This window comes from Rhinolophus sinicus, chromosome 2 (assembly GCF_057876585.1).
Source record: "Rhinolophus sinicus isolate RSI-liver-muscle chromosome 2, RSI-T2T, whole genome shotgun sequence".
NCBI lineage: Eukaryota > Metazoa > Chordata > Mammalia > Chiroptera > Rhinolophidae > Rhinolophus > Rhinolophus sinicus.
The window spans coordinates 7,003,473-7,073,759 of NC_142502.1; the positions used below are offsets into that span (position 1 = coordinate 7,003,473).

The 70,287-nt window shown below is 41.2% G+C and overlaps 5 protein-coding genes and 2 non-coding genes across 12 annotated transcripts in view; 3 read left to right on the plus strand and 4 right to left on the minus strand.

Annotated features, from left to right (window-relative positions):
• Positions 1–756: 756 nt before the first annotated feature.
• Positions 757–17,889, minus strand: PNLDC1 (PARN like ribonuclease domain containing exonuclease 1). The gene is made up of 19 exons (XM_019749650.3): positions 16,385–17,889; positions 15,907–15,964; positions 15,544–15,617; positions 13,993–14,032; positions 13,281–13,404; positions 13,024–13,112; positions 11,645–11,745; positions 10,063–10,139; positions 9,768–9,911; positions 9,176–9,245; positions 7,423–7,508; positions 6,138–6,193; positions 5,271–5,335; positions 4,725–4,778; positions 4,496–4,538; positions 2,813–2,912; positions 2,324–2,499; positions 2,093–2,191; positions 757–1,001 (listed from the first exon to the last, which is right to left on the minus strand). Exons 1-19 carry the CDS (start codon positions 16,458–16,460, stop codon positions 938–940), a joined length of 1,596 nt encoding a protein of 531 aa, XP_019605209.3. The 5' UTR covers positions 16,461–17,889; the 3' UTR covers positions 757–937.
• A 133-nt stretch (positions 17,890–18,022) lies between these two features.
• Positions 18,023–24,324, minus strand: MRPL18 (mitochondrial ribosomal protein L18). Of its 2 annotated transcripts, none has more exons than XM_019749636.3 (4): positions 23,985–24,324; positions 23,511–23,697; positions 18,886–19,117; positions 18,023–18,399 (listed from the first exon to the last, which is right to left on the minus strand). In XM_019749636.3, exons 1-4 carry the CDS (start codon positions 24,157–24,159, stop codon positions 18,328–18,330), a joined length of 666 nt encoding a protein of 221 aa, XP_019605195.3. In that variant the 5' UTR covers positions 24,160–24,324; the 3' UTR covers positions 18,023–18,327. The 2 variants fall into 2 exon arrangements, with proteins under 2 accessions (XP_019605195.3, XP_074189872.2); XM_074333771.2 differs by having other exon boundaries at positions 19,035–19,117; positions 23,985–24,318.
• A 477-nt stretch (positions 24,325–24,801) lies between these two features.
• Positions 24,802–32,539, plus strand: TCP1 (t-complex 1). The gene is made up of 12 exons (XM_019749625.3): positions 24,802–24,941; positions 25,949–26,034; positions 26,241–26,369; positions 27,736–27,833; positions 28,196–28,306; positions 28,584–28,765; positions 29,160–29,286; positions 30,382–30,557; positions 30,957–31,080; positions 31,388–31,580; positions 31,686–31,849; positions 32,238–32,539. The coding sequence occupies exons 1-12, from the start codon at positions 24,878–24,880 to the stop codon at positions 32,452–32,454; spliced, it is 1,671 nt and encodes a 556-aa protein (XP_019605184.1). The 5' UTR covers positions 24,802–24,877; the 3' UTR covers positions 32,455–32,539.
• Positions 27,987–28,126, plus strand: LOC141571981 (small nucleolar RNA SNORA29). Its single transcript, XR_012497015.1, has one exon. It is a non-coding gene; the product is annotated as a small nucleolar RNA SNORA29 (small nucleolar RNA).
• Positions 31,141–31,270, plus strand: LOC141571975 (small nucleolar RNA SNORA20). Its single transcript, XR_012497009.1, has one exon. It is a non-coding gene; the product is annotated as a small nucleolar RNA SNORA20 (small nucleolar RNA).
• ACAT2 (acetyl-CoA acetyltransferase 2) lies at positions 32,448–43,319 on the minus strand. Its single transcript, XM_074333770.2, has 9 exons — positions 43,162–43,319; positions 42,373–42,507; positions 38,932–39,113; positions 37,373–37,490; positions 35,762–35,905; positions 34,916–35,038; positions 34,175–34,329; positions 33,286–33,396; positions 32,448–32,847 (listed from the first exon to the last, which is right to left on the minus strand). The coding sequence occupies exons 1-9, from the start codon at positions 43,214–43,216 to the stop codon at positions 32,677–32,679; spliced, it is 1,194 nt and encodes a 397-aa protein (XP_074189871.1). The 5' UTR covers positions 43,217–43,319; the 3' UTR covers positions 32,448–32,676.
• An 8,686-nt stretch (positions 43,320–52,005) lies between these two features.
• Positions 52,006–70,287, minus strand: part of WTAP (WT1 associated protein) — a 24,973-nt gene continuing 6,691 nt past the window's right edge. For 4 of the 5 annotated variants that reach the window (XM_019749596.3, XM_019749584.3, XM_019749577.3 and 1 more), the window contains 7 exons: positions 69,347–69,384; positions 67,081–67,136; positions 64,387–64,445; positions 63,184–63,311; positions 59,777–59,955; positions 54,457–54,611; positions 52,006–53,255 (listed from right to left, as the gene is read on the minus strand). In XM_019749596.3, the coding sequence (XP_019605155.1) occupies positions 52,672–53,255; positions 54,457–54,611; positions 59,777–59,955; positions 63,184–63,311; positions 64,387–64,445; positions 67,081–67,136; positions 69,347–69,376 (1,191 nt within the window). In that variant the 5' untranslated portion in view covers positions 69,377–69,384 and the 3' untranslated portion in view covers positions 52,006–52,671. Of the gene's footprint in view, positions 53,256–54,456; positions 54,612–58,724; positions 59,558–59,776; positions 59,956–63,183; positions 63,312–64,386; positions 64,446–67,080; positions 67,137–69,346; positions 69,385–70,287 lie in introns of those variants that run through there. The other variant, XM_019749605.3, reaches the window with a different exon arrangement.

The following is a 70,287-nucleotide window of genomic DNA, read 5'->3' on the forward strand; positions in this document are numbered from 1 at the left end:
CAGGCAGAAAACACAAAAGCAGAGTATCTGGTTCAAAACTAGAGACTGGCAATCCTGAAGGTGAAATGACCCGTATCTTCCAGGAGTGGGAGGCAGGCCCTCAGGCAAACAGGACTCCCCACCTGGCCAAATAAGCGCAGGGTTCCTGACGGTCCCCCTCCTTTCCCTTCCCCACCTACCACAGGGACACCCTTCTGCCCAGACCAGTAGGAATATCAGTCCTGCACCCACAGCAGTTAAATCGCTACAAGGAAAGGAAGGGGTAGCCTAGAGATGCAGTTGCAAGAAATGTCCATCCATAAATATTTATTTACTACTTTGTTTTGACCCTTAATTACACAAGACATTTGAGATGACGTAAATGAATGCTTATAATAAATGATGTAGGTGAAATTAAGATTTGATAATATAGTAAAACAATATGATTATACCTCGACTTTATGGTATGGGTAATTTTGTTGTTTCTAAAGTGAATATTGACATTTTATGGTTTAGAACATTTATCAAAAGCATCACCAATGCACATGGACACTTGGCTTCACTTTCTTTCTTTACTAAACTTGGGCCACTTCTCAGGCCTAATCCTCTACCAGCTGCTGGCCATTAATTTCTCTCCCAGAAACAACGTAGCCCTTTGTGCATTTGCTGTCCAGCTCCTACACTGTCTGTTTGTAGGACACTCTGGAACATTCAATTCCCAGATGTGGGGACTGCTCCCCAATCAGCGATAGAAAAAAAAAGTTTCGGCCACAAAGGTACCAGAGCCAAGGATTTCTTTATCATTGATAATATTTACAGAATTTCTCATTCAAAACACAACAAAATTCCTTGTAAGGACCATACAGTTCTGTCTGCAAGTAGGAGTCACACAAACCACCCAGGACGGCCGTCCCAGAGAGGCGCGGAGATGGGACCTAGCTGTAGACGCCTCGCCGCATCAGGGGCTAGGTCTTCCCAGAAGAAACGCCACAAGGGCCCAGGCGGTGACTATGCCACAGACTCTGCAAGACAACGACAATGTCAGTTGGCCTGGGGGTGCGGGCAGGCGGTGTGCCCACCACGCCGGTTTGAAAGATTTGACACACAGCCTCACCCCTCTTTCTTCCTGACTTTGTTCACCCCAATGCTAATTTCTTCCATGGTTCTCTCAGCACCAACAGCGAACTCCTGCCTCCCGAGGCCAGAATGGCTCTGGGACACACGTCAGTCATTTGTCCTAGTGATTTACAGTCGAGGTTGACAAAGGACTGCATAGCAGCCAAGTGTTTTTCTTCAACAACACTGTGTTCTGTAGCTCTGGCTTCAAACCAGAAGCCAAAATCTTTATAAAGCACATCAACAGCAACTCCATCTTTCCAGTTGCTCAGGCCAAAAACTCTGCATTCAAACTTGACTGTGCTCCACTCTGCCAGTGACCCCACTGTCACCACCCCCACTCTGCCACCAAGCAATCCAAGCCACACCGAACTGTGACCCGGTGACTCGGCTTCCCGACTTCCTCCCCCACCCTGTGTCCTCCATAGTCTCAACACAGAGCCAGGGGTCACCCCTCTGCTAAAAACCTCTGACGACCTGCGGTTTCTCCTGCGTCCTTCCCCACGGCCCTCCACGCGGTCGGGACCCACTGACTCCTTTAGCGTCCTCTCCTTGCTCGTTCACTCCTGTCACAGTGGCCTTCTCACCCGGCAGCTCCCCTCGACATAGGGCCCCCCATCTTCTCCTTTAACCAGCAGTCTCCCCCCAGGGCACTCTTCCACTCCTACTTCCTGACCTGCTCTCACTTTTAATAAACACTTGTCACCTAAAAGGTCATGCAGTTCACTCATTTACTTATTGTTACCTCCCACTGGAGAGTGAGCTCCATAAGAACAGGAATGTTTGTTTTACTCACTGCCGAGGCCCTAGAACCTGCGACAGTGCCCAGTACAGCAGATGCTCAATAAACATTTGTCAAACGTTACTGAATAACGTGCAGGTCACCACACTTGTCAGCACGACTCCTTTACAACACACACCAGCTACTGAGCCGTGCGTGGCTCAGAGCAAACGGGGAGCCCAGCACAGCAGGACGAGCTCAGTCCCAGTCACTTACTGTAACAAGCAGTTGACATTCGGCGAGTGTCTCCAGTGCCGATACAGGGCGACCTGCAGGGTAGGGTGGGATTTGTACTCCTTCAGGATACTCCGAGCACTGCCGAAAGAAGTGTTCTCAGCTCAGGCACGCGAGCCTCAGACCTACTGCTCCACGTAGGCGCCAGTGGCTGGGGGCCAAGAGATGGGGTGGCTGGGAGGCGACAGGATGGTTTAGAAGCAGGACACCTACTCCTTAAACTTATTGGTCAAGAGCAGGAACTGGCTCCGTGTGAGTCGCCGGACATCGAATTTGCAGAAATTCTGGAACTCACGGTATACTTGCTGCTCACTGAGCCCAGGCCACCTCCTGACACTGAGGATGAGGATGGGAGGTCGGATACTGGGATAATCTGGACCCGAAAAATTCTAGAGGACAGGGAGAACAAGAGATTTGCCTCCATTCCTACTGACAACCTACCCGCTTTTCAAACCCTGAGAGATAAACTAGGAAAGGCTGTGTCTGGGGTTGGGAGAGGGAGGAGAAAGGAAGGAGGGCGAAGAGCCACGTTGGTTTTGGCGGGAAGACACAAGAAAAAATAACAAGCTCAGTAGGACGTGAGTGCCCTCTTCAGCCTTGGTTTCATTATTACCGGAACACCCCTAAGATACCCCAGAGAACCAGGCCGCTTCCTGGCGCAGCCACTGAATAGGCAAGAGAAGCAAAATGAAGGCTACTCACGATCTTAGGGACGCCAGCTCGTATCAGATTCACCTGGTTCACATAGGGAGCCAGCACGTCGAGGTACAGGGGGAAGGAGGGCTCAGGTATGGAGCCAGCACTACACGGAGAGAAGCCCAAAGCACTCAGCACCCAGGCGTCAGGGCCCGCACGTGTCCTCGGCCCAAGCCAAGGCTCTGGGCACGGAACAGGAGAGCTGCGGCCTCCGACCGCTCTCCCTTCCTCCCGCCCCACGTCCGGGGCTCAGGTCAGTGTGCTTCCCCGACGACCTATCGCAAAATGCTCCCCCAGGGGCCCAAGCCAAAGCAGAGCTTCCAAGCAGTGACCATCTGGTGACAGTTTGGTGAAGAGCCCATCCTCTGACGAACATTAGCAACAGGCCCAGAGAATTAGTGAGAGGCCACGGTGCAGTGGAAGGTCCCCTTTACCACTCCTTGACATGACATCACCCTTGACTCCAATGGCCGTCCCTCAGCCACAGCCTTTTTCTACCACCAGCCCCGCCTCCATCCAGACACCGCCACATACCCCAGCGCAGGCCATGAAAAGGCACAGGCTTGGAGCCAGGCAGGCCGGGGCCGCTGCGGAACTTCGCTAAACCTAGGAGGGTTTTTAAGTCGAGAAGATTAAAAGGAATAAAGGGTGCAAGGCCCAGGCGCCAGAGCACTGAGGGGCTCCACAGCTGTTAGCGCCTTCACAGTCTGGCACATGCCCCTCCCAGTGGGCACTCAGATGCCATCGAGGCACGGGAAAAAGGGAGCTGGGGCGGCAGAGTTCTTATTTAAGTTGTAAGCCTCTCATCAGTGTGTCATCGACTATTGGTGCATAGTATCCATTACTCATACAGACAAATACAGGCCGTGCCCAATTTAACAGATTCTTATCCACACCTGTTTCCAAGTCAGCCTCAAAGGACACACGACAACAAGCCCCTTCGCCTGGCCTGAGTCCTACTGAATTGTGTCCCCAAGGACGGCGCTGTAGACGGCGCACTTCAGGAGTGCAGTCAGTGCCTGTGAGCCGAGGTGAGCACCCGGATGACACTGCCACGGGGAAATGTAGTTACGGTTCCAACCTGGCGTTTAAGAGCCTCTCCCGTGTGCCTGGTGCCAACTCGCCACCCTTGCCCCCACCTGACTGTGGACCCCCCGCCAGTGGCTGGGGGCCAAGAGATGGGGCGGTTGGGAGGCGACAGGATGGCTTAGAAGTAGGACACCTACTCCTTAAACTTATTGGTCAAGAGCAGGAACTGGCTCCGTGTGAGTCGCCGGACATCAAATTTGCGTCGTTTACTGACCCGTACACTCTGTCCTCCTACCTCGATGGGACTTACATGGTTATGAGAAATGTGGTGACAGGCAGAGCACGCGTACCTCTCTGGGCAACACTGCAGCAGACATGAGAACCTAAGCCTGACCCCACTGTGCTGGTCTCCTGACACGTGGATTTTCCCAATGCCACCAAGACAGGAGGCAATGGGCCAGGACCAGCACGGGGCAGGGGAGCAGGGCAGGCCATCCTCAGGAGGAAGCTGCTGCCCGGTCAGGGACTGTATTTACTCAATGTCACTCTGCGTTCTCCCTCCTCTGGGAGAGCGTGGGAGCCCCGAGGTCTGGGCTGGCAGCGAGGGCTGAACAAATCCTGACCACAGAGTGATCACAGGATGAAACAAGGAACACTCACCCGTGGACTCTCCATAGAAGCAAGTGTGCCACTTTCAAAAGAACTGGAAGAAAGAAGTTAGAGAAGTAATAGACAGCAAGGCTCAACCTGATCACCTTATCAAAACGCACAAACTCACACTTTATTCCCATTATGTGCAACCCACCCGGACATAAACGGAGAGCCTAGGGATGGTGGGGGATTACCACAAATAAAACACCAGTCTCCTTTTAAAAGGACAGCCTCTCACCTGATCCACAGAGGAAGGCATCGTACGCTGCTTCATGAGGGTACTTGGTCTCAACTGAGACATTGTTCCAGAAGCAGGAGAGAGAGTCAAGCCGTGATTAGAACGCGAACTGGGAAAGAAGCCTCGCCCCCACGCTAGTGCCACACGCACAGGCTGTGCACACAGCACCATCCCCACCTGGGTTCCATACCCCATAGCCATGCACACACAACCACCAACCCTCGTCCCTCCAGAAAGCCCCTCCCACCCACACCCCATCTTCACCTCGATCCTCCCCACAGCGGCATGAGCACCACGGGAGGAGGACGCAGAGAGCTGAGTTTCCCGACACACTAACCACCACGGCCAAGACAGCAGATGCCCCCTCTCCCCAGGACCTCCAAGGCCTCTGGTATCGCTCTTTCTGAGGGAGGGGGCTATGGGGACTTTGGCACAGGAAAACGGTGGAGGGAAACCCACACACCTGCCACCCGGGGCGACGGGCCTTAGCTCCAGCACCTCAGTGCTTTGCCAACTGTGGAGGAGCACGCACTCGTGGGCACGTACCGTATTTTTCACACTTGCTTGCATGAATAATCACGGGCCCAGAATTCTTGGTGGGATTCAAGTCACTATTAGAGAAATGAAATAGAGACATATCACTGAAAACAATCTTCTTTGTTTTCTCTTCATACTCTTAGGTTCATATAAACAAAAATATCCTCAGTTCTGGGACATCTTTAAAAAAAAAAAGAAGTAGGGATCTAGGCCTGGGCAGACCAGGTCTGGTAACCAGGCCACAGGACAGGTGAAAGAGAACGGCAAGCATGGGGCTCGTCCGGGTGGCTCTGAGCATCTATCGGATGCATGACTCAAGCCCGGGCACCTGGGTGAATGATGTCAGCTGTGCCCTCAGGTCTGCTGTCCAGCGGTCTGAAGGACAGAGAGATGAAAGTGCCTGCATCCTAGAAATGCAGTGACGGAGGTGCGTTCCAAAGGTCAGGGACGCACCTAGGTAATGGCATCATTCATTCACACAAATGTTTAATGTGTACCTACTACACCTGGCACTGCTGGAGGCCCCAGAGAAGCATCAAAAGAAAAAAGAAACAAAAGACAACCCTGTTCCCATGGAGCTCATCACTCCAATAATCGGAAACAGATCAAAAGAAAAATAAAACCCCGCTGACAGAAATACCACATCATTAAACACTCCCCTTTTGAACAGGGTTTCTCAACCTCAGCACCAGTAGCAATTTGGGCTCGAGAATTGTGTGTTGGGGACTGCCCTGTGCATCCTGGCCTCTACTCACTAGATGCCAGTATCACCTGCAGTTCTAATGACCAAAAGGCATTGCAAATGTGTCTTGGGAGCAAACCCGCCCGATAGGGAATCCCTGCTCTACAAGCAGCTCCAAATGACAGCTTCCTTACCTGTTTAGGACTTCATAAACTTCGGAAAGATTGTAAACCCTTGGGAAATTCAGTTCCTATAATTATGGAAAACAAATTGGGGAGAATAAAATGCTTTTATTTATTACCCGCTTTAGGAATTATCAAATGGCCATTAAAATGACCTGGAAAATGCTAACTCACACAACCTCTTCTTTCTCTTCAAGCAGGGCCTATCCTCATTCCTTATTTATGATGCCAGGATACCTACTGTCCTTGGATTGGGTCCCTAGAAGGGACTCAAATGACCCAGGCTAGAAACAGCTGCTGCAAACGCAGTTCATACCATCTTCCTTCAAAGACAAGCGTTTAAGGAGCTCTGGAAACACAGAACTCCAAGGTGCCAGCCCCAGGCCAAGGACACAGGGGTAGGACAGCAGACATTCTAAAGATCAGAGGGCCTTGGAAAATGCCAGGTCACCATATCCTCGAGTTCATCTCATCTTGTGTGGAAGGGAACACCACTGATTTCCTCACATCAGCCCCCACGCCCCTCCCCCTTCGCCCCAGGACTCAGTTACGTGGAGATGAGGAGCAGCACACAACACCATCAGAACTGGAAATGTGTGAAGTACCAAGAGTACATTTCTGGGCCAAGATGTACCAGGCAGCCCCAACTCATTTTTTGTGGCTCCCGTACTGAATAATTAACTTTAAGCGATCAGCGTAAGGCTTTAAAACGTTGACCCAATTCCCCTTTCTCTGTTCCTCAGTTTAACTTCTAAACAGCCTTTAAACCAGTTGGGTGCTTCCCTTTTCCATGTGTGGTGCACAACAGAAGTCACCTGTGAGCTTCAGGTACCACCCGCTGCCCCTCTAAACCACAGAAGCCAACAGTCTGGCCCAGGTGTCAGTACTTAGCTTCCCAGGTGATTCTAACAGGCTCTCAAGGTTGAAAACCCAGGACCTTAAGTTAAGGCTCAGATATTTTCTCAAGAGAGGGCCCCCTACCCCGACAGTCTTTAAGCATGTTGGAAATACTTACTAGGTATGTTTCAAGCTCTAGAACAACTTCTGTTGTCCCAGCTAAATAAGCACATGAACTATACACAAGTAAGTCAAAGCACGAGCACTTGAAAGAGGGAAAGGACAAAAACATATATAAGCTAATAAGACCCAGCGGTGCTGAGACAGAAAAGAAAACCGATACTGGTTATAAAATATGAGAAAAGAGTACAAGGAATAATTTTTTTAAGAGCGAGAGAGAAAGCTAAGTGTTACTGGGACAAACAAAGCATTCCTTACCCAAAGCAATTTCATTCGTTACCTTCCAGATATCCTTTGTCACATTCTTGGTATCGAAGAGGACAGGAAACAGGTTATGGATATTCAGCTTAAACTGATCGTAGCTTTCTGAGGGGAAAGGCCCAGTTAGTCAGAAGGGAGTTTGTGGGTAAAAATGGGAAGGTCAGTTCTCCAACCTAGCTTATCAACAACAGGTTAATAAATAAAGCAAATAAAACAGGAACGGAAACATCTTTACTTCTAATCATTAAGGATTTCTAAAATCCAACCTTCCACCATCATTTGTAACAGTAAAAGCCAAATGGTTTTCCATTAAATTCAGGATACTGTTATTGCCAATATTAACATAGTTTACAAAGTTCTAGCCAATGGAAAAAGGAGAAAGAGGTGTTATTGGAAAGGCAGATACGAAATCATCATTTGTAAATGACTGTTCAAGAGAAAAATCAACTAAAAGTCATTATAATGAAAGCCAAGTGCCCTGATTAAAAAAAATATATCTAACTACTAATTGGTACATTTATCAAAATTACACCTGCATGTAGTTGAAAAAGATTTATTGCAAAAACGAACTGGAAAACCCCTGCTATCCTCCTCTCACTACACTCCCTTTCCTACTCCCCGAAGGCAACTGCTTTCACTTGTTTTCTTTGGGTGTTTATCCTCACATCTCTAAACCACACATTGTTGTGGACAGGAGATTCTTCCAGTTTTGGGCATTTAACTACTGACTTCCCACCATGTAAAATGACAACTACCTTTCATTCCACCGCCAGCATTTCGTCACTGCACCACCCGCACCACCAGCATGTTATTCACAGGAGCCGTGCAGGAGTCTCCAGCAACTTTTTCTTTCTTGCACAGCGTTTGTTCTCCCAGCAAATTTTTTGTTTTGCAGTTTGGTTTTGCTGTTTGCTTAGTGTTTTAGTAAGTGCTTATAATTATTAATTTTCCCTCTAATTCTCCCCCAGGTCTCTCAAGATGCTCAAACTAAGGTGTTTTATCAATTCATTTCTTGGGGAAATCTCTCCTAGAACCTTCTCATCCGTTTGAATCTAGACCAGTGTTCTCTGTACATTAGTTCATTTAATCTCAAACAACTCTATGATATTGTTGCCATTACTTCCCTCCCACACACTTTAGAGGCAAGGAAACTGAGATGGGTATGTTAATGTAACTTGCTGGAGAGCACACATGTTACACGGATGAGGACTCAAGCGTGGCTCCTAACTGCTGCACCACACTGCCGTATGTCCAACAATGGCATCAGTTGTTCAACGATGGCAACGGAAAGCTATGCTACAGCCATAACACAGGGCCACACAGCCATTAAAAGCACGTGCATTAGGTTAATGACACAAACGCTTTTGGTAAGTGAAAAATAGCCAAACAAAAAATCAAATACACAGTGTGATCAAATATGTAAAAACGCACAACAGAGGAAAAGCAGTGTCAGGATTATAGCTGACAGTACAGGTGGCTTGTCTCCTTCACACATTTCTGATTTTGCCAAGTTTTATACAAGGAGACTAAACACTTCTGTGATGTAGGGAGGAGTAGCAATTTAACGGTAAGTTTTCTCCCTGAGAAAGTCCCCTGGTCTTCCACTTGGGGAAAATGGTAAATGGCACAGATCTGCCGGACCCCCCAGAAACGTACAGACCGTGGGGAGCGGTGTGCACGTAGGGCTACTTCAGGTACATGACTCTGGGCCAGTCCCCTTGCCAGATGGCCAACTAAGATCAAAGGAAGGAGACTGACAGGTCTGACCCTACCTGGGAGAGGTCTGAAGAGCTTGTCATGGAGATGCAGCAGGTCCATCATCATATTATGTCCCACTAAGGGCTACTTGGAAGAAATTGACAGGTGCAAGAAATGAAATTTTAAAAAGAATATAGACAGCATAGACTAGCAATCTCTTGCCAAGTGTGTAGCTTTAGAACCCACTGCCATTCTGACCACATGGTAAGTCCATCCCCTCATTCCATCCCCATGAAAAGTAGCCCAATTGCTTAAATTCCAGCAAAGACGAAAAGCAGTGTGTAGGAGGGACTTGAGGCCAGGGCCACAGTGGGAATCTGAACTGTGAAGCAGACACACTCAGTTCCCCAAGTAGTTTTAGGTCAATTCGTATTGGAAAGCCTATGTGCCTGAAAGGAACAAAGAAATAGTAATATTTCATATGGACAGTCTTTCCCCAAATTAATCTATTACAATTTGGTGAAAGCCAAGTTAGATCCATAAGGCTAGTTACCAATAAGAAGGAATCACTTATCTCAAGGAATTTTATTGTTGGCAGTCCCATCAGTATTATAGCCAGAAATACAAAAGACTGCTAAAGACCAAGAAAAGAGATATTTTTCCTACCTTCTGGGCTTTCACCAGCATCTGGAAAAACACAGAAAAACCCCTCGCAGAGAGAAGAATCTTCTCCTTCCAGCAGCTCTCTCGATCACAAGAGTTGTTCTCCAGGTACCAGCGATGTTGTTTACTCACTTTCTTCACTATCACCTGAAATGAAAAGTAAAGACCAGTTCCCTGAGTCCTGGGAATGAAGCCCAAGTGGTTCTTCATCTCACAGAGAAAGGGGAGTGGGGAGGGGGCAGGTGGAGACAGAGAGGTGGCCGAATGAGAGAGAAATGCTGTCTAGGTGACGACTCACTCCTTGGTCTCGCAGCACCGTCCAGATGTCGGGGAGGGCCTGCCGCAGCAGTAGCTGGACCTCGAAGGCCTGGAAGCCTACAGCAAGGAAACACAAGGCTGGCACAGAGCCACCGCAGACCCTGGAACGGCAGGCAGTCTGCCTTCCCCTCAAGAGAAGCCTGACAGGAATAGAAGCTGAGGGATGGATGGATCAAGTGGAAAAGCAGCTCGCAGGTGTGCCTAAGTCCACGTGGCAGGAATGGCACAGACTGTCACGGCGTGATCTAGGGCAGCGTTCTCGAAGTCTACCTCAGGGCTACTCTTAAATTGAGGACCCCGAAGAGTCTTCTTGTGTGGGGGTTAAACTGATTGATATAGACCATATTAGCAAGTAAAACTATACATTAAATTTAAAATTGGAAAGTTTTCTTTCAAAATAATAAACCCATTCTACTTTTGCCCAGGATTTTGTAACATCATACACTGGTAATTGGAAAACAGTGGTTTGCCGAGTTACGCAGATTGTCCAGTGTTCACACATTTCCTTGTACAATACCAACAAAAAACACTTGTAAACATGGCCTCTGACCTCATTGGAAAGGGCTCAGTACTGGGAAGTCGTCGAGCTTATGGGGCAGACTCAAGTTTTCCAAAATGCCAGTTTCTGATTGCAAGGTCCCATTTCATCACTAGCAAATACTGGGAGTTATCCTCCTTGAAGTGACAGGCTTACTTTTTTTATTTGAGAAAATGACTGAAAATACTCAAGTCAAAATAACCAGTCAGTTCCTTTAAGTAAAAATAATATTCCATGAAAAACAAGAAGCTAATTCAGCTCTCAACTCAAAAACTTGCACGAGTGCTTTTCCTCAAGACAAGCCCTGTACTTTGGTAAGCAGCAGCGTTTTATGCATATTTATTTTTTTACATAGTCATTTTGATACATAAGATCGTTAAAAGATGAACAAAGGTAGAGATTTAATAAAATTAAGAATTATTACTCCTCACCAACGAGGTTCTTAAATTGGTTTTTTTTTTAACTGAGAGAAGTGGCAAGAATCCAGTGACGAACAGCGTGGTTTGACGCAATGCCTTAATCTGTGCCAAGGTGCTGACAGGCTTACCACCAGCGTTTCAGTACCATCAGTGCAAATGGCACAGTGACTATGGCAATGAAAGTCGAGTGATATTTTGACAATAGCTTTGACCTCATGGACGCCTTGGAAAGGGTCTCAGAGACGCCTGGGGCCCACAGACCAGGCCTGACAACCACTAATCTAGGGTGTGTTCACTGTGAGTCCACATTACACCATGGGAAAAACTCAGGGGTTAACGAAAGCAAATAAAAGTACACAGGACACTCAGGATTGGGATAAAAGGATGGTTCTGAATGGAACTTCAGTTCCTCAACCTTAAAATTCAGAACAGGTCAAAAAGCTTTCAGCTTCTGAATTGAGAGCAGAGCTGTATCTCCCGCAAGGACCACACATCTGCTGAGCCAATGCCCAGATCCACGGAAGGAGAAGGGATTGCCCCTGAGCCCTGGTACGTGACAGTGATGGGTTCCAACACTCCCAGGTCAGGCAAGCAGCCTCCTTTACCAGCGATACCAGGGAGAGTCATCCAGTCGCCTTCCTCTGCCAGGTCCAGCCACCGCGTTACCTTATCAATCACCACCTTGATTTGGTCTTTATCCAGAGAACTGAAAATGGGCACACAAAAGGGGAAATGTTGGAGAAAACCAGCAGAACCGTGACAAGGTTAGCACTGTCTCCAGTTTTAACACTGTGGTGTTGGCAAGAAAATGGACCCCAAAAAGACCATTTATTTTCCAAGTTTTGTTAAACAATAAGAAGCCAAGCACTTGGCCTATTCTCTCCCGTATGTCACAGGAGAACGTTCCATCCCTTTCTGCTTCATAAGGACGTGTGGAGGGAAAGGTACTGGGAGGCAGCCAGCACTACGCATTACTATCAGGCCTGTCTTCCTAATTGAGCTCTCAGAGGTGCAAAAACACCATCTGGTGAAAATAAGGAAAAGACAGGAACTTTGGTAAGTACATCTTCTCCTGTGTCAGAAATATAAGAACATGATGTTATTTTGAGATACAGAAGGACTTTTCTCCAGCATCCAAAAATAACAGAAGGTTAAAAATTCAAATTGTTTTTTTTCCCCTTACAAAAAGCTACACTTTTATGTGAAAACCACAAATGAGGATTAAGAAGAATACCCCCCAAAACTCCAACATGACATAAGATAATGATCTGGACCAGATAATTAATCATAACATTCCAGAGTTAAAAGCAGTCTCATTTAACCCCCTTCCTGATAAAGACAAAGAATCTAAAGCCCAAATTGCTTAAACAACTTGTTCAGAACCACACGGGGCCTGCAGGACAGGGCGGCCTGCTCCTTCTAGCACACAATGCTCCACTCACTGCATCCCTCCTGGCCCGCTCTAGGGGAGGACAGGGTTTCAAGTAGACAACTGGCACCAGGGGTCAAAGGAAAACAAAGGAAGAAATCCTGCCCTCAGGGAACACAGCAGGACCAAGCACAGGAGGTGACATGTTCAACATGAGGCATGTGACTTGCATGGTCAAGGTTACCCGTGATTTACTCCTGAAATCCCTAAATCGCACTGAAGGCCAACATAACATCTCACAGCCATCTCTCACCTTAGCACTGGAGTGGACTTCCTGCTTCTCTGAGTACCAAATTAACAGTCCGTTCTTTTTCTTTTCTCCCTTCATTTTCCAACACTGAAATCACCCTCAATGCAGTGAGTGGTTTCTCCACTCAGGTGCAGGATGGAAGCACCAGCACTTGTTTGGCTGAGTACATGCCGCAGAAGCCACCCCAGTTAAAGGTGATGGTGCGAGATCACCACACTCTGGAGGGAGCACGCCTACCCACAGGACACGCAGAAAAACACCAGTGACAAAGAAACCCCCCAAGCACTGGGAGAAACAGGCTTTACCCGCGAACTTTCCAGTTCCCAGTCAGGATGTTGTGTTTAATTTTCTTCTCCTGTTCTTCATTCATATATGGGATTCCATTTTTGAGAAACTAAAGACAGGAAGAGAGCAAGGAAGTCTCGTAATGTGGTCTGTGCCGGGGAGCAGAGTAAAAAGAAGGCTTCCTTGTCAGGTTTCACGTGAAAGGGGAAGGTAACGGGACTCCAGCTGGATAAGGCAACCTTTAAAACCGCCCCACGTCCCTCTTCCAGTGCCATACCTTGTTATAGTCAAAGCCATACTGATTCAAAAATTGAACACTAGAAGCCTGGAAAGAGAATTCTGAATCCAAAATCCCAAACGTTGTAGGGAAGAGAAAGAAGTTACACGAATGGGCTACGTACCTATAAAAAACAAGAAACATAAGGAGAAAAAGCCAAAACCACTTTTAAAACTCTGGCTCAGAGAGTAAGCTTGGGGGCGGGCTCTTCCTTTCACTTGAGAAGTATTTGAATGCCAGTTGCTTCCAGTACTGTGACTGGCCCTGGGGGGCAATGAAAAAAAGGCAGAGGTCCCATCCTCCAAGAACAGAGTCTGCCCCCCTGTGGTGAGCCCAGTGGGACTGCCATCCAACATCCTCTCTGCTGGACCTGGGCCCACATCAGCCTTGGGCATAACACTGTGTTCACTGCTATTCTAAAGAAGCACATAGAAGACACCGGAAATGGGGAAAGGAACGCCTAAGGGCCAAGGCAGGATGTCAGGAAAGGCCACCCCCCCCACCCACCCCCACGAAAAGGTGTTGCTTCAGAGACTTGAAGGACAGCCCGAGTCTGCAGGGGAGAGAGCAAGTGGACAGGCACAGAAGCAGGAGAGAGTGTGGAGCATCCAGGGCCAAAGTGGGTCAGAGCCTGACGCAGACTCTGGGGGGAGCAAGTGGAGAAGATAAATGGGCAAGAGCCATGGGTTATGCAAAAGGTGTTTATACATACTTGTTTGACTCTCCTTCGATACTGGAAAACACAGACAATCCTAGAAGAATGACAGGAGGGGGAATGAGGACCGAAGTAGAGCAGCCAGAAGTTAACTACTAAAACAAAACATTTTGAACGGTATTTTGCATCCAAAGATACGGTGTGGGCTTTAGAAGATGAACTCTTAGAAAGAAGAGGGGAGAGGGAGGAAGGGAAGGAAGAGGAACAGGAAGATTAGAAACACGAGAACTGTCAAACTGTAACTCACACTGAAATTACTGAAATATAATTGTGGATGGCTCTTCAAACACAGAAGTAAAATTCAATGGACATTTTTATAGTTTTAAAAGTATCCAGAAAAAAACACCACCAAAAACCAAGATTAATAGATTTAATTGCTTTAAAATGTCTGCATTGCAAAAAAGACCACACATAAAGTGAAAAAGAATTCTCAGTAGGGGGAAAAAATAGAAACATATCTAAGTGCTGTTTCCCGTAGTTTTGAAAGAGGTCTTACAATCAAGAAAAACAACCACAATAGCAAAGGAAAAGTATAGACAGCAAAACACACACAGATCTTCACTACCATTTATAAGAAAAGCAAGGGTCAGTAAAATCCGTCTCATGGCCTGTTTTTATAAATAAAGTTGTACTGGAATACAGCCATGCTCATTTATTATGTACTATCTATGGCTAATTTCCCATTAACAATGGCAGAATTGAGTAGTTGTAACAGAGACCATGTGGCCTGCAAAACCTAAAATATTTAATGTCTAGCCTTTTACAGAAAAAATGTGCTGACCTTGTATTAAAAATGCAACTCAGAAAAAAAAAATGTAACTCAGAATAACAATTAGATCATTTTTCCCCTACTAGGGTGGGCAAAACATTTAAGACTGATAATAGCCAGTGTGAGTGAAGGAAAGGCATGATCATTGCTGTTGGTGTGGGTCCCTCCTTGCCAGCTTTGTGGAGGGGTGTTAGGAGGAGGGATAGTTTGGCAACACAAAGCAATACTTCAACACATATATTCTCCCGCTCTGCAATTCCACTGCTAGAAGTACACCAAACACATACTCACAAAAGTACAGTGATGTGTCAATACTAATATAGTCAATGCAACCTCGTTTTATCAGACACAAATGGTAACCAAAGGATGCATCATTACAACACTGAGTCAATAGATACATTCAATTTGAAATACTATACAACTGTCAAAAATGAACAAAAAGATCTCTAAACCCCATGAGTGAAAAAAACAAGATGTAAAACAATACGTGTGTGGAATCACCCTATTTGTCTAAGTTTTCTCTAAATGAAAATCACACACACACATTTTTCCTTGAAAGATGGTACAGGTTCCTTAACGTTGATTTATTCAGGCATGGAGACAATGCTGCTAATTGTTTCTGCTTGTCCCACAGGCATAGCATGGCTAAAACCCAAACAAGTATGCAAAATGACAGCCAGGTTCTTTGAGAGGCGTCAAAGTTGTTTGACCAGTAGGAAACAAAAACAACACAAATATCTCTCAGTAACTCATGACAAACAGCTGAAGATCAGACTCACCAATTTGACAGATTGTGAATTGCTGAACACTCTGACGGGTCTTTAGATACCACTCTGATGGCAAGTCAAAGAGACTGTGAAAAAACAGGCATCTCACTTCATAGGCAATGAGATGGCGTGGAGGCGCCCAGCCTCCAAGCTGAATCGGCACCTCTCAGCCAGTATTCCTTGTCACAACTGGGGAGCACTACCAGCGTTTAATGGACAAAGGCCAGGTCCCTAGACCCCCACCCAAAACGTTGACGTGCCAGCCCAGGGCCAACAGGGTGCTTTCTGAGAAACAATGCTGGCGTGTCCAGGATGCCACCCAGAGGGGCACAGGTGAGCCTCTCCATCTCAGTTCTAAGGCAGCTTTAGCTTTACCTGATCTGCTGCGGCCTGGACAGGTTAGAACGAAGGCCGGTGAACTCTATGTCCAGACCTGCGGGGGAGGCAAAAAAGACAAGAGTGCCCAGATGCAGACCATTGCCACGGCTCTTCACGCTGTAAATGCCGCAGGTGGCACACCTACGGCTCACCTCCTTGGTGCTCAAGTGGCCAGGTGAGATCAAGAGGGGAAGACGGAGGCAGCCAGAGCAGGGACAACGCCGCCACCCCCTTCAGTCGGCTCGGCTTCTCCCGGGCCACAGCAGAGCCAAGGGGGTAACCGCTGCTTACCGGCCCCCTGCCCAGGCAGGGAAGGAATCTCCCTGCCCTTCGGAGGGCCGCTTTGAGCCCCCCGCAGACAGGCGACCCTCGAGGCTGGGCCTCACCTCTCTGCCCTGTCCTAGCCGCGCCACACCCTCCGCAGGATGGTCCGGCCAGGGGCTCGGGCGACAAGGCCCGGAATCCGGGGTCTTACCCACGAAGTCCGCGCCCAGCACGAGCTCCTGCAGCAGAGGCAGGCTCTGCTCGAACTCGTCGGCGCCCACATCCATAGCCACGCAGCTCGGCCGAGAGCGCCCAGTGAGGCCACGTGCCGCCACGCACTTCCGCCGCTGACCTTAAAGGGCTCGCGCGGAGAAAACCGGCCGCCTCCGCGCCTCCAGCAGTCCCGGGAGCCTCCAGATTGGGCCTGGGCTGCTGGCTGCGCACCACCGGCCCGCCCACAGGTGTTTAGTTTCACACCTTGCCGGCCAGGGTGAAGGGCTGCTTAGACTCCACCTTTGCAATCAAAGCCCATTTACCTTGCTCCGCGGCAATTTCTTTGCAGTCCCTACAAGGTGAGCATGTCATATACGTAGACATAGGATATTAAGAGGCATGGACGGACAAAGTAGAGCCTGGAAAACGGTAAAACTAGACCATAAACAGCACCTGAAGGATTGCAGTAAGCAGGTACCACAGGTGCAGCGTGGGAAGAGGCACACGTTTCCTAAATCACTTCTTCCCGACTTCACCATTCTTGCCAATATTGGTCTGTCCCCATCCCCTTCCCAACACCTCGTCTGTTCCTCGCTTTACTTTGTCTGCATCATAGCTGTCTTCAATGCCTTGTATCAAATGCCACACAAAGCCTCACGAATTGCCTATCAATCTGAAGGAATCCTTGGTGCATAATGATCTAGGAGTCACACTCCTTGCAGAAAAAATCCGACCTACAGCATCACTTTCAGGTGAACTGCTTTGTCAATTTCCAAAGTTACTAGTCCAGTCCATCTTCTTCCTCCCTTGAATTCTAGATTTGTTTCAGTAGCCTTCTAGAACTGTGGTTTTCAAAGTGAGATGCTCCGACCAATCTTTAAGATGAGGGAATATTAGAACTATACTATATACTTTTAAATGTCTCCACTGGGGTATTTATTATTCAAAAGGGAACTACTAAGCCATTGCATTCTGAATCACTCATACATTTTAAAAATGTTGGTGCATACATGTTACCTTTAAAAATAACATTTACTCAGATTGACAGTAACGTTATTTCACTTCTATATAAGCATATAATTGAGTACACATTTAATAATTGGGGGTAAAATGCTCTAGATGCCACTTTTAACTGCTTACAGGTTCTTCCTCTTCACACTGTAAACAGCCAGAAATGGCTAACTCACATTGACTTAATCAACTCGTTTAAAGAGAATTGCCATGATTTCCATCTACCGTAGCTTCAATTTTAGATTAACTTGAATGCACTTCAAGTTTCATCTCCTGTCTAACAAATTTTCACTTCATGCAAACTTAGCATACACTAACACTGTCCCTTTCCACTTCTATTTGCAGCTCTTCGTTGCATTCCTTTCTCCTTTCAAATCTGCTTCTTCCTGTTGGGATCAGGAGCCCAAATGAGGTTAGAATTTGTCCCTTTTACCTTCACATTACTGTTTATAATAAATTGATTTTCCTATTTTAAAAAAACACCACCCTCCCTGAGCAGCAACAGCTGTCATTTACTGAGATCACCCACTATAGGCTAGACACAGTAACAAGTGCTTTGCATAAACCTCATGTGTACTTTTGCTACAGTGAGCTCAAAGGCAAAGAAATTTAATATAACCAGAAATCAAAGAGTTCGTAAAATGCCTTTATTCTTTACTTATAAACATTTAATTTATCCTTCAAGTTAATTATAATTGGTGACAGTTTTTCTCAGATACTTCTCTCATGTCCAATGGAGGGGAAGAATTTAGCCCTTGACTAAATAAAAAAACAGAAAAAAACGGAAGGATGGGATGCCCTTAACTACTAACAACATTCCGCAGTTACATTATTACATAAAACTTCCAAGCTGGCTGTGCTTCCAGATGCTCTCTTCTGATGGAGGTAACAGCTGGCAGCTTTACATTTGTTCCAAACAATGCTGCTATTTCATTCATAGATCCTCCGTGGCTCCTGTAGTGTCACGCCACCTTCTGTCATAGCATTCTGTAGTCGTTTCATCTGGTTTTAACGATCAGAAAAAAAGGGAAAGATTAAGTCAAGATCACAAGTAAGCTGGCAATAAACAGTTCACTTACTGAGAAAGAAAAATAAACAACTGACTTGCTTTTTGCTAACTTCCCAGCCTACACTGGTTTTACAGAAAGTGATCTTAATAATGACATAGATAAGAAAAACGAGAATGAAGAGTTGCCAAGGATTAGTAGCATTTTAAAGTATCACCCAGAGAAGATGAAGCAGCCTGGTTGACATCGTTGCTGTGGATCATTTGCCGTGGGTTTGAAACCTGCCCCACACTGACTCTGGGCAGGTTACTTATATACACAACAGGGAACACTAGTCCTGACCCTTGGGCTGCTGTGAGGATGAAATCAGGCAATGTACCTCAGAGGCTGACCCATGAAAAGAACTATTATTATTATGTAGGTACCTAATGTCAAGAATTAACACAATACCTTTCAAACAAGTACATGAAAACAAAAATACCGAGTCTGAGGCTGCCTCCCAAGGAGTTGGTTGATAGACCATGAAGTTGATTCCGGCCTCTAAGCATCGTTCTGCCAGCACTCGGCCTACACTCTCACAAGCCACTACGTTTTTAGTGCTGTAAAGGTGCTTTTTAATAGCCCATTCACGAGTGGATGCCGAAACCACAACCTGGCCGCTGCGATGCTCAACAAGCGCTTCTACGTGATGCTGAGTCCGTACAACTCGCAACCTAAATGAGGTGAGAAGAGAAAAAAATCATAAAAGAATCGTAACGGTAAGTGACCTCAGGTGAATAAATGCTTAAATATTTCGTTCATTTACTTCAATGTACTTAACCTGGAAAGGTGTTTTTCCTCTGCCTTTATAAGGGTGTTCTCAACAATAAATAAACCAAACATTCCCACTTAACCTCAAATATCCAAGAGAAATTTGGTATTTCTGAGAGCTGAGACTTATTTACACAGCATCTGCTTCAAAAAGGATTTAAGGAGGCAGAGCTAAGTTACTGACCCTATAATAGGTAAATACTTACTCTATGCTTTTATTGTCCAGCTAACACCAAAATAAATGTAAGATGGATCAAACACTTAAATGTAAAAACAGAAATCTGGAGTACTAGAAGACAACATGGGAGAAATTTTTTATAATCTAAAGAAGGGTAAGCCTATTTAAATATGACAAGGAACAATGTCATATGGCTTTTGTAGAAGATTGACCAAGTTTTCTACACGGTAAAATACAAAAACTAAACCCTTAAAAGGAAGTCAAAACACAAGCAATGAAACAAAAAATATTTTAAACTCAAATACTGTTCAAAGGGCTAATTACTGTCATATGTAAAAAGCCTCCTATAATCAAAGAGAAAATAACCACTAACTTAATAGGCAAAGGATTTGAACAGACTATTTACAGAAAAGTATTAACTTAAGTCCATAAAAATATACCCAATCTCACTGATAAAATGCATACAATTCATTGCAACATTGTTTGAAATCATAAAAGATAACCATCAATAGGGAGCCAGTTACCTGAAAAACCCATGCAATGGTATTCTATACAGTTACTAAAAAGAATGAAATAGCACTTTATGATGATGCTAACATTTACTGAACACTTACTGTGCCAGGCACTGTGATAACTGTTTACAAGTATAACTCATATTAATCCCATTTCTTTTCTTTCTTTTTGGCTGCAGAAACAGGCACAAACATTTAAGTAACTTTAGCAAGATTACAAGTAATGGTAAGTAATGGAGTTAGGATTTAAGTCCAGGAGTCTGGCTCCAGAGCCAATGTCCTTAACCAATCAAAGGATTTCCAAAATGTATCGTGCGTGCGTGTGTGTGTGTGCACGTGTGTGTGTGTGTGTTGGAGGGGAGATGCAAAACAGTGTGCATGGTGTGCTAAGATTTATAATTTAAAAAACTACAGTTTATACTTACGTGCATAGACTCTCTAGAAGGCTACACAAGAAACTGTATTTCTTTTTGGATTTTATAACACATGTACCATGTTTCCCCGAAAATAAGACCTAGCCAGACCATTAGCTCTAATGCATCTTTTGGAGCGAAACTTAATATAAGACTCAGTATTATTATATTACATTAATTATAATATATTTATATATTATACTATATCATATTATATATTATATTACATTATAGACCCAGTTTTATATTGTATTAAAATAAGACTGGGTCTTACATTAATTTTTGCTCCAAAAGACGCATTAGAACTGATAGTCTGGCTAGGTCTTATTTTCGGGGAAATGTAGTATATATTACACATTTAAAAATTAGGCTCATGTTAAAGAAAACACCAAAATTACAGATTACACTGAGATTCTTAGTGTGAAAAAGCACTAGATTTAGAGACATGGGTTCTACTCGCGGTTTTGCTGGGAGCCCTAGTAAAAATTACAATCTCTTAATCCAGGGGTCAACAGACATTTTCTGCAAATAGTCAGATGGTAAACGTTTTAGGCTTTGTAGGCCATATGGTCTCTGTCACAACTGCTTAAATTAATTTAGCGATACTAGAACAGCCAGTTGAGAACGAGTGATGGTTATGTTCCAATAAAACTTTCTTTGTGGATAATGAGATTTGAATTTTATATACGAGGTGTGATAAAAAAAAATACAGTAAATGTTTAAATCAAAAAAACTTATTACTATAAAAGTCACATTGCCATTAACCTCCCTCAAAATACTCCCTCTCACTTTTAACACCCTTATCCCATCATTCTTACCACTTTTTGAAGCAGTTCTGGAAGTCCCCTTTCGTGAGTGTCTTTAGTTGCACTGTTGTGGCTACCTCGATGTCCGGAATCGATTCAAAACATTTATCTTTCATGGTCATTTTGACTTTGGGGAAGAGCCACAAGCTGCACGGTGCCAGATCTGGTGAATAAGGTGGATGAGGACACACCGTAATGTTTTTGTTTGACTTTAATTACTTAAATGACCCAAAAATTACTATATGAGAATCGATGTGACACGGAGCATTGTCATGATGGAGGATGAAACCGCCTGCCCACTTCATGTTAATGCGTTGCTCATGATCCATGATTTACAGCACTTTAAAACACACCTTCTCTCAACCGTAGCTCACACCCAATTGACTGCACCAAATAAGTTGAAAGTTGTCACACAACTTTCACACAAGTTTTCACACAAGTTGAAAGCGCCACTTCCCGTATTGAAGACCCCCGCCTTTCCACTGGATGGCACTCGGCAGCAGCATTCACCATAGTTTTTTATCATAATGGAAAGGCTCTGTGTCATACATCACTTCTGGTACGGCAATTTCTGTCAAATAAAAAATTATGGTGTGTCCTCATCCACCTTATTCATGGGATCTGGTACCGCACGACTTCTGGCTCTTCCCCAAAGTCAAAATGATTCAGGGCATTGAGGCAGCCACGACAGCTCAACTAAAGACACTCATGAAAGAGGACTTCCAGAGCTGCTTCAGAAAGTGGCAAGAATGATGGGATAAGTGTGTGAGAGGGAATATTTTGAGGGGGATTCATGGCAATGTGTTTTTTACTATAAATTTTTTTATATTTAAACATTCACTGCATTGTTTGTTCCCACCTTGTAATTTTCACGTCACAAAATGTTATTCTTTGGATTTTTTCTAACCTTTTTAAAAAACATACAAATGTTCAACTTGCAAACAACGTTGGCCCATGAGCCAGTCTGCTGATCCTTGTCTTAACCCATCTGTTCAACAAACGGGTAAAGTCACTTCCTACTACATTATGCCAAAATTCTATACTGATAATACCATGAACAGAGCAGATAGAGAAAAATATGGAAAAATAGACTTTAATTACTTAAATGATCCAAATATTAAGTGACAGTAATTGGTTGTTTCAAAAAATTTTAGATTTAAGATCCCGATTATTTCAAAATGGAACTGCTTACTCCCTTTGACTCCTCCCTGTACACACTAAATAAAAATGCATCATAACAACTGTAACACTTTATTATTCCTATCCCATGTTCCACTATGAAACTGTTAAGACTTTTGCTGACAGGGATGACAACTACCTTATCTTTGCATTTCCTGCATCTAGCACAATGCCGAAGAGGTAATACAGGACTAATGTTTGCTGAATGAATATATCACACAGTTATGATTTCTGACTTGCTTTTATAACTTTGTATAGTCCTTAAGAAATATTCTATTTTTAACAAATCCTCACCAAGTAGATACCGTGTTTCCCTGAAAATAAGACCTAGCAGGACAATCAGCTCTCATGCGTCTTTTGGAGGAAAAATTAATATAAGACTCAGTCTTACTAGGTCTTATTTTCGGGGAAACACGGTAAGAGTCCTGGCTCTTGGGTCAGACAAAATATGTTTGAATCTTAGCTCTGGTGCTTACTAACCCTATGTCCCTAAGCCTCAATTCTCCTGCTTCTGTAAAATGGGGGACATTACTGAACATGCTTAGTAAGGTAGTTTTAAGAATTAAAGCAACTAGCATAGTTCCTGGCAAATAGAAAGTGTTCAATAAATAACCACCTTTATAACAGACTCCTAACTGATCTTCTCACTTCCACCCTTGCCCCTTAAAAATGTGTTCTCCTGAAAGCAACCAGAATGAGCTTTAATTCAAGCTCAAGCTTTAAATCCTCTGATAGTTTCTCACTGCAGTGAAAATAGTCTCAAGTGCTTACTTTGACTTACAAAGCTAATAATCTGTATCCTGCCTACCTGTCCATTTTCATCTTACACCATTCACCCCTTTGCCCACTGAGATCCAGGTAGACAGGCCTTTTAGTTCCTCAAAGACACCAAGCTCTTACCCCCACCCAGTTTCCTCTGCTGGCAACGCTTTCCTTGGCAGACAGTTTGGCTTCTTCCTATCGCTCAGCGGGGCCTTAAGAGACACCCAGTTCCCCATTCAAACACCACCCTCTTTACATTTTCTCCCTGACACATGCTGTTTGTTTGTTTGTTTGTTTGTTTCAGACCGCCTCCTTCCGTTAACCCCTCCTCTACCCTCTGCACCTCAGCTTCCGGAGAGTCCCCAGCAGCATCCGGCACGTTCCTTGAATGAATTGATGAAAACAATTTGTGCATTGGTCTTGCAATAACTAGCAGACTTAGTTACCTGTGCCAGAACTCACGGGAGGGCCACACTGTCCTCCAACCTCGCTCTTTCCTCGCTACGGCTAAGAGCTCCAGGTTCCGGGGGTTCCGGTTGGTGAACTCTGGGGCAACAGCTTCATTTTCCAGAGGGTCCACTTCAGGCTTCACCTCTGGCTTCGAACTGGTTGAGAGCGCAGCGACCCCACACCCTAAGAATAAAACCATCGCAAACGGATCTTTAAAAATGACGAATACGTTCAAAACAGGAATATTCCCATCCACTCCCCCAATCTCTTCGCCTGGAAGGGGAACAAAAGGTATGTTTAGTCACAGGGTGTAGTCATCACAGACCCCAGTCCTTAATTTTCTACGATTGTCATCGCAATGCTCGTTTATTCTTCGGGTGGGGTATGTTGACTATAATGTAAGAAATGCAAACGCACATTTACTGCGCAGCCCCGGGGAGTAATCTGAGAGAAGTGGAGAGATTAATTACCGGGGTTCCTGCAAACCGACAACAACTGCCAAAACCGCGACCGAAGCGCCATCGTTGAGAGGACCACCCGCAAAGCCTCGGAAAAGCCTCGCCTCCTTTCCTCACCGGCGTCCCTGCGACTCGCCGGCCGCGGCCATGTCAACTCAGGGAAAAGCCTTAGGGTCGCGTAGGTCATCGACACTTCGACCCGGAACTAACAAGTTCACTGCCACTGAGTGGCTGAGAGGACAACCTGTTATCTCCGCTCCTCCAATCATCGCTTACGCTGGGATGCACGCAGCCGCCGGAGTCCACCAACCACCTCGCAGTACCGCACTTGGGGTGGGGCGTGACCCGTTAGCCTGTGCAATGGTTTTTTCGCAATTTTTTGCTGGGGTCCGCTGAAGGCACCGGGGACTCTCCGAGCAAGTTCCTACATTTAAGGAAAACAATTACTGTATAAGCTATTGCGCAAGACTGGCTCAGAACCGCAACTCTACCTCCCTCGCACCGTATGCCAAGCTCCACCCTACGGCACCACCTTTTCTAGAAGGCGCTAGAAAGTGCAAACGCGCACGCGCAGCCCGTACCTTGCGGGAAGCTTACCCGAGCGCTTTCTCCCTCCAGAGGTCTAAGAGCCTGACTTCCGTTCTCTTACCCTCGCGTCCCTTTCATTCGCTAATTGGGCGAAAGTACTGAACCCTCTTCCGGCTTCGCACTTCCTATAGTTCTCGCCCCGTCCCATTCTTTCCCGCCCTGCCCCGCGAGGAGCGGCGTTCCCAGCAGCCCCTGTGGCGGCGCTTAGGCCCGTTCCACGCTGTCGCTGCCGCTGGTGTGGCCGCCTCCCGGCCCAGAGACCGAGACGCCAGTTGTCCGCCGTGTGAGTGAAACTCGACGTGTTCCCTGCCGCGAAGATGGAGGGGCCTTTGTCCGTGTTCGGCGACCGCAGCACTGGGGAGGCGATCCGCTCCCAGAACGGTGAGTGCGGGCAAGGCCTGTGTCGGGCCGACTGCGGTGCGGTCCCCCCCAACCCCCGCCCATCCTGCTCGGGCCGTGGCTACAATCCTTGCGTTTCTTTCTCCCCAAAAAAGGGTCTGAGGGGTGGGGTGCGTGTCCGACCCCCGGCGGCCTGGCCACTGCTAGGCGGACCGGCAGCGCCCTCTCCCGGTAGGGAACGAACGCCAGCGAGCGCCGCACGTTTTTCAGAGCAGCGCCGGAGGGACGTGGTTGGCGGTGCGCGCTCAGGCCCCGATGTTGAGAAGCGAGGCCCCGGTCCTGACACGTGACGGCCACGCCTGGAGTCTCCTTTGGTCCGATTGCTCTGCTCCCCTTTTGCCGCGATTCTAACCAGTGGAGCGTCTCTCTCAATCTCTAGGTCTCGGTTTAGGACCATTAACCAGAAAAGAGGAGTTTCAACTGCTCGTTTTCACTGAGGAGCAGACGGCCAGTGGCTTGCCCGTTGTACCCTACCGGTTATCGGCAGTAGATGCCGGGGTCCCCATGTCCAGACCCAGTGCTTACCTCCCCTGTCGCTGACAGCATAAAATAGAAAGAGCAGACGAAATTTCAGTTGGATGTTAGCATAGCGTTACTTGAAATGAATTTATTCTAGTAAACAGTACGCGTTAAAGCATTTGTTGTTGAGCCTCTTTTGATAGTGTTTAACTTTGACGTCATGGATGCCTGTCGGTCTTACCGTTATTTGATAGATTCTTAATTTTTGTCTTACTGTTATCTGATTGCTAATTTTTGTTTTGAATGAATTCGAAGTAAAGTCAGAACTTTTGGGTTCCCACTTTTTTGATTCACAGGTGAAGACTTAAAAACTGCCAGTTTTAATAGCTAATTTTTTAAATAATTAGGTCAGATTTGTACATTTGGAAAATTCAGAAGCTGTTGGATGTCATTTACTTTCTTCAGGCCGAAATGATTGTCCTTTGAAGTAGTGGATTTTTCTAATTTCATTATTTTCTTCATTTATACAGTTATGGCTGCAGCTTCTATTGCCAATATTGTAAAAAGTTCTCTTGGTCCAGTTGGCTTGGATAAAATGTTGGTGGATGATATTGGTGTAAGTACAGCTATGTTTTTACTTTACATAGAGAGAATAGGTCTTAAATATTTTGCTGTGTAAATTCTTTGTATTTAATCAGAGTGCTGGTATTGGAGGATGGTGTGGTAAAGGTGGGGTTTACCACAATCATAATGGGGTTGTGTTAATTAGGACATCCTGTTTCTGTAAGATAATTGTTTTTCTCTTTCCTGTAAATGTCTTAGGATGTAACCATTACTAATGATGGTGCCACCATCCTGAAGTTACTGGAGGTAGAACATCCTGCAGCTAAAGTTCTTTGTGAGCTAGCTGATCTGCAAGACAAAGAAGTGGGAGATGGAACTACCTCTGTGGTAGGTAGTTGCCGGTAGATGGCTAAATACTAATTGTTTTCCTAAAATCAGACTTTCAGAAAGTGAAGCCATAGTGAGTTATTTTGCTTCTGAGTCAGAAACAAGTTACATATTTAAGAGGGAGAAAATTTAATGTGTTTTTTGGGTAGTGATTCAGAAACAATTTGAAGGCTGAATGGTTATAGCTAGTTTGCACAATTTAAACAGAAAAGAAACTTGAGATGATTTAATGTGATCCTCTCATTTTAAATGTTTCCACAAGTTTTATGAGTTTTTTTCCCTCAACTATAACAGTATTCATACATCACAGTTTTATTAATACTGTGTTTCCCCGAAAATAAGTCTTAGCCGGACAGTCAGCTCTAATGCGTCTTTTGGAGCAAAAATTAATATAAGACCCGGTCTTATTTTACTATAAGTCTAGGTCTTAAATAATATAAGACTGGGTCTTACATTAATTTTTGCTCCAAAAGATGCATTAGAGCTGATGGTCCGGCTAGGTCTTATTTTCGGGGAAACATGGTAGTTTCTTTTAAAAACTTGTCCCCCTCCTCCCCATGACCTGAGACTTGGAAATTTCTAAAGCCTTCCCTTTGTAATTATCTAAAGAAGAAAAATGTTACCAGCTTATAAAAACAAGGTGTCTTTATATTTTGAATGCTGACAAGGCAATCTCATGAGTTCAAAATGGGAGTATGAAAAAATGTGATCAATAGCATGACATAAACTTCAAGGTCATCATCACATTGATGTAGTAGAAGCACTATTTGGTGAAGAACAAATAATAATTTGTTCTGAAGAAACAAACAGTAGTTTGTGGGAGGAAATGTTGGTATTTCTAAATTAAACTGCAAGCCATGAGAGAACGGAATCTATCTCGTCTGAAATAATAATAGTCTTTGACCAAGTAACTTATGATTTTTTTAATAAAATGATTATAACCTCCCCCTGGAAGAAGCAGCCAGAATTAATGAAGTCTTTTTAATTTAAAAAAAAAAATTTAATGTCTTTGTATGATTTTTAAAATAAACCAGGTAATAAATAACCTACCATAGTACATGTCATTTGAGTAGTTAGACTCATTTAGCGTCTGTTGTATACTTAATCTTTAAAGGTAATGGATATATAATATAGTCCTTTACTATTTTACTGCAAAGCTAGTTTATTAGCCAGAACATTTTTCTGGCTATGGCCATTTGTGTATTGAACACTAGTTATCTTTTTTCAAGTTTCTAATAATTAGTTATTCATTTCACTGCCATCACCATTCCGGTGAATAATATCTGATCATTTTGGTGTTTTTACATATGCATTGTGCATGTTGAGTGACAGACTAATATTAGAGCAATGAATGTTTTCTCAACAGGTAATTATTGCAGCAGAACTTCTTAAAAATGCAGATGAACTAGTCAAACAGAAAATTCATCCCACATCAGTTATTAGTGGCTATCGACTTGCTTGCAAGTAAGATTGTCTGCATTTGGAGATAATTTTGTGTTATTTGATGTAATAATTGGAAACTGTTCAATGTTTGATGACTAAATTTTATTTTGGGAAAATTGTATTTTAGCATTTAGGTAGTAATATTTGAAGTAGAGCCAGTATCAGAGTCTTTTTTTTCCCATTTGACTACCACATTTTCTCCTAATGATAGATTTTAGTGGCTATGCTTATGGGATAGATTAAGATTGCCATGATCTGAAGAGGGAGGAGTTATTTGTGTCCTCCCCCTATATGAAATGGCTGAACAGAAAATTGGTGTTTATGACGTTTTGACCCTGATAAAAGTTTGAGTAATGAATTTATAAGTGTTTTCTCCCTCACAGGGAAGCAGTGCGTTATATCAGTGAAAATCTAATTATTAACACAGATGATCTTGGAAGGGATTGCCTGATTAATGCTGCTAAGACATCCATGTCATCCAAAGTCATTGGAATGTATCCTTGTGATGGTCCATAAAGAACTTGGCGTTGGTTTTGTGCCAGGTGATGCTGTATTGAAATTGCTTGTTCCCTTCCCTGCTTTTCTAGGGGAAAAGGTAAAGTGTGTGTAAAAGTAGTATGAATTGCAGATAGTACTCTAGCATTTTGGTGGCATGAATAATGCTTATTTCTTTGATGAGATTGCAAAAAAGGAAGTGCCTTTGAATTACCCTTGATTTTCATGTGCACACATTGTCCATTCCAAGTCTGTTCTCCTTAACTGTTGCCTTAGGAATGGTGATTTCTTTGCTAATATGGTAGTAGATGCTGTACTTGCTACTAAATACACAGATGCAAGAGGCCAGCCTCGCTATCCAGTCACTTCCATTAATATTCTGAAAGCCCACGGGAGAAGTCAGATGGAGAGCCTGCTCATCAATGGCTATGCACTCAACTGTGTGGTGGGATCCCAGGGTAAGGCTCGGGATTGGGCCCTATAACAAGAGGACTAAAGATTAAAATCAGCTTTTTGTGGACTGCATACCGTTCATCTTCAGGTGAACTCGCCAAGCTGTGCACTTCCTGTTCTTTAAGGAAGCCCAGGGAAAAAGGAAACGATATCACTTTGTCAGTTTCTCTTTAAGTAACTTAAGCACCTATAACTTGGGGGAAATGCAAGTTAGAAGTACATGTGTTTAATGTCATAAAAATTTGTTTCTAAGGCTTAATGTAACAAAATCTGAATTTGTGTTTACATATAACATAGTTTAATATTTTTGCTGCTTTTTATTACATTTTAAGGATAGATGTTATAAAATGTAGCATTAATAGTTACTATAAAGGAACTTAATATTATATTCAATTACAGGCATGCCCAAGAGAATAGTTAATGCAAAAATTGCTTGCCTTGACTTCAGCCTGCAGAAAACAAAAATGAAGCTTGGTGTACAGGTAGTTATTACAGACCCTGAAAAACTGGACCAGATTAGACAGAGGTATGTTGAGAGATTGTTTTTGACTTTGAAAAGGGGTGTTTGTAAATCACGCTTCTGTTAGAGCAGGTGATGGTAAACTAACAAAAATGAGCACTGCATCTCATGGTTAACAGTGCAGGTGATCAAGCAGGTAGTATTGTGTTTCCCCGAAAATAAGACCTAGCCGGACAATCAGCTCTCATGCGTCTTTTGGAGCAAAAATTAATGTAAGATCCAGTCCTATATAAGACCTGGACTTAATATTATAATAAAATAAGACCGGGGCCTTACATTAATTTTTGCTCCAAAAGACACGAGAGCTGATTGTCCAGCTAGGTCTTATTTTCGGAGAAACACGGTATGTCTGCCTGCCTCCTGATAGCTTCACCTGAATAAATAACACAGGGGCTTCAGATAAAACTGAACTCTCATACTGCCCCCAACCTATCAGGATTTATTTTACTCCAGGAGTCACTGGCTGAACCTCCCAGTTACCCAAGCCATACTTAGACTTCTCTGTTTTGGTCATCTGTATCTCCAATTATTGTTTCCTTTCCTGTCCTTCACCTTTCCATTGCAGTTTCTACAATGACATCAGGAGATCCTTTTGAAAACAGATTTGATAATACTGTTGTTTAAAATATTAAACTTAGTCCAGACTCTTCAACACACCTACAAGGTTCTTCATTTTTTGGTCCTAACTGCAATTTTAACTCTGGACCCCTCTTGACTCCAGGCCTTTAGACTTTCCTTGTCCCTCCTGCCAGGCTGCATTTCTGCTTCTTGTGTATAATCTCTGCATTCCACTGTAGAAACACTTGCCCGGGACTGGGTTGAGTCTGCCTCCCTGCTAGATCATTGAAGGCAGGGACATGGTTTCCTTTCTAATTCTCGGTTAGGAGCTCAAAAGGGGGAAAGTGAGACCTGAGTGGTAATTTTTAATTCCTTGAACTTCTCTGTAATTGGACTGATTTAAATTCTGGTCATAGAAAGGAATGGGTGGTTAATATAATTTAATCTGCAGTTGTTTGTGAAACATATTTAATGGAAGTTAGAGCTATGTTATATAAATGCAGAAGATAACTTTTGGTTACAACTCAAATACTTTATCTGCAGAGAATCAGATATCACCAAGGAGCGAATCCAGAAGATCCTGGCAACTGGTGCCAATGTTATTCTAACCACTGGGGGAATTGATGACATGTGTCTCAAGTATTTTGTGGAGGCTGGCGCTATGGCAATTAGAAGAGTTTTAAAAAAGGATCTTAAACGCATTGCTAAAGCTTCTGGAGGTATGTCTTTTGCCATCTCAGACATACTTTGTGACCATCTCTTCATATTGGAATGTCAGCACTAAGCAGTTTCAAAAACAACCATTTTTTACTTCTCCTTTTAATGATTTGTGTTACAAATATATTTCTAGAGTCATTTTTCATGTGACTGGAATTTTTTTCACCTCAAAATGACAGTTCCAACTTAGGACAAAGCTTGACATCTAACTAAAAACCTTAAATATTAGGTTGGTTCAAAAGTAATTGTGGTTTTTGCAATTTTTAATCACTTAAACCGCAATTACTTTTGCACCAACCTAATAATTATGTCACTATTACAAATGTTTCTGAATCTAAGAAAGGATATGAAAATATTCATGGGAGAACAATATTCACAGATCTTTGTAATTACCTTAATAGCAACTATTCTGTCAACCCTGGCCAATTTGGAAGGCGAAGAAACTTTTGAAGCCTCCATGTTGGGACAAGCAGAAGAGGTGGTACAGGAGAGAATTTGTGATGATGAACTGATCTTGATCAAAAAGTAAGAGCTTTCGAAATTATAAAGCTATACAGATTTTGTTAATGAATCAAAATGGATCACCTTCCCATTTATTTGCTGCTGTAGTCTTTCAGTGATATGAGCAGTTATACGCATGGGATAAAAAAACATTGGGCCACAGTAAATTGAGGTGGAATAACTGTTTCATCTCTTCTGCGTGGTCTAGACATTGCTATCATGTCCACATGTCACAGAAGCAGAATTTAATCAGGGTGCTTACTGTGAATTCCTCTGTAGACTTATTTTAGAAAAGTACTTTTAAGAATTTCACTTTATTTTTTTTTAATAGCACTAAGGCTCGTACATCTGCGTCCATTATCTTACGTGGGGCAAACGATTTCATGTGTGATGAGATGGAGCGCTCCTTACATGATGCTCTTTGTGTGGTGAAGAGAGTTTTGGAGTCAAAATCTGTGGTTCCAGGTGGGGGCGCAGTAGAAGCAGCCCTTTCCATATACCTCGAAAACTATGCAACCAGCATGGTAAGAACATCTCGAGCGTTTTGGCAGTATACTTCATCTGAGATCTTATCTGCTGCTGTGGGCTTTAATTTTCTTTTTGTGAAGACACATTTTCTTTCTTCTTAGGGCTCTCGGGAACAGCTTGCTATTGCAGAGTTTGCAAGGTCTCTTCTTGTTATTCCTAATACACTGGCAGTTAATGCTGCCCAGGATTCCACTGATCTGGTTGCAAAGTTAAGAGCTTTTCATAATGAGGCTCAAGTCAACCCAGAACGCAAAAATCTAAAATGGTAAGTATACGACTTCTCTGTTTTTCATTGTCACCTGTGTATCATATATCAGTTTTCTAGTGATTTTATTAGCACTGATGTCTTAGGTTATCCTGACCTCTAGGGAGTCACTTCACCTACGGCACAGTCTCACAGAGGTAGAGGGGAGGCTATTTAAGATGCTAAATGATGTTGAGACTATCATCTAGGCTTTTCTGCAATTCAGTGCTGATTTTGTTATTTATAATTGGCTACTTTCGTCTTAAAGGGATCTACCATAAAGTCCCAAGATTGACATAAGAAGTAGCTGGAATTAATGAGCCACCTAATCAATTAAAATTAAAGGAATGAAATGAGAATGTGTTATATAAGAGGCCATTTAACAGTATTTTTTTTTCCTAAATTGTAGGATTGGTCTTGATCTGGTCAATGGTAAACCTCGAGACAACAAACAAGCAGGTGTGTTTGAACCAACCATAGTTAAAGTAAAGAGCTTGAAATTTGCAACAGAAGCTGCAATTACCATTCTTCGGATTGATGATCTTATTAAATTACATCCAGAAAGCAAAGATGATAAACACGGAGGTTATGAAGATGCTGTTCATTCAGGAGCCCTTGATGACTGATCAGATTTCTTTTATTTATAACAATGTTAGCTGCAGTTGTCTTGTACCTTCCGTATTACACATTAAAGTACAATGAGCTGTCAAACCTTGGGTTCTTGTGAAGTGGGAGATGGCTTCCATCTTCACATTGGTCCTCTGATTTCATATAACCTCGTGCCTTATTAGTTTAGAAAGAAGTGAGGTTCAGGCTTAGTAATGAGCATGATTAATTGTTAAGCAGTTTCATCCTCTCTGAACACACATTGCTATTCCCATCCCACCCCCAACACACAGGGCAGCAACACCACGACGCGCAGCCTTTCGCTCCATTGTGTGTAACAGGGTAACAAGGATCCGACAGCCAGATGCTCCAAGAGGATGGCCCAAGGCTATAGCCCCTCCTTGAATGTTGAGCTAAGGGGGAAAAAGATATTTATTCTATGAATATGGGGTTAAAATCCTACTTTTTCCTCTTAATGTTATACCAGTAAATCAGCTACCCTTTCAAATTCAGTATTTTAATGCTTTGGAACTGATTTATACCTGTGACACCTGTCCTGACTACCTTCCCTTAATTAGATTAAAAGGTTTAAAATGCCCTGTTAGTGATAGAAGTAAACTCATGCAACCAAGGAGTTTTGCCTTCAGAAGCAACAAAATAAGTGAACTCCCTGGTTGGTTCCAACAGGAACTTAGTAGCCACCCGTCACTGTATAGCCAGTACTTGTCACTGTATAGCCAGTACTCGGGACATACTACCTAACTCCTTACACATGGTTTGCTGTTTACAATCTTAAACTGATACTGGGAATGTTCATTTGCAAGCTCTCTGGAGTGCTTGCTCACGTTTACCTTCTCCGGGTTTAATCCGAGTTCTTTAATTATTGCAACAGAGAGGGCTGCAAAGGCTTCATTTATTTCAAACACATCCACATCTTCCAGTGACCAACCAGCTTTTGCAACCTAAAGGAAAGATTAATGGAAAAGGTCTAAAAACTCAGGTGGAACCATTCTTCATTGTAGCTATAGAATATGCTGTGTGATACTGAAGGATCTCTAAAAACCCACTGGGTTGTTCCTACAGCAGCCTAGTAACACATTTTGCCTTGGTGACACCAATTCTAATAGGTTAAGGATAAACTCTTGGAAATTCTAAACTATCTTCAGTTTTGAACCAGTAACATCTGTTATGTGTGAAAGGTGATCTAGCAGAATCAGTTCCTCTAAAAAGCATATGATCCAACTGTACTTGGCTGCTTTTGTGGGAGGGAAAGTAAAGAGACTGATATGAGCTCATTTAAGGCTAATAGGAAGACTACCAAAAGGGACACAAAGCAAATGAAACCTGATAGGAATAAATACGAAAACAAAATCCAGCTCAAACCTGCCATTTTGAAGTGGAAAGGATCTGACAAAGTACAAAGGGGGCCAAAAAAATGTATGTACATTTTAAGGAAAACAAAATTGTAATAATATATATCAAAAAAAGATGAATATAAGTCACGTTTAACTTCTGCAGTTACAAGGGTTGCTCAAAGTGGTTACCATCAGCGTCCAGACACTTCTGATTACGGCGAACCACTGCTTGAGCAACATTGACCCAAGTGTCCACTTGTATACATATTTTTTGGCACCCCCAGTATAAAGGGCAGAACTTAATACAGAATAACATTACTGGTCTTGTAGTCTCCAAAAGGTATCAACAAACTAAAGGACAGACACCAACATTACACACACTCACAGCTTGCTTTATTGCTGGAATTGGTCCTGTTCCCATAACAGAAGGTTCCACACCTGCTTGTGACCAGGAAACTATCTGTGCTAAAGGTGTAAGCCCTCGTTTATCAGCTTCTGACCTCTTCATAAGAACCACAGCTGCAGCACCATCATTTACTCCTGTAAAATATGAATGTCTTGATTTCTAAAATAATGTTCGTTAACTTATGTACCTGTGTCTACTTTCTCTAAAACCTGAAGACACGAATTAAATTATTAACACATTTGGCAAAGCCATTTGCCATATTTTGGACTTTACAGTGTAGTTTAATAGGGTAAGTTGGGCAATATGACATAACTGACCACAGAACATTCCAATGGGAGAAAAAGTTGAAAGAGAAAAGAAGTGGGGGAGGGGAGACTAACGAAATGAAAGACAGCTTGGACCTCACAGGAGGTACTGGGAGTTTCCGGTATTGGAAAAGTACAAAGGTAAACTCAGAGGTTCCCTAATTTGCTTTTTCATATGTACGTCTGGGTAAGATACTGAGAAACCACAGAAACCGTATCCATTATTTCAGCATATATAGTTGTCAATAAATATGGAGAAATTAATAAAATACGATCTATGACCTTTTCCTATAAAGCAGCTAAAACAAGGTCTTAGAATAATTTGCACATAAATAGCTAATGAGATGAAACTGTTAAAAAGGTATTAACTTGGTAGAATTTGGGATTCCCCCAACAGCCCAACAGAAAATCTAACCGGAAGCATTAGCTGGGGTGACTGTTCCTGTTCCATCTGTAACGAAGTAAGGCTTTAGCTTAGATATGGCTTCTATGTTGCTTCCATGGCGAGGAAACTCATCTGTTTTAACTTCAGTAAGACCTGAAAAAAGGAAAATCAATTGGCTAATTAGAGCCAATGGTAGTCAGCATGCTAGGAATGGTAGATTCCTCAGACATGATACCTTAAGATTTTTATTTGGAAGAAAGATTTATTTAGAAATACTTTCATTGCAATAGGAACAACACACTAATAAAAATAATTTCCATATCCATAGCTCTTTCTGAGGAAGTTAGTTACCATCAGTTCTTTGTACAAAATATTGCTATGGTTTGGGATATAGGACTTGGCTGGTTACAACGGACTGGATGGGGGAGTGTCAAAGCCAATCTCATAAGAGATGTCAGTTATCAGTAATAGAACTGACTGGAGCACTCTCTATTAGGTGATAGCAGAGTGGCCCGAGAAGGTCTACCCAAGAAATATGAAACGCACACAGAAGCAACAGGAGGTAATGGATGTTTACTTCTGCGGAGACTTAGCCTGCAAGGGCAAAAGGTCAGCTGATGCCTCCTGACACCCATGAGCCAATGCTCCTCTTTCTCATGAAACCCGCTCTATGCTGGCACAACTTCCCATGTTTCCTCACCCCATAAACACCCCCCCCACCCACACCCACATTCAAGTGTATGCAGGATATATCTTTTCTTTGCAACCTGCAAGATATAACTAAGACAATTTATAAAGTCCCATATATTATTCTTTTGGATATATTCCTCTTCCCTATAAACAACAATGCTAATGTTTAAATCATGATTTACCCACCTTTTCTAGAAGATACAAAAACTGGTACAATCTCTTTGTCAAAATGGCCAGCTTTCTGTGCCCTCTCTGTCCTGTTCTGGGACAGAACTGCAACCTGGTCCTGCTCTTCTCTACTCACTTGCCATTTTTTGGCTACATTTTCAGCTGTGAAAGAAAAAATCAAAGCAATACACATTTTCAGGAACTGGCTTTTGGTAGCTCAAGTTTGTCACATCTAAACAAGCACTGACCCCGCCCCAACACTAGCAGGCTCACTGGTGGGCTGAGACGTGTGTGTTGGCAATCTTGCCTCCCACTGGCAATGGAAATGTTGCAGTGACTCAAGCCATTTTCTTTTTTTGCTTCCTCTTCCTCTCTTTTCCTTTGTGTATAATTTTAAACTCAGAAATTTCCTTTGTGCAGGTTCACCGATTGTTTATTTTTGCCCCTATTGCTTCAGCATTCTCTTTCTGAACTGAGAGAAAGTTGTAGACATTATAGTCCTTTATCCCTAAATTTTCAAGTATTTCCCCCAAACAAAGCCATTTTCATACACAAACCACAGCTATCAAAATCAGGAAATTCAACATCGATAACAATACTAGTACCTAATTCTTGGTCCATGTTCAAGTTTCACCTGTCATCCCAACAATGTCCTTTATAGCTAATGTATTTGTTCAGTCCAGGATCCAGTCTGGGACCATGCACTGCATATTTCACTGTCAATCTCTAGTTCCCTCTTATTTGGAACAGTTCCTCAGATTATTTGTGTTTCTTAACCTTGATATTTTTGAGAGCAGGGGCCAGTCATTTGGAAAGATGCAAAACAGCTCATGACACCTCGGAAAGGGCTTGAGAGCTGTATTTTTAATGACTATCTCTGGTGATGTTGAGGCAGTTGGAGTATCACACTTTGAGAAACTCTGGCCCAGACATTAGGACAAGTAAGACTGGTCCAGCACACAGCGCCTTCCATGGTTTGCCCGTGACCTCCAGTCTTCTCTGCTGTGGCTCTCACTCGCAGTGGTGGAGATGCCTTGAGCCTTTCAGTTACCCACATCTCCACACCCTTCCCTCCCTCTTTGGATTTGCACACTGTTCCCTCTGCTTGGAATCTTGCCCTTTTCTATTATCTCAGCCATAATTTATATTGCTCAATGACCCAGACTCATGGCCACATACCTTTGAGCAAGGTGCTCAAACTCGCAGGGTTTGTTTCTTTAAACCTAGGCCACAGAAGCCTTCTAGATGGGTGACTAATGAAGACCTGATTGTGTAATGCAAACAATACAGTTAGGTACCAGACATACTCGTTTATCTCTGATACTGCCTCTACCACAAAACCACAATTTGTGAGCCCTTGTTTTCTTCATCTAGTAAAATGACATTGATCCAGAAGAATTCTGAGGTACTTCCCACCTCCTAAAATTCCCTAATAAACAAGGATTCACAAAGGATAAAGGGTTATTTCCTCACTTCAGTTCATCAAAGGGAAACTGTCCGTGTCATCAGGGATGCAAAACGATTAGGACATTGTCCCTATCCTTAATGAGAAAAGCACCTGTGAAGTCAATTACTATATGATTTTTAACCTTTTTACAGTAAATATGATTTCGACTATGTCTGCCTTACCTGTAACGCCCATATGATAGTTGTGAAATGCATCCGTAAGCCCATCATGGAGGATACTGTCAATTAGTGGTGTTTCCCCCATCTTGACTCCTGTCCTCAAGTGAGCCAAGTGAGGAGCCTGGAAACAATACATATGGATTGAGGCTTGATTGTAACTACTCCTTCCCTTAGGATTCCACTCAAAACTACCCAGTGGTCCCTCAGTCCTCAGCTAGTCCCCCTTGTGACCCTTCTCCCCAGGTCTGGCCCATCCTCTTCCTCACCTAGGGTCCAGGGCCCAAAAAGCGCTGGAATCAGCAGACCTCTCCACCCTGCCTACTCTTGGGAACCTGTTAGTCTCCTACCTGTACACTTCCCATCAAACCTATCCCTTCTGTGCCCTATTTCCTTAAGAACTTCCTTTATTCTTTCCAAAGAGGCAACTAGTTATCTGTTAAATGAAGAGCTCATCTAAGGGCTTAAGTGACGCTAACAATGTGATACTTATTTTGATGGGAGATGTATGCCCACAGTGAGAATAATCAGGTTGTTTAATTAACTGATGGGGAGGGATTTCTGGACAGGGAGTCCTGTTAACTCCTACCAATGTAATAGCACGTATAATACAATGGGAAAACTTGGAGTCAGAGACCTGTATTTGAATCCTGGCTCTGGGCCTCAGCGTATTTCACTGGGAATGACACCATCCACCTATAATAGCTGTGGTGACTGCAGGTATAAAAGCAAGCACCTCATAAAGTACTACAGATATTAGTTGGGTCACCTCAGAATCACTCTGATTGTGTTGGTTACCTTCAGCCTACTCTCTCCTGGGCCTCAGCAATGCCTGAGCTGAGTTGGCCTCTGCCCAAGAGAGCCCCAGGTCAGACCCTGAACTATATTAGGAAACAGGGCTTGAATATACACACACTCCCTTGTAAAGACAGGGCAGAACATGGGCATTGTTCACATTTCTAATTAGGCTGTGTGCTTCTGTGATCGTGCCTTAAGATAGTTGGGAAGATAAGAGGGTAACTTAAAGAGGTAAACCTCCTTTTCCGCTGTGCCACTTGGAGCGATGGAACTTAGTGAAACAAACGCCACCTGGAAAACCTATTTGAGAAGGGCACCTCACCACTCCATGGTCCTCTTTTCTACATTCTATGTCTCCCAAAGGTCAACAAAATGTAGTCCCTGGGGTCCTCCCTGTCACATGCAGGAAGGTAAGTGGCAATATCTGTCTCTCACTTTTCCTCTCAATGAGTAAGAAATGTAAGACCAAGGATATCTACCAACTAATGTTATAGGCATACCTCAGAAAGTATCCGACACTTTGGTAACATTTTAGAAAAACTATTTTGTTCTGATCACACTGGTTGATAGGCTTTTTCTTCAATCTTGATTTCCCATCGAAGTTGAAAGTAATTTACATTCAGGTAGGGCTCAAAGCTGAATCCATTTTTTGTTTATTTGTTTACTGTTTGGTTCCAACTCTGATATGCATCAATTTACTCCGCTATGGCATGGACATGAACTTATTTGCAAGAGGTCAGTGAAAACCGTCTCTTCAGAGGCCTTACCTTGCTCATACTTTCCATGCCTCCTGCAACCACAATGCTGGAGTCTCCTATCCCTATTGACTGTGCTCCAAGGCACACGGCTTTTAGGCCAGACCCACAAATCATTTGGCAGGTCCATGCTGGAACAGAGTAGGGGATCCCTGCAGCCACACTGGCTTGTCGAACAGGATTCTGTCCACAACCTAGAAGAAGGAACACATAGTAATCACAGCGAAAAATAAAATGTTTGGGTAGAAGTATATGCAAAATCAGGCGACTGCCAGCTGGGTCACCTGCCACTGCCAATCCAAGCCCAACTCCACCAGAGGCAAAAAGGTCTATGTACACTCGACATCTGTCATAGTCTAGCCTTAAATAGGTATTATCTTGTGCTGTTCTACACGTTATGGATATAAGCTTTCTTCATCTGTTAAGAAGGAACTGTCTTCTTGACCTTTTGATAGGGCTTGAATATACACACACTCCCTTGTAAAGACAGGGCAGAATGTGGGAATTGTTCATGTTTCTAATTAGGCTGTGTGCTTCTGTGATCATGGCTTAAGATAGCTGGGAAGGTAAGAGGAATACTTAGAGGTAAACCTCAGACAAGATGCACTTGTTTTCTTGCTTAATATTCACCACATCATGTTTAACTGGTTATGTAACAAGTTATGTACAACATGAATACTGACAAACACATTTCTAGAAGTCAACTGTGGGGGATTCCTTCAGGGAAGAAACTTATCACACACTTAATTTAATCAAAGAAGCAGAAAGGGGGACGGACTTGAAAGTTTCAAACATCCTCAATCACCACTATCTGTTATCACAGGGTCAATGTTTATACAATTTATATTTATACACTATTGCAAATTCCAGATATATCCATACTTAGCCCCTTTCCTTGGTGAGTTTGTTGGAGAAAAAAAAAACTAGCAAATGTGTCATTGACAAAAATTTAGAGATTTTTAGAGATCATAGTGTTATTAATCTGGGATTAGGCTAGAAACTAAAAACTAAACATTGAGAATAGCTGCAGGAAAAATATTTTAAAAAATAGTATCAAAATATTCTCTGAATTAAACTTATAGGACCCTAGTTAATAAGACAATATTTAAGGTTCCTGCTTTTTAAGCTACAATGAATTATGAGATGTAGTCAAAGAATATGGTGAATGTAAATTTAAAAAATTGTATTATAGTAAAAAACACATTGCCATTAATCCCCCTCAAAAATACACCCCCTCACTTCAAACACACTTATCCTATCGTTCTTGCCACTTTCTAAAGCAGCTCTGGAAGTCCTCTTTCATGTCTTTAGTTGCGCTGTCATGTCTGCCTCGATACTGCGAATCGATTCAAAACGTTTACCTTTCATTGTCATTTTGACGTTGTGCAAGAGTCAGAAGTCACACGGTGCCAGATCCGGTAAATAAGATGGATGAGGACACAGCATGTTTATTTGACAGAAACTGCTGTATCAGAAGCAATGTGTGACATGGACACTTTACATCGTGAATACAAAATATGGTGAATGCTGCTACCGAGTGCCATACAACAGAAAGGTAGGGATCTTCAATATAGGAAGCAGCACATCGAACCTCAGTAACAGTGTATGACAAGTTTCAACTTGTTCGGTACAGTCAGGCAGATACGAGTTACAGTTGAGAAGGTGTATTTTAAAGTGCCATAAATCATCCTCCATCATGGCAATGCTCCGTGTCACACATCGCTTCTGGTACAGCAATTTCTGATAAATAAACACATCACGGTGTGTCCTTATCCACCTTATTCACTGGATCTGGCACCGTGCGACTTCTGGCTCTTCCCCCAAAATCAAAATGATTCAGCACATCGAAGCAGCCATGACAACACAACTAAAGACACTCATGAAAGAGGACTTCCAGAACTGCTTTAGAATGTGGCAAGAATGATGGGATAAGTGTGCTCCAAGCAAGTGGGAGCACTTTAAGGATTAACGGCAATGTGTCTTTTACTGTAATCATTTTATTACTGTATTGTTTAATCATACTTCGTATACATGCATTTAAGTAAATAACTCCTCATAAAACTTTTATGTATTTATTCATAATCCCCGTCTTCAGGTACTTAGAGTTAACAAATGAGCATTGAACATAATTAGTAGTCTAGCATTTAGTCATCATTCTCATGAGCTCCATGAGAACGAGGCTTTCTATCTGATATGAACATTGCTTATCGCTTGCTGATAGAACAGTACCTGGCACATAGCAGGTACTCAGTAAATATCTGTTATGTGATTGTGGAGGGTACCTGGGCTTAAGGAGGACAGATGTGGGTTCAAGGGCTAGCTCCACTTTAAACTGTGACCCTGGAAAAGTTACTTGATCTCTCAAAACCTCATTTACTCATTTGTAAATGGAGATAATCCAATCCAATAAACTTACTGAGAGGATTAAATAAGGTAATGAAAGGCAAGCACTAAGCACAGTGCTTTAAGGCCCAGCACTTAGCAGGACTTCGATAAACATAGCTATTATTTTTTTTATAATTATGTGGAAATATTATAGAGGTGAGAGGTGGAAAAGATAACAGAGAAACCAGTAGTTAAGTACCCTAGACAACTGAGTAAGTCTGAGTCAGGGGTTTGGGAAGGACGGAGTGACTGAGGTAGCCAGCCTGAGGGTGGTACTCATACTTAAAGCCTTGAAGAGTAATGAGAAAGTGGTAAGCTGTGACCTTAGGCCCAGAGGGACAAGTCGAGACAGGAGAATTGGGAAGAAGAATCACAAAACTACAAAGTAAATACAAAGAAAAATGGACAGGTCTCAGGGTAAGGACAAAGGTCGGCTGTTACTGAGCATGACGTAATATCGCTACAAATAAGTAGAATTTATGCTACCAAGTGAACAAGAAACTAGTTATAATTAACTAATTAGGAATTGTCAGGGGTTGCTGGTTTATCAAACCAGACGAGATTGAAGCACATGGGTGACTCACCTACGCCCCTCCCAGGAATGGTCTACCCTCTCTGTGAGGAGATGAAGCACAACCTACCTAACCAGCTCAGGAGACCCACGGGGGGGAGGACGTTACCTGTGTTGTTGGAGCCCTAGTCCCAGCACATAGCACAGTGCAGGGCACAAAAGAGGAAATCAATGCATTTTTTATTGAATGTGTGACCCTTTCGGGAAATATGGAGGGTGGCGCATCCTCGCCCAAGGGTCAGGCTGGCCCTGCTTCTAAAGAATGAAGAGGAAAGTGGAAGATGGTCGTCTAGATTCATTCACGAAAAGCATATTACAGACACTGAGCAGAGAGAAGCTATTCTCAGACTTGGCAGAGAGGCGACAGAAAGCATTCCAACAGAAGAAACTCCCTAAGCAAATATGTGGACGCAAGACCGTAAGCTGGGGCGGGAGGGAGCCGGTCGTTGGTGGGCTGCTTCTAATACACCTGACCCCCGCCGGAGTCACTGAGTTACCTGCTGCCAACACATGTCCAAATATGACCTCTGACACCTCTTCGGGAGACACAGCGGCCCTTTTCAGAACTTCTTTGATGACGGCCGCGCCCAGGTCGTGGACAGGAACGGTGGACAAGGCACCATTGAAGCTGCCTAGAACAGAAGGGGACGCGAGGGCGATGAAGGGGCCGCCCACGGCGGGGCGCGGGCAGACCCGGCTTTCCCCCCAGCACAGGCGCCCACCGCAGCTTGTCTGGGTTGAAAGCGGAGCGCGTGTGACTCGCAGCAACCGAGACCCGGGCCGGCGAGTCCCAGAGCTCGGGAAGTCGGGGACCCGCGGAAAGTTTGCCCGTCCTTGCCTCAAATTCCAGAGGATGGGCCATGATTCCCTAACAAAAGCAGGCGACCCTCCCGAGCCTCCAAGGGCTTTGAAAACTCTGCAGCACTAATGAGACGGAGACAATTTGCAGTAATCCTCGTCCGACGAGCAATTCCCCTGACCCTCGCTCCGGCTGAGACCACCTAGCAGCCCCGCCCCTACAGCCACCACGCCGACGGCCACAGGGCTGACGTGACCGAGCAGGGAGCTCGCGAGGGAGCGCCTCTTTCCGGCAGCCAATGGGAGAGTCGGACGGCTCGGTGGCTCTACCCGGGGAGCCAATCAGCACGCGGAAAGGAAAGACCCACACCGGACGGGGGGCGGGGCTGTCGGCGGCCGCGCGGAGGGGGGGGGGTCGTGAGGCGTTTCTGAGGGTCCCAGGCGTCCCCGGGGTCCCCGCGGCCGCGCCAGGCGCGCCAGCCACTCACCTATGGCGGTCCTCGCCGCCGAGACAATGACCACGGCAACCGAATCTGCACTCATCCTGCCACAGGACCACTTCACGCGTTGCTGTGGTCCCGATGCTGCCGCCGAGTGAGGCAAAGCCTTTCCCACCGCTGATAGACTATCGCGGGGGGCGGAACTGCGGGTCGGCCCGCCCACCGCCCTCTTGGCGCAGGCGCGGGGGGGCCCCGTTGGCGGAGCCGGGCAGTGGGGAACCCAGGCAGAAGGCGGGACCAGAGAACCCAGTGAGGGAGACACACGCATCTCACCACCATCTCAGACCCTTCTGTGAACACGCCAGTGTTGTATTTTCTTCCCCCTCATTTCTTCCACCTCCCACCCCACTCCAGTTCAAGCCGTTGTGTCTCAGTCTAGTTGTGTAGGACACAGCTCCCTGGCCCATGCTGGTGTTATGAGCCTTGCGCTATCCTGGGTTGTGGCAGCTGGTCACTGGTCGTAGGTCCAACTGGTTGTTGGGCCAATGCTCACACCACAGCTCTTGCCAGCTGTCGGCTGCTCACGATGGCCACCAGCCACTCACGCTGGCTGCCGGCCACTCATGGTGGCACCGGGTAGCCCACGGCAGCGCATGGCAACACGTTTCAGCACACCACAGCCCACAGCAGCTCAGGACAAGCTCTGGCTGCTCACCACAGCCCAGCTCCACAGAGAGCTGTTGTTCACAACCTTAGCTACAGAGGGCGCAGCTCACTGGCCCCCGTGGGCTCCAACTGGAAGCCTGGCATTGGGAGTATGGTGCTCCAATCACCTGAGCCAAGGGGCCGGCCCTGTAGTTTCTGTCATGATGTTTTTGGTTTTTTGGGGGCGGGTGTTGGTTTTTTTTAACTTAAGTATTTTTCGAGTAAATGAAAAGTGGGAGTGATAGAATGTCCCGTGTTCAGCCCAGGACTGGAATCCCACTGGCGAGAATGCGCGAATTCTACCAACTGCAGGCATGCGGGTGGTTCAGATGTGTGGTTTTGTTCTCCCTGGCTTCACAAGCTCCTTCACGTTTTACGTGGGCGCCCATAATCATTCTCGTTAGGGGTTAACTTGGTTCTCCTGTATATAGACCTACCTGCAGGAGGACTCCGTGCCCTTCTGTGGGGTTGGCAACACTTGGCTGTCTTATCCTGGAATCAGCTTCAGGTGAAGCCAGAGTGTCTTAATGTCCCACAAGTGGAAAGGATTTCCTCTGGCTGACAATTTGGACAATCTGTACAAAAGAAGCACGTAATAAATAAGTTGGGTCAGTCTTCTGTTTAAAACCCTTTACAACTTTCTATCCCCTACTGGGCAAAGCGCAAAATCTTAAAGCTCTGCAGGAACCTCAGCATCTGGCTTCAGTCATTTTTCCCACCTCAGCTCTGGCTGTTCTCCCTGGACACACCTTGCAGTCTAGCCTTGTCTGCCAGAGAGAGGTCTTGCTTTGCGTTTTTCTCTGTAGCACCTAGAACAGTGTTGGACACTCAGTAGGACTTAATTAATGCTTATCAAATGTTAATAATTTTTAATTTTTTAAAATAATTTTTCAATTACAGTTGATATACAATATTAGTTTCACGTGTATAACATAGTGATTAGATATTTATATTACTTATAAAGTGATCAGCCTTAAAAATCTAGTACCCATCTGACACCATAGTTATTGAAAAATTATTGACTATATTACTTACGCTATATTTTTTACATCTCCACGACTATTTTGTAACTACCAATTTTTACTTAATTCCTTCCCTTTTTTCACCCACCCCCCAAAACCCGTCCCAGCTGTCATCAAAATGTTCTCTGTATCTATGCATTTGTTTCTGTTTATTCTGTTCTTTATATTCCACACATAAGTAAAATCATATGATGTTTGTCTTTCTCTGTCTGACTCACTCCACTCAGCAAAATAACCTTTAGGTCCAGCCATGTTGTTGCACATGGCAAGATTTCATTCTTTTTTATAGCTGGGTAATATTCCATTGTTTATATGTATCTCCTCTTCTTTATCCATTCACCCATTGATGGACAGCCAGGCTGCCTCCATATTTGGGCCATTGTAAACAATGGTGCAATGAACATACATGTACATTGGATGTACATACATGTCCCTTCAAAGTAGTGTTTTGGGTTTCTTCAGATAAATACCCAGAAGTGGGTTTACTGGGTCCTTGTCTCTTGTCATAGCCTTTGTTTAAAGTTTATTTTGTCTGGTATAAATATTTTTACCCCCACTTTTTGTTTGTTTCCATTTTGGTACCAAAAGGAGAAGAGAGAGAGCAAGGAATTGAAAACCCATTAGAAGACATAATGATGGAAAACTTCCCTAACCTGGTGAAGGAAATAGATGTACAAGACCAGGAAACACAGAGCTTCTCAAACAAGATGAACCCAAAGAGGCCCACACCAAGACATATCATAATGAAAATGCCAAAAGTTAGACAAAAAGAGAATCTTTTTTTTTTTTTTTTTGAGGAGAGTGCAACTCACGGTGGCCGTGTAGGGATCAAACCAGCAACCTTGGTGTTATTAGCCCCACACTCTAACTGAGATAACAGCCACCCAAAAAAGAGAATCTTAAAAGCTGCGAGAGAAAAGCAGTTAGTTACCTACAAGGGAGCTCCCATAAGACTGTCAGCTGATTTCTCAATAGAAACTTTGTAGGCCAGAAGGGACTAGAAAGAAATATTCAAGTTGATGAAAAGCAAGGACCTACAACCACAATTACTCTACCCAGCAAAGCTATCATTTAGAATAGGACAGATGAAGAGCTTCCCAAACAAGAAAAAGCTAAGAGTTCATCAACATCAGATCAATATTACAAGAAACGTTAGAGGGACTTATTTAAGAAGAAAGAAAAAAAGATAAAAATATCAATAATAAAATGGCAATAACTACATATCTATCAATAAATACTTTCAATGTAAATGGAAAGATAGGGTAGCCGAATCGATAAGAAAACAAGACCCTTACATATGCTGCCTACTAGAGACTCACTTCATATGGAAAGACACACACAGACTGAAAGTAAAGAGATGGAAAAAGATAGTTTATGAATTTTCATGATTATCATCTAAAAGCTTTAACAATCCCCAGAGCTGCATGAAGTCTCACATAAAGAGGTTAAAATCAGCTACAGATACAGAGCTTTACAACCATTTGAATAATAATTAACATTGAACAACCATCAATTGTCAATATTGGCAAGGTGTATTTGAGTATAGGGTAAATACTTGGGTGGGGCAATTAAAAGAGCTGGAATTTCATGGCTATTACAGAGACTTGATACATTTCACCTCTTTCCATGAATCCAGTTATAGTGATTGATTCCCAACACCCATTTTATTCCAAATAATTAGTCTTAGCTTCGCCAATGGACATGTGACCCAATATCTGGTACCAAAATGTGAAGGTTGTGGAGGATGGCTCTGGGACAGGTATTTTAACTTCTAAGAGATACAAAGTAGTTCCTTTTCCCTTTGGACTTTGTGGTGTCTGGGTGTGAGGCATGGAACTGCGTGAGAAAAGCCAGTGTGACTGCCAGGCCAACACACTGAGGAAAGCAGAGCGGAGATGAAAAGAACAGTCTTTGAGGATATCTTTGAGGCCAATCCTAGAGTCCCCTCAGCCTCTGATCTTCCAACTATGAAACAAATTTTCCTTAGTGTTTAATCCAGCTTGAGTTAGGTAAGCTGTTCTGTTATATGCAACTGAAAGCATCCTGATTTCCCCAGGCTGACTTCTTGGTAGGAAGTCAAGATTTTCAGATACTTGGTAAGTCAAGGAGAAACAGCCTAATATGCTAGCAAGGAAAGGGTTTCTAGGCTGGCAGCGCAGCTTGTTGAGAACACTGGTGCAGAGAACTTTGTCACAAGAATGGGGGGCGGGGGGGGGAACGACAAGCCTAGGGAATCCTGAAAAACTTTCAAGTGGATTGAAAATTCATTATGTCCTGGGAACCTACATCAACTTTGAGGAGATGTGTGGATGGGTCAAATAAGCCAGAGAAGATAACTAGAGTATAAGCCTCAGAAGCAGGGTGAAGGAGAGGGGCAATCTTGGATAAGTATTTCCTTTGGCAGAAATCCTGAGGGTCTGGAATAGTGATGGAATCAGCTGTCCTCCCCCAAAACTCAGCAACACTCTAAGGCTCTTCTGTCTGGAATATATTTCCTGTCCTGAAACATGGGAACGTAAGGAAGTTAAGAAACTTGTCCCTTGGCTTCATGCTCTATTCTATCCTATGGCCCACTTACATCTCTGGCCATTTCTGCCTCCTTTGTGGGCTTACTTTGACTGCTTAATATATTCCCCCAAGGTTTTTACTTTGCACTGGCACCCTGGGTAATAACCAATCCCTCCCATGGCTTTAGTTACCACCTATGTGCTGACAGCTCTGAAATCTAACCTAGTTGTCTCCTGAGCAGACAGGCGTCCTCCATTACAATTTCCCACAGCACATCAAATTTAACACATCTACACCTAACTCATTACCTCCACCTCTTTCAGTGCTTTTTCTCTGTTCAAAATGTCACTGAGCAGTGTAACTATCTTCTGTTCACCAATCTACCATGCAGCACTGCACTTAGGAAGGCTGCTTCTGGAGGAACTAGTATCTACTCCTGCATTTGGTGCTCCTTGGCATCTTTATCTTTCTACTTGCCACGTGTTGTAATCCCGTTTCATCTGTCCCCTCTACTAGACTATATAAAGTTTTCAAGACAATCCTGTCATATGGCTTTCTGCACAGCACCCTGCACATTACAGGCAGCAAACGTGAATACTAATATTCGTTTGGCCCAGTGCCTACCGTGCTTCCCCGAAAATAAGACCTAGTCGGACAATGAGCTCTAATGCGCCTTTTGGAGCAAAAATTAATATAAGACCAGTCTTATTTAACTATAAGACTGGGTATAATACCGGGTCTTCTATTTTTTGCTCCAAAAGATGCATTACAGCTGATTGTCCGGCTAGGTCTTATTTTTGGGGAAACATGGTAATACATCTGAATATGAATGTATTCTTCTGGATGCAAGGAATGTATTCAATTGTTTCCTACTTGAAGGCTCTATCCAGACCCAACTTAAGAGCAAAAACTGAGAAGATAATTGCTTGCTTTTGCTGTGTGGCCACACCACACCTGTCCCCTGGGGAAGTCCTCAATACAGTTGCTCATCAATTATCTACTCAAAGCTACGTATGCGCCAGATGGGAACTAAGAATAATAGGTGAAAGAGGACATCATTTAAAAAAATTACACCTGGATTTAGGATCATGTGCTACCTTGGCTGGTGAAATAGCACACCATAATCTCCAAGTGCAATGAGGAGCCACTGTTAGTGTGTTGCTGAGCCAGTTTCAACTGAAGGGGGCCTTGCACCCCTTGTGGGTTGTTTCAGAAACAGGGTGTAGGAGTTAGGGCCAGATTTTAGCAGAAGGCAGAATTCACCAGCCTCCCATGCAGCAAACTCCCTTGCTGGTCTGAAGGGAGCAGTGATCACCAAAGTGGACTTGCACAACTGGAGTTCACAGCAAGCTCTTTACCATAGGGGTACCGCTCAACTCTCCCATGATGGGGCCAGATCAAATGACATTACTCAGGGTTGCGAAAAGTGTTAATTACCACCACAGGAATAAATGAACTCCCAAGAAAATGTCATAGAGAAGAGCAGTACAGGGGACAAACTGCTATTTAGAAATAAGGAACATCTAAGAAAAAATTGTCAAAAAGAATGGCTTTGAATTGTTTGCAAGTGTCCCAGAAACTAACTGGTAAGTTGCATCAAATACAGCTGAGGCCAAGGGAACTGACACCTAGTGAGCCCTAACAAGCACTTTTACATTTTTGTTCTCATTAAAATCTTCCCAACAGTAAACAGTATCCACTAAACCTTGTGAAACGACGGCAACTGCTACCTCCTCCAATGCCAGACCTTTGAGAAATGTTCTTATTCCGCTTGTCCAAACTGATAGCATTTCCTTGAAGGACCAAATTAACCATTTCAGACTAAACCCTCTTCTACCTTAGCCAGCCAGCATCTTGAACTACTTAAAATCTTTATAACTTACATTTTTTCCATCGTTGCATTACCATTTCATGTGACTGTTTCCAACTCATACGTATGTGGCACAGCAACCAGACTGCTATGTCATCCTCAGCAGCTCAGGTAACATTTCTTCTTGTCACTCGAGGATGAAGGCCGGCAGGACACAGCGCCAAGCCTGGCCCCTTGGAATCAGATGTGGTTCAGCTGGCAGCTTTGAGGTATTGTCCAGGAAGCTTTTATGACAGCACCCTAGAGGGCAGCTCCAACACTTACCAACACTTTGGTAGTTACATAAGCCCATTTCCTATTCTGTAAATGGGGTTAACACGTGCCTATCTCATAGGGTGATAATGAAAATCCTAATGCACATAAAATACCTGTCAGTTTCTGGCATGTAAGTACTCAGATGTCAAAAAAATGTTAAGGCATTTTTTACTACCTTGACGCTCTCTGGAATAATGTTCAAGTAGAAACATTGAAACTTGCTTACTGTAGCTTGGGCTTTATCCAAGTTGACTGCCCTTAAAAATTAACCTTCTTTGGCAGTACTCATCAAACTTTTGCCAAATTCTGGGTATCTCCTTTCCAGGAGTCATCTAACGAAGGCTTAGCACTCCCACCTGTCCTGCTGAGGAAGTAACACACTTTTAACAGAGGAAGAAAGTAAATACAGGCAGCTCTCCACTTTCACATCAAAGATCACAACCCATTTAAAGCTACTACCGTGTTTCCCCGAAAATAAGACCTACCTGGACAATCAGCTGTAATGCGTCTTTTGGAGCAAAAATTAATACAAGTCCTGGTCTTATTTTACTGTAAGACCGGGAATAATATTATAAACATAACATATAATATACATAATAAATATAGTATCATGTAATACCAGGTTTTGTATTAATTTTTGTTCTAAAAGATTAATCAGAGCTGATTGTCCAGCTAGGTCTTATTTTTGGGGAAAGAGGGTACCTTTTCTTTCCGGGGAAACTATCCAAACAATAAAAATTTGTGTCCGGAGTAGTTTGACTGAGGGAGATGGTTTGCCATCATGGCTGGAACTTCACTTCGAGGAAACAGTAACAGCTAACATTTACTGAACAGTCACTACACACCCAGTGGTAGGTAAGTAAGCACAATACATGTATTAACTTATTACTGAACGCTCTTTCCAGGGAAAAACTAAGCCACAGAGAGATTAAGTAGTTCACCCAAGCCATGAGGCAGGCAAGTAAGAAAGCAAGCATTCAAACCCATTAGCTCCAGAGGCCACCTTCTCAGCCTGGATTATGATTTACCACCTGTCTCATCACAGACATACTGGCAAATAAAGTATTCAATTCCAGAAACTAAGACTATTGACTCTGCACAATCTTAAATTCTCACTGCCCAAGTTAATCATACATTAATGTAGATTTAACAGAAATGTGAAAATTGGTCATGACACATGATAGGTGTATATTTAATTTATAGTCACAAAATTATCACTTTAAAAATTAATTTCTTACTGCACAACAATCATTACTTAATACCAAATGAAATTCATTTTTGTTTAAATTGGGCAAGTAAAAGGACACACATGACAAAAAACAAAAACCAAGTACTTGATAAATTAAGAGAATATTTAGTATTTTAGTACAAACCAAAATGTCTATCATTACCAAACTTATTTCAAATTGTATAGGCTTTCTTACCTGAAGACTGCACAAAAGATTAATCAAGACAGGAAGAGCAGTCTTTAAATGTCATATAAGAAAAAACTCGCACGTTAGTTAAACCAGCAAAAACACAGGTGTTATTATCAAGTAAGTTGTACCTCAGTTTCAAGTGTCATAACTCCATTTCTGAGGTTCCTTGATTATAATTAAAACAAGGTATTTTGCTTTCAGCAAAAATCACATTTCATCTCAATCACATATATGAAAAGCTATAGATTCTGTAGCTTTCAAGACTATAGACCTTGATACTTAATATTTAAAATGACAGGAAACAAACTTTGAGCCTTACATCTTAAAAACATTTTCTCCTTCATTCTAACACCCCACACAGCCTTCCTATGTATATTAGCAGACATATTAGTACAAATCAGTACGTTACCCCCAAAATAAGACCTAACCACAAACAAGCCCTAGCATGATTTTTCAGGATGCTCGTAATATAAAATAAGCCCTACCATGTTTCCCCGAAAATAAGACCGGATCTTGTATTAATTTTTGCTCCAAAAGACGCATTAGGGCTTATTGTATATTACGAGCATCCTGAAAAATCATGCTAGTGCTTATTTTCTTAGTCTTATTTTCAGGGAAACACGGTAGCACTGGCCAATATTTCAAAACAAACACCAGTGACTACACAGATATCCTAATTACCTGAAATTTCACAAAAATAAATTCTGCTTTTCAATTAAAACCTAATAAAAGTTGACTATTTTCCTTATACTTTTCTGTATTTTCTATTTTATAACATTTATAAAAATTACGTGCACAATCAAAACTGACGCCATGGGGGCGACTGGTTAGCTCAGTTGGTTAGAGCATGGCGCTCTTAACAAGGCTGGTGGTTCGATTCCCACATGGGCCACTACGAGCTGCGCCCTCCACAACTACATTGAAACAACTACTTGACTTGGAGCTGTTGAGTCCTGGAAAAACACACTTAAATAAAAGTTTGAAGAAAAACCCCGATGCCATGGACTTAAATTTCACTTTGTGGTATGATACTGAAGGATGAGTAGAAATTAAGCAATTCAATTAAAATAACAAGTGCTAAACACACAAAAATAAAAAAAGAACAACTAATGCACGCGTTACAATAAAAATCTTTATTTAGGTTTGGTCAGTACAGGTTAAGATATACTGGAGTCACAGAGCAATATGCATTAACAGGGTACAACAGTTCATAAAAACTGAGTAACTATGCACACAAATTTCTTAAACATTCAGTCACCTAAAGAGAAAATGCACAAATGTATGGTGGAAAAAACTGCATCTAACACTGAAACTACTATAGGACTCCATCAACAAGTCCAACTTTTAGTGATGAACTACTCTACTGGGCAAACTTGGCAGTCACAAACCCACGTCTACTCTAACAGGTCTGAATGGTGCAGAGGTCTAGGAACAGCGTGAGTGAGAATGCCCTCACACAGCTCAGGTTCTAGATAGCCACAGATTTATACAGACATCATTATGTTATACTTTAAGGAAAGATTTCCATTTACAACTTCACATTAACTCATATAAAAATAACCTGACCGTACACAAAATGTCCTGTTAGCAATAAAATAATTAACTGTTACCATTTCCAAAGTGGCAGAGGTATTGAAGCAAAGGCGGGGGAAAAAACAGAAAAACACACCCACAAAAAAAAAAAAAAAAGGCAAATTGTGACAAAAGTATGCGTTAATTTTCTGGACAGTATCCTCTCCCAAATTAAATGACACTGTATAAAAATTTGCTGGAAAAAATATTACAAAACTGAACCCTGTACATTGACACTTGAGTCCAAGCCATTCTGAACATGGCGGGAACCCGCAGTTCGGTTACCTTTCCCACTCACTGTTTTCTCCTCTTGAGGGTCATGATTGGAGTCTGTGTCATTTGAGTGGTGTGTGAGAGAGTTTTCACTGCCCGTGGGAGAGTCTACACTTTCATACCCCGCACTGAGTTGGTTTACGTAACTACTACCTCCTCTGCCAGTTCTCTCCTCCGAGCTGTTGGAGGCCTTATTACCATTCCCTGGAGAAGAAGGCAAGTCATCTTCAGTTGTGTCCCCCTCCCTGTGAAATCCAGACCCAGACGTCCTCTGCCGGGAGGAACTGCCATTACTTGGTCCGTTGGCCAGCCGACTGCAGTCTTTACCTGTGGCCTCTGCCTGTCCTACAGGCTCAGAAGCTGTAGTCCTGCTGGTACTTGGGGCTGAGGCTTGAGACTGCTGTTGTTGGTACTGAGCCAGCTGTTGGCGTGTCTCCTTCAGTTGTTGCTGAAGAACTAGAATGGTACTCTGCATACCCTCTACTTCTTCGTCAAGTTGAATGATGAAGTCATTTAATTCTGTGCAAAGGAGAGTCAGACCTACTTTAGTATCTCTTATAACATATTTAAAAATGTTTCTTAGTCGCTGCCACAAAGCCAGGCAGTCAATAAATATTTAAGTGAACAAATATAATTCTAAAATCGATTTTAAACTCTGCTTGGAATTTAAAAATAGCCATTCAAGAAGGAGCTGTTTTTTTGGGGAAGATGGATGCTTAAAACAAATATATGAAAGCATCAAGTTTAAATTGACTCAGACCAGCTAGTCACATACCACTGATAATAGCTGCTTCACGGTTGTTTAACCTGTGGGCCCATATGATTGGTCCCCTTACTCCTCCCAGTAGTTTAGTCCCTAGGGAACAATGCGGTCCTCAAACACTCCAAAGAGGCTGTGCTGTAACCAAGGACTATTCCACAACCAAGAAAAAAAAAAAAATCAGAGAAAATAACCCTAGAAAATTGATAGACTACACATGTCCATTAAGTTCTAAAAGACTTTTGGAGGAAATATTCCTCACTACTATACAAAACCTATTTACTATGTTTACAAATAGTAAGAGCTAAGAACTATCATTTGAAAAGGTAGTTTTAAAGATATGCTTGACTACCAGTCTTTGCAATTAACTAAATTACACTGATTCACAATTTAATTTTCAGACTTTGGTTATTTTTCTTACTATTAATCTTTCTCATAAAAAGGAGAAACAGCACGAATGCAGCCATACTTACTTGTCGCCCAAAAGGGTGGCAGCTGACAATTAAGTTTTAAATATTACATCTTACTCATTAAACAAGGCCTTAATAGAATAATTATATACTTTCAGACCACTGGAAATAACCAAATACTTCCAAGATTTACAATTAGAGAAATTGGTTCAATGAAAATATTCCCTTTTAAGCACTGAATACAAATTTGTGTATTTATATAATACCTTTGTTATAGAACAGTATTTCTTAATCCCACCCCGTGAAAATCAGAAACTTCTTATGAAATTTACAAAGTGAACAACCAGGAGAGTGGCTGGGAGTAAGAGGAACCAATAAAATTAAATGGCTTTGTTTACTGGATCAACTAGAAATGTTTCATTCATAACTCTATAGAACCACTGGCCGCAGATGAACATATACAGGACCTGATCTGTAATATTCATGCCTGGCAGATTTTTTAAAGCCAGTGCAAAGTGAAACCAAACTTTTCAAAAAAAAAAACCCTTACCATCCTGACTGCTTTTAAGTTCCTCACTATACTTCTTCTGTAAAGCCAATTCTGCTTCAAGCTGTGCAATACGACCCTGGGACAGCTGCCTTCCAAGCTCTTGGTTCTCCTGGATAAGCATTCGACACTTCGCCATTAACTTTTTGCCTGTTTGGCTGCAAAGGAAAGAGCCATCCATCACAAACTGAAGACAAAACTCTCTATAACCTTCTTTGCTTGTAATTATTACAACGAGAGAAGTATCACGTACAGAACATAACTATGTCACAGCAGATGCCTCCCTATAATTACCATCTTCTTTTCTGGAACACGTCCATCTTCTGCATTTCAGTATTTTGCCAATACAGCAGCAAAAATAAACCCTAAACAAAAAGTACCCAAATGGCCACTTTTTATTTTTATTACATTAATAATTTTGAAATCTATTTTCATCTCAAATTATCATTTGAAACAGAAATGGGCCAGTTAACACATACCTGATATATACCAATATTAACAAAACACCAAGGTACTTAGCTTTATGGAACAGAAAAGCTCTTGAAAAGGTAAATGTACAATTCTTTAAAATACCTAATATATGAAAATCAGAACCTATAAATTTAAACGAATGAGTGCATTTTTTTTCTTGCCAGAACAGCATTTAATAAGGATGCCTCTTAATAAGCAGTTCTCACAAGAACGTTATTGCATTAAGTGAGGCATGTTCAGTAATTGTTTTTAAAGAGGCTTTTAAAAGTCTTAAGACTATTTATTTCTATTCATCAATCCCTCATTTAACTTCTTTATATGATATACATACTTTGAGCTGTCTTAAATTGTGACATTAAGTTTTTAAAAATTTAATACTGATATGTGATTAAGATTTTATTCATGTTATAAATGATTATCCTTAGAACACAAAAATAAGATTTGGGTTACTTATCACAAATAATACAAATATTTGCCAAAATTAGGAGTGCCATACTTTCAACAAATTAGTTACCAAGTGCTAGTGCAATCAATATACTACTGTGTTTCCCCGAAAACAAGACCTAGCTTGACAATCAGCTCTAAGGCATCCTTCGGAGCAAAAATTAATGTAAGACCCAGTATTATATTATGTTATATATTATACCCGGTCTTACATTATAGTAAAATAAGACCGGGTCTTATATTAATTTTTGCTCCAAAAGATACATTAGAGCTGATTGTCCGGCTAGGTCTTATCTTCAGGGAAAAACACTGTATAGAATCTATATGCATATACAGCAATTGCAAAAATGCAATCAAAAGCCCTAATTGCCATCTCTCAATAAACCGTTACTGCTTTTCTTTAGTCTCAACAATAACAACAGAAATGATTCCTTTTATTTAAAAATTATTTTAAACTTTTATAAGTTTATTTGAGCCGAACTGAGGACATACGCTGGGAGAGATTTGAAATGCTCCAGAAATGATCACTTTTAAAGGGTTCATATAATTGTGATGTTACCTTTGAGACTTGAGCAGTTTCATATTCTTGTGATGGCATTAAGTTCAGAATGACCTTATTGGTTAAAAAAACCTTTTTTGTTCACACTTTCTATTCCTTCTTTCTTTTAGTGACGCTTTCACTTGCCCGATATATTAGAATGCATATAATCGTATTAAGTCTAATAACTTCTAAAATGGGAGCACTCTGTAAATGATTCGCATTCCTTGACTCAGTGTTGCAAGTTTAACTGAGAACACGTGCTCTACACCCTAATATAACTGAAGCACGAGTTTGTAATTTAAGTTTCCTTACACAAATGTGTAGTACAGTACAATCTGGGTTACTACTACTCAAAGGAGCCTCAGGTGAAAGCCTTGAGCCAGCACGTGGTTAAGGGTTTAATTCTCCACAAGGCAACTTTCTGAGCTAGTGTTCTTGTTCACTGCACTGTTGCTATTCATATCCCCGGTTTCCCATTGGCACCCTCAATGAACAAGTTTCGAAATCGAGTGAGGAATCAATAGGCAGCACTGTCAGACAGTGGTGTTCCTCACACTTTACTGTCTATGCTCCCACAACTTTGCCTGGCAAAGTATATACACATCAGTGTTTTCCAACTAACCCGAAATATCTCCTTTATATGAATTTAATAAAGACTAGAAAAAACAGAACTAAAATCAATCAATTTGTCACCTGACTTTACCTCATATATCACAAATTCTAATGCAAAACGTATTTCATTTATGAAGTTGTACCTTTTTAAAAATAAATACCTGTTCTAAGGTAATCTTGTCACTTCTAAATTGATTACTAAAACAAATCTTAACAAAACTGCTATTCCTTAAACATCCTGTAATTTTATGTCATTTTACTAACTATGTCATATATAATTTGTGTTGTGTTTATTACATCACAAAAACACGACGAGAATCCATGTCTAAGTATCTGTCTTTGGACTAATATTTTTAATCTAAAAAAAAAAAAAAAAAAAAAATCCAACCCATTCCTAAAATCAAATAACCCACAAAGAAAATATAACAGGAATTAGTTTTAAAGAAAAAGTTATAAAAAAGAATGGATACTGTACATTGTTTTGTTATTAAGGGAGCCAAGGTTATCTTGGAGAAGTGTACACACAATTACCTAAACAGTTAAAAGCAAACTGAAAACTGCCAAAATACTGAAATACATCCCTCTAAATACTCTAAAATATATGCACTGTCACATGTATGAAATATTTTAACTAAACTGGACAAGGTAATTCAGAGACTCTTTCTCTCAAAATTAAAACAGAATAGGAAAAAAAAATCACCCCAAACCCACAAGTGATTCTACTTGATTTATTCCAGACACAGTATTAAGCACTACTTGTTTTAAATTAATGGTGTATTTATAGTACCTGGAATACCCTGGCTTATGGCCTATTTTTTAACAGAACAAAAATTCATTTATAAGTGATTAAAATAAAATACGATTCATTAATACAATGACAGTATTACACAACCATTAAAAATGAAACTAAATGAACTAAAAGTGGAAAAAATGCCCAACGAATAAAGTGGGGTGAAAAAAACACCAAAGCAGCAAATCATCTGTATGTACACATTTGTTTAAAACCAGTATATAAAATGACTGTATTTGCATTGAAATTATCTTGATGATACCCAAGAAATTCTTAACAGTGGTTACTGCTCCCAGAGAATAGACGGGGAAGGCCACACACATCCCAGGACTCTCACTTTTCGTCTTCACCTTTCTTCAGTTTCAATTTTATACATGAACATGTATTATCTTATTAATTAAAAAATGTTTTTAAACAGTAAGAAGAAAAAAAAACAGATCCCAAAGTGACTGTTACCTAAGTGGCAAAGAAAGATACTGGCTGTATTTTAAGTACATGTTAATACATTTTATAAATTATGTCTTGGCCGACTAAAAATATTTAGGCCATTTCTAATGTGATCTTAAATGGCATAAAATATATACAAAAGCCTTAATGCGGGCACAATAAGCTAATTTCAAACAGATTTGGTTACTTACCACTCCAACCCTCACAAATAATGAGAATTTTAGAAACGGGTTTCTTGCTGTAAAGTCACACAAACCACTTCTTTAACCCACCATATGCCCCACAATCAGTTCCTTAGAGCATAAACATACATGATACTTACAATTGATTTGAATGATTAAGAGAAAACTTAAGTCACCCTTGTTAAAACTGCACTTAAACGCTGGGACAATCTGGAACATTTATCTTCCACTCATCTTAGACTTCATTATCACCAAGAAAAAATTCGAATTGGTGACTTATAGAATGATCTGACGAAAAAATTCACCTCCAGGACTGGATGGAAGCATGAAGAAAATAATGCCTCATTTATCTAAATGATCAAATGAATTTGCTAGAAATGATCACTATACCTTTTTTTTTTCCAATTCACAAAATGTCTCTCTTAGGCCAGCCCACAGTTCCAATACATTATTTCCCCAATCTTCTGGCAGGCACCCTCTGAAGCTGTCCCATGTTAATTTCTACTGCAATATCCTGGGACAAGGTGTCAAAAAGTACCAAGTGTCAAGTCTCCTTGTCTTTTATGATACCAGCTGGAAAACAGTAGGTCTTTCAAAAATGAGACAGAGCCTTTTCCTTCACTTTGAAGAGCACAGCAACAATTTTTCCAAAATCAATCGGCTCTCCACAGCACCCCCCAATCAACATGTTTAAAAGTACAACAAAGTCATCATAGTATTATTCCTTGAACTTAAAAAAAAACCAAAAACCAAAACCAAAAAAAAAAAAAAAAAAAAACCCAACTATTTCAAGGCACATTTAATTTAATATCAAGAGTGTGATACAAAAGGCCCAAATACAATGAAGGAACACACTCCCCCATTAACACCAAAGACAATTCTCTTTCAACATGTGCCTGTAGAATGGAATGGGGATTTAATAAATTTCACTACTGAAAAAAAAGAACGCAGTGAGTCTCATCACAGCCAATATCCTTATACAATCTAGTTGTGAAATGAATGTTTATAATGCTTCAAACAGTTTAAACCTGAAGTTTGATACCACACCTTCATGTTTGTACAGTCCTCAATGAGATTATCTACAGTATTATTAGCAACCATTCAAAGAACAAACCATTGATTAAAACCACATTGATTTAAGGCTCAATCAAGTAATATAGAGGCTCAAACTAAATGATTAAATATATGAACTACTTGTACTGACATCTATTAGTTGATGCTCTCATAGCTATTAAGTTGTTTCTTAGGAAATAAATCCTTTAAAGGCAAAATTCACCTCATTTGAGTTTTGACCCAGAAGTTCAACAACAATCACAAGTCCACAGTCTTATTGGCAAAACTGTATACAGTGTCTCTAAGTCACTATGCTCAAGGTTAAGAGCGATGCATTCCATTTTTACATTTTACTGGAATTTTACATGTTCAATTCATGATTTTAAATCTCTAGGTTTTCATTCCTCCAAACTGTCTGAAGACACAGTGTGCCACAGACTTAAGACTTCTGTTTCTCCCTCTATTTTCTTCAAACAGAAACATTTCTCAAGTGTCTACATGTTCTAGAAGGGGAATTTTTCGGAGGTGGCCACTTCTTCGGAATAGTCCGACGCCATCAGGCCTCTGAAGCAAGGGGAGGGGGAAGAGAAAAAAGCTGAAACACAAGGTTCATCTGGTAAGTTTTACATTAACCATTACAAGCTGGATAGTATAAGAATGTGGCTTTTTTTGGCTCAAAAAGTCTGAGTCTTGGTGTGGAAACGAGTACTTGGCTGTCCCACCACAGCTTTCTCGTAGTGGGACTGTCAGGGAAGTCTTGACTGGGGAGTATGATTTGTTTACCTATCAGGCGTAAACTTCCAGGCACTCAGTTCATTTTGGGCTTGTTCCAGTTTGTCTTTAGTCTGTTCCAGTTCACCTTTCATTTTTAGGAAAAACAAGTTGATGGCTGGGTCCACCATTGTTGATCTCAGTTGGGCCACACTAGGCTGCTGGACTTGCTTCAGGTACTGGATTTGAGTCTGTACAAAGCAAAAGAAACAATTACTACCAAATCAAAGAAAATGTACACAAGAAGGTAGGGTAAAATCCCTTTCACTCACTGGATTTATCACTTATTAACCCCCCGCCCCTAATCTTAAAATCCTCTAGAAAAAGTACAAATTGAAAACAACCATTTAAGGTCATCCATGTAAGAATTAAGGCCACTTGATTGCATTTCCATATTTAAAACCTTTAAATAAGGTGATAGCTTACTGTGCAACCAAAACGACTATAACATATACAGAGGATAATATATACTACTATAATATATACAGCCAAAAAAATGTATACACATTTTAAGAAAGGAAAAAAACTGTATTAAAATTGTAACACTCAACATATACCAAAAACAAAAGATGAATACAAGTCATATGTATACATTTTTTGGTATCCCTGTATACATATTTACTAAATGTTACAGTTCCTAAAAATGCTGACCTGACACCCACTGGGAAAAAGCCAAGTTTAAAAATATTAATTACATAAGACTACAGTGGTTTACTCGCTCAAATTTGTGCCTATGGAAATTATTCTATGTACAAGTTCCCTGAAAATGCACAAGGTACAAGATTATAATTTAAAACACACATTTACGTTTCTAAATTAAAAATGTATATAGTATTAATATTTATTTACATAGTTGGCATTCTTTATATGTAGCACCTTATACATTAGCTTTATAAATATTATCTAATGCCAAAATAAAATATTACGTTTATTTTTTTCCCCTGAGTAAATCTGAATCATAGAATTGTAAAGCTGGAAGGAGACTGACCTAGTCCAAACTGCTTATTTTTGAGAAATTAAATAAGGATACAGGCGTTCAGTGCCAGAACTGGAACTAGAAATCTAGCTCTTCAGCCTCCTGACCCCAGTGTAGGGCTTCGTCCACCATACCAGAACCCCTCTACTTACACATGAAACCTTCGATTTCGACTTCAGTTGTACTATTTACTAGCACACTAAAAATACATTTCTAAAACATGAAATAGTTTATTAGCATTAAATGCATCACTTTCTTCACACCCAAAGGAGATATGGTCCAAGATCCTGCTCCATACTAAGGCTTAAATAGGATTAAAATTAACATTTCATAAGCAGCTAATTTCTAGCATAAATTTAGTAAAAGCTACAAGTACACTAAAGGGATTGGGAATACATTTAATTACTATTTCACTGAGCAAACATAACTAATGTTTACTTAGCTTAGGAAGATTTTTTAAAGTAACTCATTTTAAACAATGTATTATTCAATGTAAGGCCAGTTGTTAAGACATTTTAACAAGAATAGAGCATGTGGTATAGCATATGCCACGTACCACTATCACTGAAGAAAACATCGCCTCTCCAACACTGACATAGTTACTATTTAGATTTACAAAGTAACTGCCCTCATCTGCTATATAATCTTGGCCTTTCCTTGTGTTTTTGTTCCTGCTGCCCTTTCTGTAAAACATCACTCTGTATCTAACTGAACAGGGAAAGAACAGCGAACTCCCTGTTTAGTGGGCCTGTTCAGGGGAGAACTGTAAAATAATGCGGCCGGCCGGAAAAGGTTAGGTTCCAGTTGAAATAACCTTAAAATCTAGGTTGAGAAGACAAAAGAGTGATGGGGTATCACCAAAGGCTTTGATTAGGTACGATATGATCAAAACTGCCAATGTATATAGAACAGCTGAAGAATCAGAGGTGAGTCAATAGCACGTCTTGTCTAAGCGAGTGGTGGGAAGTACCTGAACTAGGATATCAAGAGTTGGACTTAAGAGGAAAACACACTAGTGTTATGAGGTATTACCACGGCACCATCCATTCACACTCTATCTACCAGGTGTTAGCACTTGGAAGGTAAGATCCAGCCTTTGCATATGCAAGTATCTAGCAAAATATCATCCAAACAGGGAGACCTAAAACTATTAAATCAGTAAATGGTAGAATCTAGAATGCTAAATGTCAGAAAGAGAAGGAAAGAAATGATTTTGAGACTGAGCACCTGAAATACACTGCCCACTCCATTAGACATGAAAATCATAAGAAAAAAGTTTTTGGAAGGGTGGGATGGGTGTTACATAGAAAAATAATATTCAAACTATTGGTGAGACTGCTTGGAATGAAGCGCCCAGCTAAAAAAATAGCCAAAGGTGGGGATGGTCAGTAGTTTCAAATACATAAAGTCCTATGACTACTGAGAAAAAGAGAAATTTGTTAATGTATTTGTTATTAACCTTAGAGGAAAAAAATCAATGGTAGTGAAGACGGAAACTAAATTGGTAGAAACAAAAGAAGAAAAAGTGGGGGTGGCCAGTTAGCTCAGATGGTGGAGAGTGGTGCCGCGAGTAGCACCAAGGTTGCTGGTGCGATCCCCGCATGCCACTGTGAGCTGCACCCTCAAAAAAAAGAAGAGAAAGAAGAAGAAGGAATAAAAAGTGGTGAGAAGATAAAGAAAATGATGGAAGATACTCTTTTCTTCAGCAAAGTAACAGGTGAAGAAGTCATCCTGAAAAAGAGAAGGAAGAGCAACTAGAGACTTGTGGAAACATGGACAATCTCTGCACAGGAAGGATGGATTGTGATTGAGCCCTAAAGAACATTTTATTGATGAGAGAAGAAATAGGAATAGGACTGTGCTCCATACATTAGTCTCCAGTGACCAGAATATTGCCTTTTAGAAAAATGGCTAAGACTGTAGAAGACAGCATAAAATTGAATCTAAATTCAACCAGAGCTAAATGATGAAATATGTCACCACATTTCAGATCTATGTAGTAGACATGGCAAATAGCACAAATGAAAGCTGCAACAATTAAAAAGGAAGTATGGTAGAAGTTGCTGATACTAAGAAATATAGTTTTATGCAGAGGTAAAGAAAGCAGAGGAAAAACTAATCAGACTATTGGCTTATTTACTAAAGCAACGTTACTTAGACCCTCAGATATCAAGCTACTAAAATATATCTGAATCAATGTACAATAACTTAAAACTTTTGACTTCTTGCCACAAAAAAGTATTACAAATCCAACGATAAGAGGCTATCTACCAAAATTTTACATTTAGCATATTTACAGCTCAAAGCGTTATCTACCTTAACAAAACATGCATTTATAATTAGTATTAAGTATACAGAATTAGCTTAATACTAATTAACACATGTAATAACGTGAACTAAAACCCAATTCCTCACAAAGACTTAAAATATTCAAAATACTTACAGTACACTCTTGCATCTCTTGCTCCTTGGTTGCTAGTCGCATTACAAGGATGTTTTCTCTGCGTGCAGACTCTTGCTGTTGTTGCTTTAGTTTTTCTTCTGACTCCCTTAAGCCAGTTACATCATTAGCTAATGATTAAAAGAAAAAAATTCAAAACATCATGAAGTATAATTTCAAGATCCAACTGAACTAACCAAAAGAAAGTTCTGATTGTCTTTGTCAAGGATAATAAAAACCAGGGTAAAAAAATTCATCAAGTCGTTAGTTTCCACCTTAACTACTTTTAGAACAAGGAAATTTATTCCCAATCATGAGTGCTCTTTAGGAGGTAGTGGGATATCTTATAGTAGTCCAAAAACACCTAACACAGATGGAATTATGTTGTTATTGTCTAATCTGTCCCCAACAGAACACAGGAAACTTCATTATTTGCATGTTTACATTATGCAATATTGACAAAATCCTGACTAGTATTGTTTTGAACCTATTCAATACAACAAACATGCCAATGACTGCAAGGATAACTATTAAACTTTAAGTTTTCATAAAGTTCTTAACTTCTGTGGATTATAATGTAGTTATAATAATTGAAATTTCAGGATATTAAGCTTTCTGGGCTTGGAAAATTATATTGTTTTTTATATTCACAAATAATGTTACTCTCAGTGCAAAGTAACAGACTAAAACAGTTTGAAATGATAAACTTTGTTGGTATTTTTAGCAGATTTTGAAAAATCTGTAAAACTATAGCTATATCCTATTATTACAATTTAAGTAACAAGTTACAATTTAAGTAAATTACTGGTTGCTTCTATACACCGCCCTTCTACTATAGATTAATACCTAATGCTTTATTTCATATTCCTCTGTGGAAGGGATTAGGAACAGATCAAGGAAAAGTTTTAATTCGTTGCGAGTTACCCTATCTATGCCCTCTCAGTACCTTGTACATAATTCTGCTTAAAAGAGTCATATGATTACTGCATGTTGGTCTTTCCCAATGACTGAGAACTCCCCAAGGAGAGATCATGTCTCCTTCGTCTATTTCCTAGCATCCATTATAGTACCCGGACACAGTTCTTTAATAAAACGTTTAAATAAAAATTACATTTGCCTCGTAAAGCCAATTATCCTGCATGTCTATAACAACAACCTAAAAGGAGATACTCAAATGGTCTTTAGGAAGCTAAAATTCAAACTTACAGTTAAGATCTGTGTATTTGCCCTCCAAAGCTTGCACATATGCTTCGTACTGTTTCCATCTAGTAAAAAAATAAATTCATGTATTAGATGTTAAAATCACATCCATAAACTTATACATTTAATACTGAGAATACCGCTACATGATTCTTAAGGTCTCTTCCATTTTGAGATACTTATAAGTCTAGTTTAATCAATAACAGTCACTTCATTATTCCTTCTCAACTTATAGGAGCTATATAAAAGGAAACAGAGAAAAGTGTTCTCTCCTGAGCATATACCAGTGTGCTTCTCTGGGCAGATCACACATCATACAGGACTTCGTATCATTGATGCTTGGCACAATGCCTGGATTATCAAAGCTGAGTAAAAAACTTACTACTACTTTCACATATCCTGTCCATTTCAAACAAAAGGCATATAAAAATATGCATCATTATAAGGGACTATGGGTTCTTTATCTTGGCTCTGTTGTGAAAATACCATGTGGCTCTCTCAAAGTAACATTTTTGCCTGTACAAAAAGGGGAAAGAATATACTATTTTTCAAGATGATTTTTAAAGCCCATATCTAATTGGCAGAAACAACTTGGATAAATGCCATGCACTATCAAAGACTTTTCTTCCTCATTATATTCCTCTTCTCTCAAAATATAGGTTTTATTAGCTGCTCTTGGCAATTACTGCTGATAAACAACAAAGCCTTCCTAGTCTTTTAAGCAACTGCTAATGCTAAGTAACCTGCCCTGAATGGCGCTTTCTCACTGAAGAGCTATGTTTTCAAACTGCTCTTTAGTTATATCTAATCAAAATTTAATTTTAGAAAATCTTTTCATAATCTTAAAAAAAATCTGACAGGTCTGCTATGAAATTTATTAACATTACAACGTAACGAACAAAAATACTTTATGATACCAAGCTAATCCACCTTCCATATAAAGACTACTGTTTAGCCAAGAGCATGCTTATTTTTATGGCCTGACAACGTAGGACACAAACAGAGTTCATTCACTGTTTGGAGATGAATAAAGGTTTTTGTAGAGGCTATGTAAGACCTGTTTGTTTTAGAGGTACAGAAAAATGTAAAAATACTCAACTAAGAACATCCTTATCAAGAACACAGAAAGCTGGGGGGAAGAGAGGTTGTCACTGTGTGAGGGATATAAATGATAAATGTCTAACTATAAATTGTTTTGTGCACCTGAAACTAATAAAATAATTTAAAAAAAAAAGACAGAAAGCATAGACTAGTTAAATAAGCAGCAGTTGATTTAAGGTCACCAAGAGTGTTTAATGAAGAAAAAAACTCACTAAAAGTCATAAATGAGAATTCCCTAAAGAAGTTAAACTGACCTCAAGAATATACACTGCACATGATTTAAAAACCTTAAAGGTAACTTAACATTAAAAATTGCTATGATTTTTAAATTAAGATTATAGTACTGATTCCCCCTCACCCCCAACAGTTTAATCAAGAAAAAGACTGCACAAACTAACCAGAGAAATTGTCTAAGAAAGGGTAAAAGGCAAGGAGTGTACCATATCAGAGGTACAAAGAGAACAGGTGAGTCATGGTATATCACAAGTGATTGCCTGCCTCAGCAGGAGACGACAAGAGTGTCTAAGAATATTAAGGATTTAAATTTTACATATGGGAAAATAAAGGTATGCAATAGAAAAACCGTCCCATGCATGAGATTATGGCAAAGGAAGATAAAAAGCCTGCCCATAATACAGTAGCCAAGCAGAATGAGGGTGGGAAACTAACAGACTCGAGCAAACAACAGAACATGTCATTTGTGTCTTCCTATCTTACAAAACACCTTTCTCTTCCCCACTTCCAGCCTGTTAAATTTACTTAGTTCTTCTAGTAAAAATTCTGTCAAATTTCTAAAGAAAGTTCAATGACCTTGTAAAGGTTGCCTTGAAACATATTCATTTTATTTTTATCTAAAGTTATGTAAAAAACTCACCAACCATGGTAATACAGAAAGAATATATTTAAGTTATAAAACATGAAATGTGCAATTCCCTTTTCTGATTGCTTAACATTTAAAAAAAATGAATACCATAATGCTGTACTTGACAATTTGCTTTCACAAGACATTTATAAGATAACCACAGAAATTCAGAGCTGCAGGTAACATTTAATCCAACTCCTTTAACTTGCAGATGAGAAAATGAAGGACATAGTTAAATGAGCTGACCAAGGTCAGTCATGAGAAAGAGTAACTTTGCTTCATCAGTAAATAATGTATTTTTTCCATAACTAGAAATCTATCTCCCAGGACTACTACTCTTTCACGTTAAACAAAAAAGGAAGAACTGTATCTAACCAAGCCAATGTATCTGTTAAACTGAAAGCTGCGTCTTTTCCCACAGCAAGTTATACTCATGAAGTACAAATGCCTTTCAAGTTAAAATTCTGAATATCTCTCTTTTGTTAAGAAAAATAATTCAGGTTACCTGTTAGTCTAGAATTTATCCAAGCGAGTGCTTTAGATATTTAAAGGGTTATGCTTTTCTCAATGTTTATATAACGAAAAAACAAGACATAAAAATACATTCCAAAAGTACACTAAATGATTTGAAGAGGTATTCCCATTAAAAAGATTATCTGACATAAAGATAAACATAGTAGAGTCATAATATAATGTTCTATAAAAAGATTTTTACTTTTGATAAAAGAACATTTTACCTCAGAATTAATTCGTCTCGTGCCATAACTTTGAAGTCTGTTTCACTCAGTCGAACCTATAAAAAGAGTTAAAATAAGAACTGTGTGTTCTTCCTAAAAATTTTAAATATTAAATGCCACTGGCATGTATGCTCTTCGTATTTTATGAAGACAGGACCATAAATTTTTTTTTTTTAATTTATTGGGATGACAATGGTTAGTAAGGGACCATAACTTCTAATCCCTTAATCGCTGGTTTCCGTTACTAGAAACTGCCTGCCTTGTTACTGAAGACATACAAAGCCCCTTCCAAAAGGAGCTCTGTACTGAGACATACAAAACATCTCCAGAGTGTGAGACTCAGCACATATAATGTAAAAAAACCCCAAAATCTTTTTTATTGGAACGAAGTTTTAAAAGGTGAACTATTTATCTTTAACAAGGGCATCATTAGGGAAATGCAAATTGAAACCCCCAATGAGCTATCATTACACACCTATTAGAATGGCAAATAAAAAAATAGTGGTTAACACCAAAAGGTGGGTGAAGATGCAGAAAAACTGAACTTTCATTTTATAAATTGCTGGTGAGAATGCAAAATGGTACAGCTGCTCTGGAAAATAGTTTGGTGGTTCCTTTTAACTAAAAACGGATGTGCCATACACCCCAGCAGTTGTACTCTTATGCAGATACCCTAAAGAAATGAAAATTTTCACACAAACTTGTATGTACATAAGTGTTCACAGCAAATTTATTTAACAGCCCAAACTTGGAAACTACCCAAATGCCCTCAACAGGTTAACAGTTAAACTGTGATACGTCCATACCATGGTATAGTAAAAAGAAACAGACTACTGATACATGCAACAACTTAGATAAACAGCAAGGGAAAATATACTGAGTGAAAAAAACAAGCTCAAAAGGATACATCTACTGCATGATTTCACTTATATAACTCTTGCAAAGCTGCATAATTAGAGAAATGGAAAACTGCCTAATGGTTGCAGGGTGTTAGGGATGGAGAGGGAGGGGATGGGCATGGCTATAAAGGAGTGGCACAGGGGAGGCTTGTGGTGATGGTGCAGTGAACTCGTTTGGTTGTGGTGGTGGTTACACTAAGTTATACGAGAGAAAACTGCAGAGCTACACACAGTCCACGTATAATTGATGAAATCTGAATAAGCTCTGCAGATTGTCCCAATGTCAAATTTGTGGTTTTGATATTATGCAAGATGTCTGATAGTTATGCAAGATGTTAACACTGAAGGAGGCTGGATGAAGAGTGCACAGAACCTCCCTGTACATTTCTTTGCAACTATTTGTGAATCAATTGTTTCCAAATAAAGTTTTTAAAAATGGGCATAATAGCCTAGCTAGCTGAAATTGCTTTGTACACTGAGGACTATCAAGTGTCTTCTCTATACCAAATGAAAAGGTGAAGCACCTCTCCTATTTTAGTATAAAATTATGGCTATGTTATAGTTTCCCTTATATGATACTTAAAATATTTTTCCTTTATAAAAATGTTTTAAATTGTAACATTAACCAATAACACAGTACCATTATATAAAATGGAAGAGAGAAAATCATTACACAGGAAAACATTAAAAGTCTTGGAGAAAACAGTAATCACCAGATTATTAAATCACTGTACAATTCTTTATTTCATTAATAATCTGATTTCAAAAGTAAAGACAGAAATTTCCGTAACACTTATCTCAATTGTTCACTTAAATATTCACTACTTAGTAAGCACATACTCTGCATTCCCAATTGAATTACAAATTCCTCTTAGAAACTGTTATTTCATTTGTAACTTCATGTATATATAATAGTGACTAAACTGAACTACGGTAGGGATACAGAACAAGGAAAAATGAGACTACAAAACTTCAGAGAAAAAGGTAGAATTTAAGAACTAGCTGTAACCTTTTTTTCAGAAAATACAGAAGCAGTTTTACATTATAATCAAAGGGATTTAAATTAGGATAAAAGTAACTTATAGGAGGAACCTATGAAACAATCTTGACATTATTTGTATATTTGTAATAAAGTCTAAGAGTAGACCATGGGGACATAACAAGTTTTCCAAAAGCTGAAAATGTTTGAAATATATATTGCATACAAGATATAATGTCTAGTACATTATACACTCACAATGCATGATGCTTTTGTCATAAGGCAAGGGAGTGAACAATAAGCAAACAATTCAGAGTCCCTTCAACTCTATTATACAAAAAAACAAAAACAAAAAAACTTAAAAAACATACCGCTGGAAAAAACATACCTTTTTCGGAAGAGGTTCCTCGTTGGTCATCTTGAATCCTAGAAAAAGGGATAGAGAGAAGAGGTTCAATTGATTTTTTTCCATTTAAAGTAGGAACCAAAAATACTAGCTCTTTTTCAAACCAATTTATTAATTAACTCAGTTATGACCAAATCACTGTGATTTTTAATTTAAATAAATCTTTTCGTTTGTTTTATTGGGGGAATATTAAGGGACTGTGTTTCTCTAGGGCCCATCAGCTACAAATCCTTGTCCTTCAATCTAGTTGTGAAGGGCGCAGCTCAGCTCCAAGTCCAGTCGCTGTTTTCAATCTTTAGTTGCAGGGGGAGCAGCCGACCATCCCATGTGGGAATTGAACCGGTAACACTGTAGTTGAGATCTCGTGCTCTAACCAACTGAGCCATCCCGCCGCCCCTAAATAAATCTTTTATTTTAGAATAATTTTAGATTTACAGAACAGTTGCAAAGATATTACAGGGTTCCCATATACTCCACTCCCAGTTTCTACTTTGTTAACATCTTATATTACTTTTATTACTAGGTTAAAAAATTTTCTTTTGTAAAAAAGTTGATCATTCTTTTTGATGTTGCCATAAAGGATTGAGAGAAACGTAATTTTTCAATGCATTCTTACACATCTTGCAGCAGAAGTGATAGCTTTGCGCTGAAGTCAGACACTGATCCCAGGCCTCTTGCTGAGAGGATACAGAAGGGTAGGACCAGTTGCTAATCCTTGCCTTTTATAGCATCATGTTGTTACAGTGAGGTAGAATCTATCACTATCAAGGTAATTACTATACAATGCTTATGTATATTTATACCTTAATAAAAATATTCCTACACTAGTGTTTAATTTCATGTCATAATGTGTATCTCAAAATTACCATTTTCCCGAAAATAAGCTAGGTTATTGTCCCGTAGCCGGACAATCGCATCTAAAG

Bases quoted from the DNA above. Each gene is read 5' to 3' on its own strand.
- PNLDC1 (XM_019749650.3), bottom strand. From the start codon at position 16,460: ATGGATGTGGGCGCCGACGAGTTCGAGCAGAGCCTGCCTCTGCTGCAG. The intron at 14,033-15,543 runs GTGAGTCTGATC...TCATTCTTCTAG, and splicing joins ATTCACAATCTGTCAAATTG to GATTGTCTGTGTTTTCCAGT. The intron at 4,779-5,270 runs GTACGTGCCCAC...ACAATGTCTCAG, and splicing joins AAGCAAGTGTGAAAAATACG to TTGAGACCAAGTACCCTCAT.
- ACAT2 (XM_074333770.2), bottom strand. From the start codon at position 43,216: ATGAGTGCAGATTCGGTTGCCGTGGTCATTGTCTCGGCGGCGAGGACC. The intron at 34,330-34,915 runs GTTAGATTTTCT...CATATTTTACAG, and splicing joins CACCCCAGCTAATGCTTCCG to GAGTAAATGATGGTGCTGCA. The intron at 32,848-33,285 runs GTAAACGTGAGC...TTTCCCCCTTAG, and splicing joins TCGGATTAAACCCGGAGAAG to CTCAACATTCAAGGAGGGGC.
- TCP1 (XM_019749625.3), top strand. From the start codon at position 24,878: ATGGAGGGGCCTTTGTCCGTGTTCGGCGACCGCAGCACTGGGGAGGCG. The intron at 26,035-26,240 runs GTAAGTACAGCT...TAAATGTCTTAG, and splicing joins TGTTGGTGGATGATATTGGT to GATGTAACCATTACTAATGA. The intron at 27,834-28,195 runs GTAAGATTGTCT...TCTCCCTCACAG, and splicing joins GGCTATCGACTTGCTTGCAA to GGAAGCAGTGCGTTATATCA.
- MRPL18 (XM_019749636.3), bottom strand. From the start codon at position 24,159: ATGACCTACGCGACCCTAAGGCTTTTCCCTGAGTTGACATGGCCGCGG. The intron at 23,698-23,984 runs GTAATTAATCTC...TTTTATTCTTAG, and splicing joins GTCGGTTTGCAGGAACCCCG to GGTGTGGGGTCGCTGCGCTC. The intron at 19,118-23,510 runs GTAACTAAGTCT...CACCTCATTTAG, and splicing joins TCCCGTGAGTTCTGGCACAG to GTTGCGAGTTGTACGGACTC.